The sequence below is a fragment of the Triplophysa rosa genome, linkage group LG18, assembly GCF_024868665.1.
Source record: "Triplophysa rosa linkage group LG18, Trosa_1v2, whole genome shotgun sequence".
Classification (NCBI taxonomy): Eukaryota; Metazoa; Chordata; class Actinopteri; order Cypriniformes; family Nemacheilidae; genus Triplophysa; species Triplophysa rosa.
This window is the reverse complement of record NC_079907.1, coordinates 9,480,609-9,552,697: the sequence shown is the minus strand read 5'-3', so window position 1 is coordinate 9,552,697 and position 72,089 is coordinate 9,480,609. Positions and strand designations below refer to the sequence as shown.

General features: G+C 39.2%; 2 protein-coding genes and 1 long non-coding RNA gene across 6 annotated transcripts in view; 1 reads left to right on the top strand and 2 right to left on the bottom strand.

Moving 5' to 3' along the window:
* Positions 1 to 9,055, bottom strand: part of zeb1b (zinc finger E-box binding homeobox 1b) — a 55,684-nt gene extending 46,629 nt beyond the window's left edge. The window contains exon 1 of the mRNA XM_057358532.1: positions 8,752 to 9,055. Coding sequence (XP_057214515.1) covers positions 8,752 to 8,809 — 58 coding nt within the window. The 5' untranslated portion in view covers positions 8,810 to 9,055. The remainder of the gene's footprint in view (positions 1 to 8,751) is intronic.
* Positions 9,056 to 12,358: 3,303 nt separating this feature from the next.
* On the bottom strand, positions 12,359 to 17,943 carry LOC130569082 (uncharacterized). The gene is made up of 3 exons (XR_008964782.1): positions 17,596 to 17,943; positions 13,416 to 13,478; positions 12,359 to 13,107 (listed from the first exon to the last, which is right to left on the bottom strand). It is a non-coding gene; the product is annotated as an uncharacterized LOC130569082 (long non-coding RNA).
* On the top strand, positions 17,525 to 71,615 carry znf438 (zinc finger protein 438). Of its 4 annotated transcripts, none has more exons than XM_057358457.1 (6): positions 17,525 to 17,665; positions 32,304 to 32,331; positions 56,108 to 56,179; positions 65,017 to 65,090; positions 66,520 to 68,038; positions 68,119 to 71,615. In XM_057358457.1, exons 4-6 carry the CDS (start codon positions 65,042 to 65,044, stop codon positions 68,675 to 68,677), a joined length of 2,127 nt encoding a protein of 708 aa, XP_057214440.1. In that variant the 5' UTR covers positions 17,525 to 17,665; positions 32,304 to 32,331; positions 56,108 to 56,179; positions 65,017 to 65,041; the 3' UTR covers positions 68,678 to 71,615. The 4 variants fall into 4 exon arrangements, with proteins under 4 accessions (XP_057214440.1, XP_057214439.1, XP_057214441.1 ...); XM_057358456.1 differs by lacking the exon at positions 32,304 to 32,331 and adding an exon at positions 25,427 to 25,641; XM_057358458.1 differs by lacking the exon at positions 32,304 to 32,331 and adding an exon at positions 22,226 to 22,348.
* Positions 71,616 to 72,089: the final 474 nt, after the last annotated feature.

Genomic DNA, 72,089 nt, shown 5'->3' with positions numbered 1-72,089 from the left:
CCAAATAATACTGAACACCGAACATGTTTTTTTGCATTTCTTCTATTTATTAAGCTATTTTTTTTCACTATTGCACAAACTGAATAGTCAAAATGTGCTTTTTATAATTTGTCTTGCTTTTCAATAAAATACAATACAACTTAATGTAAAATTGAGCAAAACAAAGTAAATTTAAACAAAAAATTGAGCCCTCTCCCTTCATGAATAGCTATTAATTAGGCCTATAACTGACTGATAAAAGAATGTAATGTAAGTTACTCTGTACCCCTACAACAAAACACTTCATTAAAAACTGTCATTCCACATTAGGCCTATAAGCTAAAAATACGAATAAACTAAAACTGTTGGATTATTATAAAATACATTGCAAAATGATTTGAGAAAAAAAAACATCCAATGCAAGCAATTCTGACTGATGCTGACTGACAACCATTTCAGTTCACGTCTCTCCTCCAAACTCCGCCCACAAAAGATGACTGTTCTCTCAGAAGGTGCACTCATGGCCGTGATGCACACAACATACTTTGACAAGTTGTTTAGTACAGGGAACTGTGTGCACGCGACCACTGTATGATGTCAAAGGATGTCGCGAGCGGCGGGGCTACTGTCAGACAGCCCGCTTCCGTTACCGACCGGTAAAGACGCTTTCATTCGGAAATTTACTTCTGTGCGGCAAGTCCCGTGCTGTGTCTTTCTCTGACACTTTAAAATGCTCCACACACGCACACGCACGCACTGCCAAAATGTTTGCGGGAGTAATAAAGCGCACGCGTGTCTCTCTCTCTCTCTCTCTCTGCGCTGGTTGCTGCTTGATCGTATCACGAGTCATGTTCGGTAAAATTTATTCGGCCATTTCACACATTCGGCCGAACACCAAACTTGCGTTTTTTTGCTATTTTCGGCCGAACATTTTCGGTGGCCGAACATTCGGTGCATCCCTACTTTATTTATCATCACATGACCAGCATATGTACTTTACCCTACATTGCAGTAGAACATCGCCACGTTAAAAATACAGGTACATTCTCCCTGGAGCAACCTAAGGTTAAATGCTTTGCTCCCGAGCACAATGATGCTAGTTCATAGATCGTCCCTTGTGGGATTTGAATCTACAACCTTTTGATCCCCAGATTACCCAGACCTTTAAACACTCAAGAACACTTTAATCCACTAACATACAGTAAAAAAGTAGATAGAGAAACAAATACAACTAAAGAGAGAGAGAGAGAGAGACAAAGCGAGAGAGGGACTCCAAGGACAATCCTAACCCTTAAAACTAGTCCCATGTCATGTTATTAAAAACAATGAATGTATCTGCGCAGCAGACAGACGAAATTACCCCCCACACGGGGCAATTATAAACACTCATATTCTCAGGTGCACAGAAGAAGCCCTAACAGGTGCACATGCTCACACATACATACGGTCTTATCCCTGAACAGAACGCCACTTAAGTTGTCAGCCTCACGACAGAGTCTTTTGGACAGGTGTACACACAAACATAATATCCCCAAAGAGTAACAGCTTGTGTGTGGGAGGGGGTCTTAATTTCCTGTGCGATGTGGAAGCGACCTTCCCACCATGCATGCGCGCATACACAAACACACATTGGGATAGATGATTGTATTAGATGAGGTCATACACCTCACACACCTGTTCATATGACTCACACTGACAAGGGAACTAAGGAGGAGTGTTTATCTCCAGAGAATCTATTTCATACACACACTATTAGATGAGATCAACACAATAACACACACAGCAGAATAAAAGACATTATATGAAAACTGCCACACCCATAAACACACACACACACACACACACACACACACACACACACAGATGCTTGGTGGAATGTGTGCTGATGATGGATCCAGACAGCACAATAGTTGTGAATGATACGGCCGTTGTTATTCCAGGGATTGTGTGTTTCAATGAGGCCTCTAAGTATAAATCAATTCATAAATAATGTTTTGATGTATTTCAAAAAGTGATTTTTATAAGTATATGCTCATTTACATCGCTAAACATGTATGTAGGGTGTCAAGGTGACAAGCATCACTCATTCTTAAAGTGTTCATGATATGTGTGTACGTGTCTCTTCCCACATCCAGACACCTTCAGGATATTTCTGTCCGTCGCCACTGACACATGTTCTCTCCAGCACTTGTTCCTCAAATCACACCTCTCTATCGCAGGAGGCCAAATGCTCCACCTACACACAAGGGACAAGGATTCCTCTGCATCTCCGTCTTCCTCTAGGAGGAGAAGGGGTCATATGCAAATGCGTATCTCCGCATGGGCAGTAGTTTCCCACAGGCAGCGTTAGAAAGAGTTTTCCCTCCCTCTCTGCGCTCTTTCAATGGCTCTTTTCTTCTGCCGCTAAGCCCCTCTATGGCCGACAGTGGCCCACTGCATAGGTAGCAAACCCCTTTTCTCCCCCTCGCTGAAGCTTTAAAACACAATAGCTCACTTAAGCATGCAGGCACACACAAATACACACAACGCACAAACCAGGCAATAAAGTACAACGATGCACGGTTAAAAGGGGGTTCGTGAAACCTGGGCTCTTCTGGGGAGAGATGAAGGAAAGAGAAATAAAGAGCAGGTTTTTCTTTGGAGGTAATACTTCCTTTCCTTCCGTGGGACCAGTGGGCAGGCTAATCATTAATCCCTGTAAGTAAAAGTAGAGATACTATGGGAGTCAATGGGGGATGAGATCTGTTTGGTTACCGACATTCTTCCAAATATCTTCCTTTGTGTTCAGCAAAGCAACTTATACGGGTTTGGAACAACCTGAGGGTTAGTAAATAATAACAGAAACAGCTCTAACCACTGAGCCACAGGAAAGCATAGAATTTTCATATTTGGGTGAACTATCCCTTTAATATGTTTCAATTTGAACTCCCTCAAGCAATTTTCTGAGAAACATCTGAGATTAGGTTTATTCTTAAATAAAACACAACTGAGATCTCCGTCAGATTTTCTGAGGTAACCTCTGAGCAATAAAATGTTCTTCTGGGTAGTACTGAGGCCTGAGTGGCCCTATCACCTAATAATGGGACAAACTGTCAAGTAGCATTTTCTTTTCTTTCCCTTTTATTCACCTAATCAACAAAACAAAAGGGCCAATTTCCTTCTCTGATCCTTCCACAAAAGAGAACTAATGTGAACAATGCAAGAGAAAACACAAACTGCACCTCAATCGATTAAAAAATGCACCGGCACACTCTATAAGAAGTTCTCACTCACATACAGTGTTTCCCACATGCTTAAACACACACAACTCACATTCACACACCGGCCCTCGATGAGAAGGAAGCAATGTTTGTTATGCAAAGCACAGGAAGAGAGAGAAGAGCTTGCCAGTTTACAACAGTTCTTCACTGTCACCTCAGCAGGCCTCCAAAACACTGACCCCCATCTTCAACAAATCCCTCCCCCAGCTGACCTCCACACGGGGGGAAAACTGAAAGGGAATGGGGGGGTAAGAACAGAAAAACAGGGGCTGCCTCTGAGCTTTGTTACCTAGAGATCCATTCACAGTGTGTGTATTTGTGAGTGTGTGTGTGTTGGGGGCTTTAACACACAGCCAATTTGTTACGCTGGACGCCTCACAATGGCACAGGGGGGGAAAGTGAAGTCATACTCGAGGCAATGCATGGGCGCCCATGGCAGAGGTCACTAAACATCACCCGCTACTGTGGCTTAGAGAAAGGGTCGAGAGGGCAGAGGGGAAAATAAGAGAGATCTTTCTCATAACTTGGTTCTAGATTACAAACTTTTGGAGGAAGAGACTGAAAAGATGATGGATACATGAAAATTTCCTCCCGAACGGGAAGAGATCCTAAATGTTAGCAGATGGCTTTTAAAATGTCCCAGCAGTAAAGTGCTCACCTCTCACACACCTAAAGAAATATAAATGCATGCAAAAAACTTCCTAAACTATAAAGTTTCAACTTAATGTGCATGAGTAACATTTTCACAGCAAAATAAGCAGTTTAGTTTATTGGTTTAAACTTAGAAAGTTTGGTTTAGGGTGTGGAAACAGCCCAGTGTAGTAATTAAAATTTTATCAGCCAAATAAATTCCACCTCACCCATTTTATCACAGCGCTGGCAGTAGCCTGACGTTGGCCCACAGCTCTTCGAAGGTAATGACAGTAAACAAGCTAAATATTTCTCGTCCTTCGTTGGGTGCGCCATTGTGACTATTTATAAAAATGTTGTCTGTGGACCTTCGAGTAACGCCAACCAATCAAGCAAAATGTTTTACTCATTTCTGAGGTGTAAATCGTTGACCTAAATTGTCCCGGTATAAAAACACAGCCTTGCTAAAGTTCTGTTGAAACATAACCTCCATTTTGGAAAGCCACTACAAAGCACAGCACGCCCAACGGCTGTTGCCATGTTTATTTTCTTAGCCATGCTAATACCGGTCAGCCACATTCCTCTATTCCCAAACTGGGAGGTTTCAAATTGCCCTCCAGTACTCCTGACGGGAGCCAAAGGAGGACGGGACAGAGCGAGAGCTGCCCTGTGAACAACACCTGTCGTCTTGCGGACTATTAGCACCTTCACGTTTACAGCTTAATCTCCTGATCACCTTCATGTTACGCACGGCGAGAGCGCCAAGTGGCCGGGAACGTCGTTGGAATGAGTCCTGCGTGGAAAGGTGAAAATAGGCACGCTGGGTCACTGCCGAGGGTCTAGTGTCTTAAAAAACTGGCTTTATCATTCTTTAGCATTCACTATGTTCCAAGAATCTAAGCGTTTTGGAAAAAATGTATGCTAAGCAATTTCAGTGAACGCTCCGTGACTCACTGTATGCTCAGTGACTTGCGGTTTTTAGAGCGCTTGGTGATTTAAGCTAGGTGTGCTTTTAAATAAAATGGATTATGACTGTGCTGAACAGCCACGAAGCTTCAGAATGTTTAGACTCAGTCCAACATGGTTCACCTTCCTCGCATTCTACAGATATCTCCACCTGAGACAACTTAAAACACTCTGAAGAAGAGTTGACTAGCATTCCACTCCTAAATGGAAAGTCCAAATTTGTGGGTTGTTTTTTGTGCCTGAAGTAAAGCACATGAATGCAAGTCTTAAACTTTACTACTACAGATTACTACAAACTTACTTCGCATACTGATAAATCATGAGAAAATCTCTATTTCTCTTCACATCTATAAATCTGAGTATAAATTGCTTTCAGGATTGGCTGTTTAGGAGGGACCACAGTGTAAAATGTGAGACACTCTCTAATGAATTCTATAACTTGTAAAAAATTGTTCACCTGCCCAACAGCTCTCCTTTGGGTTAACACCCTGCCTTTAGCCAAAGCAACAGGCATGTCACAGATTTTTCACCTGATGGTGAAGTGCTGCTCTCACATGCTTACCGTGTCTGGTGAAAGATTCAGCACCACTAACCCACACCTCCCCCTCTGATACCACCCTTCCAAATGGAGGTATATTACTAACATAACAGCACTTTGAACTACATCTGACAGACAAGACGAACACTTTCTTGATGGCAAGATAGAAGCTACCTTAAATACTGCCCATGTCTAACAATGTCTTAAATTAATTTAACCCTGTGGCTATTCTGTAAATAATAACGTCGTTTGACCAATTGACAGCCACAAAACATTGTTGCAGTTCCTAAATAATTCAGTCTTACAGAAACAACACACATCTCGACTGTGATTTATCAAAATAGCAATTTACCGAACAATTAGGCATTCTGGATCAGTGGCACAAACAAGTGGATTTTATAGATCTAAAGTTCTGAAAGAAACATTTAATATGTGGGATTGCGGCATCAGTGAATGTTATGTGAATTATAAATAATTATGAATATGTCATTATGAGCAAACAGTTTATTGATATATAGAAATCAACCATACAACATAAAGAAATCCACACGGCAACTGTAAGCAGATTTCAAGATTTCATTTATCCTGATTATGTGCAATTAAAATGAAAGTAGGTCTGGTAAACAGAAGGTGAATCCATTTATTAGAAGACAGTTTGCCTACAGTGAACATTTACTGTTGCCCTTTACACCAAACGGTGAACCACTCAGGCAGCCACATTCCAATTATTCACGGTCTGATCAACACTCCTCACGGCGGAGAGGAGCGGAGGGGGAGGGGCGTATGTTAATGACGCAGGGACGCGCACAGTCAGGATGCGTTCATCACGCAGCGGGAGCGCTGATACACCTCGGGTGCGCTCCGAGGTCACATTTACTCCGTGACTTCAAATAGTTAACGATCAGGACACTTAAAGCCCATCCGTGCTTTGATATAAGACCAATGGCTCATGTCGTCATCACGAACCTTATTCAATTTTCTCAAACACAGTTTTATAGGATTGTGATCAAAACGATCAATAAACCAAATTGCTTTTTAAAACATAGACTTCATTTAGAATAAAAAGTTATATCATGCCTTTAAAAGATATATCTAGATGTATTTATATAATAACACAAGCACAAGCAGGTGTTGTTGCGCGGCTCAGGTGCGCTGCTGTGTTCGAGATACCTGCAGTGCGGGGAGCAGTGCCAAACGCCCTATGACAAAGCACTAACATTAATCCAGCAGCGCAGCAATACCACCACTAACCAACATAATGTTAAATCATTAGATTTCGAAACAATTTCATAACACATCTAAGCTTTTTACTACCGCATGGGAAAGGATAAAGAGCGATGGTCCAGCGCCCTACAAGTACCGAGGATGCTCTCTGCACTGTGGCGATGTTTTACAACAGCTGTTAAGAGTAAGCTCAATAGAAAGCTGGGTGATAACAGACGCCCGTCCTTCTCTAGTAAAAAAACAACTGACAACAGCTGAGAGGGCATGCGAGATACACTGCACATATATGTTTTTTATACCTGCACAAGTTGACATTTGCTGCAACGCACGAGAAACGCCTTCCGTCTGCTTTCAAATGTATCTTTAAAAAAAGAAAAAAGATTCCTTCCTTGTTCAGCGAGTTCAGGAACCGAGAAAAATCAATAGCATGATGTTGTCGAATGGTATTTTTTTACAAAAGCTAAGAGACATTTGTCTTCCCCTCCGATCAGGTAGGCACATATTTACAGGTCGCTTACACGCGCGTGCAGAGAGAACCGCTACATGGCGCGCGCATGGCGTCAGTCTGAGGAGAAGTGTCTTTCTTTCTTTATCTCTCAACAAAACAACCTAATTACATTAAAAGATAACCCAGCCCAAATTATTAAAGATATATAGTAATCTAAAATAGGTGAGTATGCTCCAAACCTCTACGGAGGTATGACTTAAAAAAAATTAAAGTGCGCTTACTCCCCGTCGCACGCGCGAAAGCGAGAAAGAAATCATGTCTCACTTTTCTACTTATCGATTTTCCCTATCAGTTATCAGAAAAAGTACATGGTTTTAGGTATATACCCCGGGACGATGGCACAGCATACACTCAGATAAATCGTTATAATTCAGAAGAGCAACTGCCAAAGCACGATAAATTATTAACCACATATAAACCTGTTACGGGCGTATATTAAAACGCATAAAACCTATAGATACATAAAGTCCTCAAAACAAACTGTCAATGCAATAAGTCCAGCTGCAGCACCAGTATCCGAGCGCGATTTATCAGGATTCTCTGCGCTGCTCGGGATGTATACGCATTCCTTATATAGGCTGTTGCAGTTGTTAGCAGCAGACAGCCGTTCAGATTCCTTTCCTTTTCTCTTCAGCGTTACCACCCAACTAGAAATGTGGCAGGCTGGCTCCACAAACAGGTTGCTTTAACTGGCATCGTGCTTCTGAGTCCCGGTCCCACAGGGGAGCCGGAGACTGGCAGAGCTGTTACATAAACACACCCTTATTTTCGCGTTATAAACTTTCTTTAGGAAGAAACTTTGTTGTCAAATTTCACCGCGAATATCACACACAGAGCAACGTGCTGGTGTTATCAGGCAGTTCTTTGGAGCAACGTGAGACTTGTAGCTGTACCACAGAAACTAAAACAAGCTTAACCGTCACACTTGCCATATGAAAGTATTTATTCAAAAATATTACATAAGATAAAATGATGACACACATGTTCTTCCATTTAAAGAAGCTATTCTTAGTTTCTGTTAGCTTGCTAGCTAACGTTACCTGCTACCACGCAGACAGCGGAACAACCCAATGCAGATATATTCAAGTTTGTTGTTAACGAAAATAAAAGAAATCCTTCACAAACAATCCGTTTATAAAAACGCGTATTTATCAAAACATTTTCACCACTTCAAACTCTCATAATGATTTGTTAAAACAATTTCCCCGAATCGCACCAAACAGGTACATTTCGAGCACGAAAATAAGTTTCAGTTCGACTGTCTCTAAAGGGGAGACGCAAACAGTGTCGATCCACAGAAGTAACATATTCGACTCGAATGGATATCCAAACTGAAATGTTTATATAAAGTAAACGAAAGGCGAAGAGAAATAAAAAGGGAAACAAAAGCGATAGTCAGTTATATGGGACTGGGTGCGTATAACGGTCCGCTCTCGCGCTGTGCACCGCTAGGCGGTGAGAGAGTCGAGAGCGCGGCAGGTATAACGGTACACTACATAGGGGCTATAACACAGCGCTACTTTCCAGCACTTTGACTGACTAGAAATTGTGCGGCTCGGGAAGTTCGACAGTCCAGAGTTGAATGAAATCAGCCGTCGCCCGCCAAAGTGAGCGACGCCCGGCAGGAGCGAAGGGTTTTTACTCACCGTTTGTCCTCTTCGGGTTCGCCTGCTTTCTGCGCTTACACCTGGGGCCATCCGCCATGATCCTTTTGCTGTGTCTAAATGCTGCTGGAGAGTCACCTCCTCTCGCCCCCACACCTCCCCTCCCTCCCTTCTACTCCACCTCCCCTCCCTGCACCTGGTTTACGACACTCGGCTTTACGACATTACCTTCTGGCTCCTACACCTCTCTCTCTGGCGCTCAGACCCCCGTCTCTGCCCAACTCCCGCCCCTCAAACCACGCAATCCCTGTGGCGCTGCTGCCTCATGTGAGGTTACTCCACCCCACATCGGTCCGAAACGGCCACTAAACAACCTGTCCATGTACACGGAGAGCAGTTAGAAAATCTGCTTTGATTGACTGCTAAAAGAGAGGATGATTGGCTGTCCTATACAAACATTTCCAAGGCCGTCATTATGGGAAACCGCAGTGGTAAACATTAAAACTGAATCAAGCGTCATGATACAGTTTGCTCACTAAGAGTGGGGGCGGGGAAAGTTTGACACGTGCACCTGTTAGTTGCGCGCATTGACACATAAATAACATCTTTTGGTGTATTTGCCCTTCTCGTTTAAAAATAATAAAACTGGATGTCAAAAAACTAGTTGCAGCTAACTGTTGAACATTTTACACATTTATTGGAAAAATTATGTAACTATTTATGCAAATTAAACAAAGACAAAAATGCAGCTCAAAACAACTAATGACACTGCAAAAATGCCCAAAACGCAATAAATAACATATAAAACATTTTTTGAACAGAAACAATTGATAAATTGTTCAAAAATAAAACTTTTAAAACACGTGACAACCTGCTCTAATAAATGATTAGTGTAATTGACTTTTTGCTCCAAGCTTTCTAGTGGAACATCTAGTCCCAGTTTTTCCACATTTATATACTTCATAATTACATCACTCAAAATAAGGTTTTCAAAATGTTCCAATATATCTGTCAAGATAATACAGACCGTATTTAACCTTTTATATGGCTGCCAGTTTTCGCCCATTCGTTTTAAATCATAACGTTTTTATTTAGTCTATATTTGAATGCAAAGAAACATGCCTGCAACTTCAAAGTAGTGCCATTCATTTATTAATTATTGATAGTAATGTCACATGACTGAGGCTAATTGGTAGCCCATGTAGGTTTGTTTTTTTAGAAACTTTTCAAACAGTTCACATGTCATAATGGAAAAAATAACATTTGCTTAACATTTCGCTTTCAGTTTGCTTGCATAAATGTCTATATATCTGTGTTATAGCAAAAGGGTCTGTGTAGTTTTATCAATTTAAAGTATTAAGAAAATACCTCAGTGTGTGCAATTGTGTAGGAAATAGGAATGCAGTGCGTGTCCAAAAGCACAGGGAGGATCATGGGACCCTCACTGCAATGATTCAGTCCCCACCCAAAGAAAGAGCTCGCTGTTCTCCAGGGATGTTTACGCCTCTGACTCTGACCAGGGAGAAACGCGTGAGCGGTAGAGAGAATGAGAGAGAGAGACTCTAACAGAAAGTGGTACTGTAAGAATAAAAAGAACAGTGGAAAGTTAGAGAAACATGTATGATAATACATGATAGAGAATGAGGCAAACCAAAAACAAAGCTTTGTATGTCACAGATTTTTAGACATCATATCACTTACCCATGGAAAAAAAGAGCAAAGAGCACAGTATCTTAAGAAATATGAATGCAGCAGACCAAAATATGAGCTTGCACATTTATAACTTTAAACACAAGGACACCAACAAGGATACCAATGCTATATCGTCTGAAGGTCTGCCGTTCTCCGTTACAGGTCACAAAAGCGAGTGCTGCGGCACTGGCGGGTAGGGCTATTCTTGTACCTGATGACTATCAGGTTTCTGTCAGACCTCAGCTGGGTGTGGTGTACTTAGCATTGGTCTGCAGCGTACAGTCTGCATTGATTAAGTGAATACACTATATACCTCACAAAGATATGCTGTGAAACAAAGCCTGTAGGACTACATAAGAAAAGTTCAATTTAGATAATGAATTAAAAATGAATAAATCTTTGGTTTATTTTTTGGCTGCATGTTGAATTTACAGTTAAAGTGCCACCTACTGTGTCATAATATTTCCACCCTTTTAACTTTCTGTGTGTTTGCATTTTTACAAGCTGAGGTGAAATCGCCCAAGAAAATTATTTCCATAAAACGGCTTTCGATAATACGGTTCGAAAGGAACCATGACCTTCTAAAACATTCCAAAGCCGTCACACACGTTTATTCAAATCTGTAAACACTCACCAGGTGAGCCATGGTCATGAGAACAGGAAGTAGAAAAGGAAATGAAACAATGGTTAGGAGACAAATGACATGGCAATTTCACTTTGAATGTTTAGAGAGAAGACAAGGAACGTGTTGAAAGCGATATCCTCAAAGTACGTGGTGGAATCTTTGCAAAGAATAGTTTAGAGATGGTCCCTGGTGGTAGCCTCAGATACCCTCCCCTGTCATCTGTCTAAGCCTCTCCAACCCATGGCCTCTTTCACTTCATCAAACAGACAACAGACAGAGCTGAGTAAGGTGCCTGTCCCTTCATCATTAAGCCAGTTCTCTCTGCCCATGGCTGCTGACAGTGAATTATTCAACAGGACAAAGTGCTCTTTGGCTGTGCAGAGGCTTTATAGAGCAACAGATAATAATAGCATTAATGTCCATAGAATCTCATTAAGTGAGTTAGCACTCGGCATTCCGTCCTCCCGAGATATATATTTATTTGCAAGTTTGCATGAGCGTATAATGGAAAGGTGCAACGTGGAAAAGGGCGGACAGGTTTGGCTCGCTGTCTGTAATGAAGGGGTTTGAGGTATGCTCCCTACTGGTCATAACCATTGCTGAGGTAGAGTTGCATAAATAATATTCGGAAGGAGTGAGGTAAGGTTTTGGTGGGATTATACGAACATCGTCTTTCAAATTTCGTACGCAGTGCCGTCTCGAAAGAAATCGTCACCACCGGCGTTGTGGGGACTTGGACCTCACCACGAATACTTGGAATGGTAAAATACTGTTTTGTGGTTTAGCTTGTCTTTAAACAGGCATCAGTTAAATTCTCCCTGTGTGACTTCAGCAGCTCTCCAGCTGAGTTTGCTCCAGGTGCCACTCCGCTCCAGCAGGCAGACCGGCGAGCACAGAGACAGACGGCATTAAAACAGAGAGAAGGTGAAAAACAGACTTTCCCTGGCTTCGGGAAAAAGAAAAGAAAGGCAGTTCAGTAAAAGGCAGGCTTCATCAGAGATCAATGATGAGGCGTTTTGAAAACCACACACGTGCTCACTCTCTCTCCTTCTACTAGTGCTAACCGACTGGAAAAGACTGGGCTATTATTCTGTGGAAAGTCCAGTCTATTCCCGTTTTCCTTGGATGCTGCCTTTTCGACATGAAGACATGTTTTCTTGCGACCACGGAAAACAAAGAGTAAAAATAATGCTACGGCATATATTAAAACTACATAATAATATCCCCTGTGCTATTAAAATAGCAATACAAATGCCAGTAGCCTCTATTCCCGGTTACTGGTGACAGGACCACACAGATAGACTAAATTAAAATCCAACAATGTCTGCCGGTTCCAATTCACAGTTTAATGGAAGCAGTGGTGACATCATCAACATTTATTTTTTATTTGAGCAACTGATCTCATACAACAAGACAATTTATCAAGTTTATCTAATCAAATAAACTATATTTTCTTCACCTGTTATCTACACCGTAAAACAGTTTACTTTATTTCTTTATAATGTAAAAAACATTCTGTCAAAATGCTTGTTATCTCAGAGTTTAATTTAGAGATTTTAGCCTGATTTTCACAGACTGGGTCACATATTAGTTATATAAAAATAAGCATTTATGATGACTGAATTAATGTTATACCTTACAAAAGGATTAGATAACATAGATGCTGATCCTTAAAGTTCTTTACAACCTATTTACCTCTTTTCTAAATTGTAACTTTTTTTCACTGGGAAGGTAAACAGGAACGAGACAGAATGGGTCACGAAGAGAAGAAGTGAATGAGAAATGAAGAGAGGAGATAGAAGGAGAGACAGCAACACGGGGAGGGGGACTGTAGAAAACCATCCTCACTGCTCTACATTAAGGGATCAGGCCGCATCTCTGTAAATGAGTATTGATCCTCCTCCTGGCGGGATCATTTAGGAGATTAATGCTGGCAGTACTGTTTAGGGGGGAGTTCCAGTTGGTCCAGGGGGGAAGCCGAGTCAGTGCTGCCCAGGACAGAGAGCCTGCTGTGGGGCTATGTGGAGAACAAGCCCCTACCTCCCCTTCGAACCATCTGGACTAACAGCTCAGAGCGCCAGCTGTGTGGGGGAAGGGAAAATTGTGAGTGTTTGTGTTGGGGGGGGGGTAAAGGAGAGAGAAAAAGGAAGGAAGAGTAAAGGAAATTCTAAAGAAACAGGAAAATGTATAGGATAAAGTCAGTTCAAAGCGATTTGTGTCGCTCGTTGAAGGAACAGAGTAAGGGAACAGAAAGAGAGAGAAATGAAAGAGAAACACAGGTGTCGAGCAGAACTGGAGAAAAAAGATGAACATATTTAAGGAACAAGAGATCAACAGGTAAGTACAGTACAAACGTTTAAGAAAGGAAAGTGAATGAAAGTGTACTTACCATAGTGGATGGAAAAAAGAGAAACTCATGGACCCTTGGGAATACACTCAGCCAACTTCTATTCTACAATCACAGAAAACAGAAATGTAATCATCTAAAACCAGGGATGGATCATAAAGGTAACTAAAACTGGCATTTGCTGGAGACTACACAGATTTAGAGACCCCATTAAGCAAACGCAGGTTTCTTTCCTGTGTTAATGTATTTCCTATTTAAACAAGAAGTTTGGGTGGGACACATCAAAAGTCTTCAATCAACAGCAGATTCAAGCCAATGTCATAATATATTATATAAAGAGAACAACGGTGAACAACTGCGGTACCCGTTCACTTCTATTGGATAGACACAAAACCAATGTTTCGGTCAATGGGTACCACCGTTGTTTGGTTACCAACATTCTTTAAAATATCTTTTGTGTTCTGAAGAAGAAAGCAATGCAGGTTTGAAATGACAAGAGGGTGAGTAAATGATGATTTTCGTTTTTGGGTAAACTATCCCTTTGGTCAACTTTTAATAGTAAACTAGTACAGACTGCCTCTATAGACAAGGCTTCAAAACCATAAAAGTTAGATTGGCCGTAAGATGCTAACATCTGTGTAGAAATTTCAAAATGTCACAAGTGATTTGTTTGTCCTGCAGCTCTGTGGCCAGAAACAATGTTGAATTGATTTTGATGATCCAGAACAATATGCCAAAAATGTGTGGCGTGCTTTAACCAGTTGCAGTGTACACGTTTCGTCCATTCTGGTGTGCTGAAGTAACTGCTGTTCACAGAAAATGCAGAGATAAATGCCATGATGACAAAACTATTCCAGAGCCCAGAAAAACGCAAGGGCCCAACAATGGAATGTTTTGAAGGCAAGATTGAGATGTCAATCACACCAAACTCCCCCTTTCCCAAGAACAAGGCCATTATGATCTCACTTCCTCCTTTATGGATTGTCCATGGACAGCACTGCAGTTTTGACGCTAAGGAGAATTTGGCCACACCCAACACAAAATAACTGTACACAAGCAGATTCTGCTTGTAATCTAATGCAGTCCTCATCTTATCCTTTGATCAATTAAATATAACCTGGTGTGCAATAAAAATGTTACAAAAAAATGTATTGATCAAATATCTTTAATATTGGTTATGCCAAATTTTGACCAATACAAACTTTCCTTTTTCTGCCAATTCTGGTGTTTAAAACAGTATTTGAGTACTAAATCTATAAGAGTATTACATCTTTATTACAACTTTCAATGCTTCACTGAAACATACACAGATGTTTAAACCGATATCAGAAATCAGAAATATTTGTATGCTTTGTCTTTGTAAAATATGTGTGACAATTTTTTAAATGAGTAATGAAATCTATCCAAGTGCCCATTGATCGTCTACCGGAAAAATAAGTGTGCGGGAAGAATTGGTGTATAGCTGAGGCGTGCTGATGCGCATGTATGCATGAGATGGGATTTTTTTGGATCATCCAGGTTGTACGGGTGAGCTAAATCTGTCACGCAGATTAGAGGAGATCCATTCCAAATGTTCCTTCAAAAATTCACCTCACAACCGCAGCTAAAATTTATTTTGTGTATTCTGGAACACAGAGACGTTTCTTCTGCTCATTTCTCCTGACATGTTTTATAGAAAGAATCATGTGCTTCCCACACTCACACACATGTCTGTGTATCAAAGAATCTTCCCACATTTACAGTAGGTGATGTGCAGATGCGAACACACCTGAGAGAACAGAGAAATAAATGACCATGAGAGAAACCAACAGAGAAGAAAGTTATCCAAGTGCTATGATTGAAGGAAAAATTCCAGAAAAGGCATTTGGATATCCTCCTTATTACTTTCCTAAGGTTTGTTTTCCGCTGGTTCAGTCTGTTCCCTTTGCATTAGTGGTTAGAGATTTCCATGTTTATTATGCAGGCATTTAACCGTTCAGAATTCCTGCCATCATGTGGATAGATTTGCTGTATTAGCATGGTACTAATTTCTTTCCAATATGCTGTAGGACCTAAAACTTTTCATTACAGAAGACAGAGGAAGATTAAACTAGTAAAGATTTTCTCATTAAAACGCCTTGAATTTAAAAGGATTCAATATGTTAAACTGAATTGTACATTCTATAGCATTCTACTTGAAATTGGTAAACGATAAATAAGATGGTTGCTTATATTATGATAGTGTGACTAATCACAGACCGTTCACACTTCACAAGTTCATTTGAATTCATATTGTCCAGATTACACTCTATGATAAATTCATTTAACATAAACAGGGCAGAGGATATGTATGGGCTATACTTAACAGCCTACAAAACAGTTAATATTAGGAGACAATATGAAAAGAAGCAGGAATGGACAGGTGGGATTACTTCGAGGTATGGTCTCTTGAGAAAGACTATTTTAGACCCGTTTCAAAGAGGAAGCAATAGTGTGCATTCACACCTTCACACATCTAGACTCAAAAGTGAGGTGGTATAAGAGTCAGCAGTGCATGAAAGCTGCAACTTGCTACAAAATCAGCCTTAAAAAAAAACACACTGACTTTTTCACTATATCTATTCAGCTGCCTATGTCTATTCAGTTGAGTGTCATGAACTCAGTGGGAGCTAAGGACAAGCTTCAAAAGACATATCAAAGAGATATTTTTTCTTTCTGGGTTCAGGATATATAACTGAAAAGCTGTGTTAGGTGTACTTCTGGGCAAAACTGGAGGTTGAAAAACACTATTTAGGGATGCTCTTCACTAAAACTTTCGTTGTGGCATTTACAGCTTTTCAGAAGAATGTGTCATGAAATCAACCTGAGTAGAGAAAAATGTCATAAACTTTTCGGTTTTACGCAGCTGATGAACAAGCGGGTCATCACGATTACTGCCCCACGTGGAGCAATTCATTGACTCACTTTTTCTCTAACTCACTGGTGGCCATGAGAGATTTTACAGACAAAACTATTCAAATGGCTCTCTTGTTACAGAACAGACAACCCTAAACCGTAACAAATATTCCTGAAACAAGTCAGAGAATGAAGAAGTGAGAGGAAGGGAGAAAAGGCGATCCTAACATTAACAAAGAAGAGAATTTAGCTGATTATTTAAAGGCATCTTGCCTCATTCTCACTTTCTTTACAATTTCTATCTTTAAACCATGAAACATTATTGAGTTAAAATGAGGTTAGTCAATAAAAGTACAGTAGGCATGATGGCAACAAAATGCAGACGTAAGATCTGGGCCACTATTTTGAAGACAATGTGGAGATTTATCTTCTCTCTGAACTGGATTTACAATTCAAAGGCACGTGAATTGACCAATGAACCACCCACATTCAGTGTTTAAAAATGATTCTGCAGCAGGCAATAAAGCAACTCTAAATAGATCTGAATTGTCTTGCATATTGGTGTCTTGGAGTCTGTATGTTATTCCACACTCCACAGCTGAAAAAATATTTTGAACGCTTTTGGCCTGGTTTTTGAAATTATGACCCCTTTAAAAAAATCTGCTTTCAGCTGTGCAAAAAAATATAAATCTGCCACCCGTCTATTTTTTCCTGTAACTTTTTTCTGTGCGTATTTTTGAGATTTAACCTAATTTCCTCTCATTTCTAGCAATCGCAACTCTTATCTCCAACATGTAGATGTAAAACACATTTTTATTGCATTGTCATAATTGAATGCAATAAAATGATGCAATCTCCCTTTTCCATGCAATGGGATTACGGCACTATCCCTATTCAATAAGCCAAGTGAGCTTGGCTCACATTTTTCCGCAGAGATACTTGAATTTGATAAAAATGAAAAAAGATTGGACCGTACATTTCTCACCGTAAGCATCGCTCTGACAGCACAACATTGGCAAGTTACATTTTTGCGGCTTCTGATTGGCTACATTTACTGAGTTGCGCCGTGTTGCCTTGACCGTACCATTTCATTTCGAAGGGGTGTACATACAGCTATGCTACGACTTGCGTGGAAACAAACATAGCGTTATTGTTAAATAATTATGCCATATAACAATACGTATTCAGCAATAGTTACAAAAAGTATTATTCTGGAGGCATTTTATTGTTTTTAAAGAAATAATCACAAACATAATATACGTAAAGTTAATACCCATCGGTTGCGATACGAGGTCTCGCCCAAAATGGCTGTGGAGAAACACTTGTGAAGATGTGTCGATGTACTCACCAAATGTATCTTTTGCATGCTTCAGTAAAGCGAAGAGTCCTCTAACCAAGCTGGAGGACGGTTTCAGAAGGTGAGGCAAACGATGTTCCGTTTATTTCCTGACACGCTGTCTGTTTTCGTGCAGAACCGAGGATCCCCGCGGGCTCACCGTGCAGCCGTGTTGCTACGATTTCGTCTTTAGCCAATAGAAATGTAAAGAGTGATCACAGGTCGAGGCCTTCAGAACAATGTTTATTTATAAAGAGCAAAACACAGGACACGTGTCTTGTGTCAAACGACATAACTATGCGTTAGTGCAGAAACTGTGCAGACACGATCGTGATAACGATTGATTGATCAGTTTTTATGTTGGCACTGTCACTTTACACGATAACAGCTTGCTCCATTGCTGTTAAACTATAACATCAGCAGCACACCCATACATTAGTCAAGTGTTTCACTACATAACTTAAGTCTTTGAAATTGGAAAACTTAGTTGACTCAGGAATCGTATTTCAGTAACTAATGGCTGGAATACACTACAAGATTTTTGCTCAGATTTTTGCCCAGATTTTCAGCCTGGAGTTGTTGCATAAAGTCTGCGCCAGTCTGCAGATTTTATCATGTATTGTTTTCTATGCAAATGTTTAAAAAATCTGCAAGTGTATGATGTCTAGTTTTTTAATAATCTGTTCAGATTTTAAAAGTCTTGTAGTGTATTTCAGCCTTTAGATGCATTATGTGCCATTAGGTCGTGAGTGACGTACAATTGAATAAAATAATGAACTAGCTTGCTTACCTCTAAGGGTGTGTTCATATATGCCATGTTTGGTTCGATTAAAACGAACTCTGGTGCATTTGCTCTGTTAGTGCCACCCAAACCCTGGTGCGCACCAAACAAGCGGACCGAGACCGCTGAAACGATGGGTCTCGGTGCACTTTCAAACGAACTCTGTTGCGGTTCGATTGAAATGTGAACGCAACACGGACCAAAGGCAAAGAACCGAACCAAAAACAGGAGGTGATAACAATATTCGACCCGAAAATCAAGTGATTTGGTAATATAAAAGGAGTGATTATTAGATATGTGCTTGCCCATGTAACGGAGGAATTCCTGCCGCCGTTTTGACTGCTTTAAACACTTCATGAGGTCTTCGCGAGACCGGCTTGCTAAAAATACCCTCATATGCGCAGGCATACACTGAACATGTATAACCCATGCAGCACTGTGCACTAGGGATGTGCGAGACTAATCGACTAGTCGTTTAAACGGTAAGCTCCAACTAGTCAACATTGAAAACAACAATCGAGTAAACGAAAACATTACACAAAATACTATACTTTAAATAACTTAAATTTTAATGTTTCGTTTAAAAACCTTTTAAATTACATACTAAAACAATTTGTTTGAAAAAATATAGTGTATTAGGAACGAAATGTTTAATTTTTGGTTAGATCTGAATTTCCTTTGTGCCAATTGCAGCACGCTTAGAAATGACCACTTGAAAGAATAGTTGTGGGGGTGTTTTGAAGGAGGAAATCGAGGAAGATTTTACGCAAACTATGTCATATCAAAGTGGCATAATAATAATTTCACTGGAGCCATGCGTAACCATACTGTTTTGGGTTCTTATTGCCGCAATGCGGAAAATGCGTTGGAAGTGCGGAATGCAGGCATAAAACGAAAAAGTAGATAATGATCTAAAGCTACATATAGTTATGTTAACAATTACTTAATAAATATTTTTTATAGACCAGCCAAAGCAAACAAATGCTCATCGCATCACTTCTTGCAGCTGCTAAAACGATCCAGTCAGGGTTGGCGCATCATCAAATTCAGAAATATTAATCATTATAACGTAAGGAAAGTTGAACACATATGCCTGTTTTAGCTACCTTAAATATTGTATATGAACAGTTTGATTAATAGCCTACATTTGTTAGTCTTTAAAATGTACATAGGCCCTACGCAAAATTTTTTAATGCCTTCTGGGCCATTCTTAGTTTTAGACTAGTCAACTACACGGTTACAAAACTTTTGTTTAAACGACTGTCAAATTAGTGTAGCGCACATCCCTACTGTGCACACAGCATTGTTTTGGATGTCCAGTAAGTTCCGTTTTAAAATATAAATTATAAAAGCTGTCCAATCACGTTGCGACTTTACACGTAAGCTGTTGGGTTCGATATCTTTGGTTACGCTAAGCGAACCAGGAATTTTTTTCTTTTTTTGGTCCGGACCAAAAGTACCAAACTAACCGAACTACAAGTATGAACACAACCTAAGTGTGTAAGTGTGACTAAGTTTTTGCGACTTTCCCAACATGCATATTACAACACGTTAGTAGTACTAATAATACTAAGACATTACAAGAGTAGGTCATTTCTTACAGTGGCTTGTTTTCTTAATAATCATCATCGACGTACTGTAATTTCACATTTAATATAACTTTTATTTGTAATATGTGTCACACACCTACCTTCCATATAGTTCATACATGGGGAGGTACTTTTTCCACATTTGTGCTGTGTGTGGTATGTATGGGTGTGTATGTTACTCACCTAATGCAGTAGGCAATAGGACATTTTATACTTCCTACTACCTACTATGGTTTGTAAGTGTCTGATGTTGGTGTGTAAATAATACAGGCCGTCATTATAAATAAGGTGCTATAAGTCCTGTTTGCTCATAGTATTGTGATTTATATGGCTTGCAGTGACGTGAATTTGAAAATAAGGCTCCAAGTCAAGACTTTATAACTCAATTTATTGAGTCATAAGTAAATGCTGTCATAAGTAAATATATCAGTCTGTATTTGTTTATATACAGTGTTGATGGATGATAAGTGGCAGTTTCAACTAGTAAATCTCCACCGTTAGATTCTAAATATTAAAGTTATATTTTCTTGGTTAAGCTAAACATCAATCTCAAATTAATTTGTATTGGAAATTCATCCTAGCTATAACAGTGGAACGGCCTTTTGTTTTTCATGGCAGTCTACTGAAAAATTAGCTGTGTCAGGAAAATTGTCCTTAGCATTTTGTGTTAAACTCATACACACACGCACATACTTTGTTGAAGTTTTTGATGATGTGATTTGGCAGTGGTGATGAAGTGAACAGGCAAAGCTAAACCGGAAGGTTTCTGTTAGAGAGGGTTATTTTGAAAATCTGTGGGCTTAACAGAGAGGCGCAAACAGGTTTATAGCATATGTGAGTTTGGGTTCAAAGTGATTTTTCGTTGCTTGGCTTAAAAATATTTGACATTTCTTGAAAAGTTAGAGCACTTTGTTGTCAACAATGATGTCATGAGTTTGTCCCAAGTGGATGATGAATGATGTGTAACCTTTTTGTGTATATTAGAGCACTCCGGTAGATCATATGACACACAAAAATAAATGTAATTTTGTATTAGTTAATTTTTCACACCTGCATTGCTTAAAAAAATAGGCATGTGAAAATGATTGAACTGTATATAGTGACCTTTTCATTTTGGTTTAAGATTTGGATACAGATTTAAGTTAGGGTAATTGTCAAATAGTGGCAGATTTAAAGTTGCAATATGTAACTTTTGCCCGTATATCATCTGCTCTGTTTAACAAATAAGATTGCAGCTTACTTTACAATAGTGTTGTCACGGTACCAACATTTCAGTATTCGGTACCAATACCAGTAAAATTCCATGGTTCTCGGTACCAATTTCGGTACCAAAGCAAAACACAAGTACATGCTAATTGAAATACAATTTTATTAATAAAGCTCATTGTTAATATAAATGTATAGAAAGCAATGCCATTTTGTATACATGAAGTATAAGTTAATTGTTGCTGAAACTGTTGTGTGCTCACTGGGGTCTTTCATGCTGATGAACATCCTCCTCAGTCTGCTGCTGTATAAGACAAATAGAATAAACTTCAGTAAGTCAACTGACTGAACAAACATGCATATGCAATATTAAAACAAACCTCAGTTTTTATACTGCATTTACACAAGATTACTTGCATTAAGGTAACTGTATATTAAAATAATAAATGCAACAGATATATTTTTCTTTAGTTTAAATGTGGCTTTTTAAACCTAATAGAGTTATCTATCCAAGACATACACATTGCTAGTCATGCAGTTAGTATGATAGTTTTCTAGCACATAGATTGCAGATAGGCCTAAATAAAATACTAGGTACTGTAAACCCACCCTGTCCTCCCATTAATTTTACTCCATTACAGTTATAAAAGCATTAAATGGTTAATAAGTACACTTGACTAGCATTGGCGCTAACAAATTAACACGCAAACAGGGATGTTTATTTTGACGTAACCTTTAACTTAACATATGCTACAACATTCATAATGCAAACGCGAACATAATTTGAAACTTACTGCTTGAACTTGTTAACTTAAATCCGGATGCTTCCTCGTTTCACCACAAAACTCTGTTCGTTTTCTTCGTGATATGACTTTAATCTGAAGTATTTCTGTGCGCATCTCTTGTGGATCGGAGCCGCGCTTATCCGCTCATCACTTCTTATTGCGTCTATAAAAAGTTTCCGACTAACAACCTGTCAGACAGAGCATCAGTACCCGGTTGACCCGGTACGTTGGTACTACCGGGTCTTGTGAAAATTAGGTACCGACAACTTTTTTATTTTTAGGTACCGACTTGGACCTGAAGTACCGGTACTTTTGACAACACTACTTTACAAAGATATCATGGGTTGAGGTCAAGTGATGTCAGACTGACAAATCGTGCTCTTGGGATTACAAATCAGCGTAAGGTAAAGAGACCATTTTGAACATTGATTTTATATGTACCTGCTCTATAATTGTTTTTTGTTTTTAACTAAAAAAATTACTGATTGTACCTTTAAGGAAGGAAACTACAAATGCTAAGTTGCTTTTTTCTGAAGTGCACCCTAAAATGAATGACATCTTAAAAATATAAGCAGTACTTTGAAATGCAGGGCTCTTAACTGCGACCAAAATGGTCGCAAATGCGATATTTTTTTATAACGTGCAAGGTAAAGTTTCACAGGGTCGTATGAAATGCCCTGAAATGGTCCGAAAGGGTTAAATGCCTCTTCTGGTCAAGCACCAATTTTCCTCATCAAAATATTTTACTTTCAACTTAAAACTTCTGGAGAGAAAGTAAGGGGATCAGTAGGAATCGTGTGATGGTTACGGTGTAGCTGTTGGCAGGTAAAGATTAAATTCTGTGGTGTCAGTGTCAGTGAACACATTCTTTCAGAGATTCTGCAAAAGGTTGTTAAACACAACACTGCACGGACGTGTTGCACTGCAGGAAAGCACACACACACACACACACACACCTCCATTTGGAGGATGCTGAGGTTTGTTTTGGCAGTTCTCATGATGTTGTGTGGTTTCACATGTGGTGGGGGGAGGTAAAGGAGACTCTTTTTCATAGCAGAGATGCTTATTTAACATTTCCGGTCAATCAGAACCATGTCAACATCACTGCATGCACACACACATTTATCATACACACACAAACCAACCCTGAAAACAGATTGCTGTCTTAAACTCTCCTTAAACTTCTTGGTCGGTGAATTTGTAGTGATTATTCGCAGGTGTCTGTTCACCTAGCTTCACGTTGCTTCAGCAAGGTCCGTGTGGCCAGATGTATACCGTTTTTCATAATATAGATCAAAACTGCAAAAGCACTTTAATTACGAGCCAATTTCTGAGCATATGCAGAACAAATGTCTTTGTTGTAACAGCACAGAGTTTCTCAGCAAGGTGCGACTTGTGGCCAAAGTAAACATACGAGCATGGAGCCTTGCATATTTTATGAGCTGTTCAGCTCTTATTCATCCCAGTTTGCTGCAATCTCGCTGTCAAGATTCAGAATTTCCATCATTATCTTACATGTGCAGAATTTAAAGAGGTCATGCAGCAGTGTTTGGCAAAACCTTACGCTTTCCTGTTTATTTTACACAGAGATGCTATGGAGTGCTTTCAGATATTCTCTCGTAAGGACTGTTTCCTTTCTTGTAGCTTCAGGCTAGGGGTGTAATGATGCACTCAGCTCACGATTCGGTACATATCTCGATGCTGGGTTCACGATACGGTACACATCTTGATATTTTGACAAAATAAAAATGTCGACAAAATTAAAAATTAAAATAACATTTATTTTCAAAATATTAACAATTTCAGTAACTTATTTTGTTGCACATACAACTTAATAAAGAATTTTAACATTTTAAGGCTTAACTGAATTTAGAATTAAGATCAGTGTCAATTTTGACGGCAAATTTTGATTTAGTTTTAGTCATAGTCTTTTGACTAAAATGCAATTTAGTTTTAGTCATCCCAATTTATCATAGTTTTAGTCTATTTTTAGTCGACGAAATCTACATTATATTAGTCTTCTAAAATTTATCTGGATTAACTCATTTAATTGGTGTAATTAAATGTTCCATACAAAGATTTAACTGTTTTGACATAATTTACTTTACCTTGGAATTAAATTAAACCTGGTCATTACCTTTATATTTCAGAAAAGTTCTGCACAAACGTGACCCTTTTCTGAAAAAATGGCTTTTGAAGCTACCCAACATATACAGGCTGCTTCCGAAAGCTTATGCAGCTGACTTGTTGCCTCGCTGTCTCATGAGGCAATGACTTCGGAGGCAGCGTTTAGGCATGAAGGCAGCTCCGAGAAACACATTCGGACATCCTTCAGAGGCAACGTAACGGAATTCTGTTTGAAATATAAACATAGGGCACCTTTGTGATAACTAATCGAATATTTTAATTTAAAACTACAATAGTAATTTCTCGATAGAAATGCAATGGTAATTTGTAAAAAGAGAAAATAGAACTTTATTTACACAAAAACTGTGCTTTAGCGGCTTTCTTGGCCGCCATTTTATTTTTTTTAACTCGACCCTGCTCGACCAATCACATTCCCCGAGTGAGCACACACATAGAATTGTGGGACATTGAAGGCAGCAAAGGAAACATCTATGCTGCCTTCAAAAACCGACCTGATGGAGGTATCTCAGGAGACAGGAAGTAAAGCAGACATTGGATTCGGACGTGCCTTGATGCCTTCCTTCCTACCTTGAAATGCTGCCTCCGAAGGCCACAGATTTCCCCCTTTCTCTGTTAGGCTTGTTTGGTCAGATATAATACAGCGAGTGAATACTTTGTCTTGTAAATGTTTGAAATTGCGTGCTGTGATAATATGTACTGAATTTGATGTAGTATGTACTTGTTGATTGTTGCTGCAGGTGTACTGATCACTTTGCAGGTGGGTAGTTCAAATACATTCTAGCATTTTTTAATCTGACCGTTTCTCTGTGCCAGTCCTTGTGGGATAGCAAAGTGTTCATCAGATGCATACTTAGGAATCCTGGCAGATTCAGTAGTTTGTCTGGGTGTTTTTCACCTATTGTTTTTTTAATATTGTCTATACTGATTTACTTGTACTTTTTACTTGGGCCGGTATGAGATTTTGACGATATGGTAACTAGGGCTTTGCAAAAATATCGATACATGTAACTATCGCAATATATATTTTTTCAATAGTGTATCGATAGTGATACCTCTACTATCGATAATTTTTATTTAAATCATGTCATATACATGTACATACGGCCAAAAGTAGGTGGAAGCGAGCATGGCGAAAAATATAAGAACGCTTGGAGCTCTCAGAGCTGATGTGTGGGTGTGCTTTGGTTTTCAAAATAAGTCATTGAGTAATGAGTTATAAAATAATGCTGTTTGTAGGCTTCGCAAGTCATGACACAAGTCACTTGGCTACTGCAGTGCATTAGACAAAAAGTTTATTAAGAAAAGTAACAATGACATTTATTGTGCTTTCACAGATGTGACACCAGCGCATTTACAGCACGGATGAACCAGGGGTTTTATTCTGCCCATGTTCATTGTTTTAACTGTAATGCACCACAACAGCCAAGTGACTTGCGTGAGCCACCTTATTCCCCTGTGCTACCCACTTGAGGGGCGCAATCCACAGTTTGAGAACCCAAACCTCTGACCTAAAGGTCCATGCATCGCACATCATGGCCACTCTGCAGAGGTAAGGGATGTTTTTACATTTATCCTTACAGAAAACCCCCTGTGGTGCACAGTATATGTTGTATTTCTAGCTCTACTTTTTACATTTTCTATTTAAAGTATTGCAATATATCGCAAATGTGTATCGTATCAAAATACATAGCAATATATTGTACCGTGACCCATCTATCGTGATATGTATCGTATCGGGAGGCACTTGCTAATACACAGCCCTAATGGTAACCTTAATCCAAACTATCACTGTTTTGTGTTACGCTTGTGTTTTGAGTGACTGATTTGATGGGGTTCTAAATCCTATTGTAATCGAGCTGGCTGCGATATGCAATGTGTCGAATTTTTTTTTAATGCGTAGCTTGTCCGTGAAGCATGGCTCTGGGATCAGTAGGAAATGCTGCTCGATCTAAAAGCAGTGCAAGTTTGAGTTGCTTATAATGTGCATTTGAAAAAGCAACACCCGTCAAACATGATCATTATAAATATACTTTTTTATCATAAAAATACCTGATGAGGCTTGAGTAACAGTGATAAAAAAGATGTCCATAGGCATTTCCTAGATTCTAGAATGTGTTATGGTCTTCTTCAGCAATGCGTATTTGGAGTTTCTGCACGAGAGCGCCCTCTGACTTTCGGATGCAGCAGCATTTTCCCGTACTTCACTCAAAAGCTGTGCATAAATCACGTGATATTTATCGTCGGTTTATCGTGACAGCCCTATCGCAAAAGATAGAAGTTCACACGGAAAACACTTCATTGGATAGGGCTCTAGAGTGCGACCAATTTGGTCGCACATGCGACCTAATTTCTCAATGGTGCGACTAAAAAAAATCTGAGGTCGCACCGGTGCGACCAGCCGTTCGAGGGAAAAAAGTCTCTGCGAAAGTCTCCCTGTGGTTCAACAACAGACACATTAGGCCCATATCGTGGTCTAAACCAATCAGAGATAGTGAAGGGCGGACCCCCCTCTGATTGGCCGTGGTCCAGATATTCCTGTACGTGTGTGTACGTTTGAAAATGCTGTGCTGCAGTCAGACAGAGAGAGGTGAGTATCCTAGGCCCGTCAGATAAACAAAGTGGATGTAGCCGCGGCTGATGAGAGAAGATGAAAAGAACGATTGACAACTTTTTCGTTAAGAATGTTAAGATGTTAAGTTAAGGCCTGATCCGTCCGAAAATCATAACCAATGCTCTGACACTCTAGACTGCGTAAATGGTCTAATTTTGTGAAAATTTTCCTTCCAGTGCGACAAGTTTTTCTTAATGGTCGCACCGGTGCGACTGTCAAACTGATCAATATATAATTTTTGCGTATTATAAATTTAATGCGCAGAAATGTTATATTGCGCAAGCTGCACATTCAGTCACTCATTTTTGTCTCCCCTCCTTCAACCATTCACTTATCTATCAGTGCCCCCGCCCCCAAAGACGTAATTCGTGGGTTACGGGTAAGAGGCGAAGGACCGAAAGAGCAGACGAGTGAAGCGCTCAATCTTGCAACTTAAATAAATATGCAGTATACAAGAATTTCCCCTGCTAAGGTACAAAACAGCAAAGATAACGAAATGTGTTGCAAGTATTGTATGCATGTGAAGCTAATGCAGGAAACATGTGTTTAAACTTTATGCACTAAACTATTGTATAAAGATCTCTAACAATACTGCAAAGCATACAAAACGTTATACATCACGCTAAATACTATTTATTTGTAAGTCGCTATTGATAGAAGCCAAACGTGTATCAATGCAGCTTTCATGAAGAATAATCACTAAAAGCCTTCAGGTCTTGCGGGTTGTTTGAGATAAGCGCGCGCCCAGAGAGTCAGAGCACAAAATACTAAACGAAGTTCTCTTTGACGCCTTCTTACTCTGAAACGGACATATTAACACAAAATAACCTAAAAATTCCCATATTAACAAGAAACCTTGTAAAGGTATTCAGTTTGTTTCGTGACCAAACAGTTGGGAAACAAAACACGTGTTCCAGTATATTGCGTGAGCTCTTAAAGGGGCAGCAGCATAATAAAGATCTCTGTTTATAATGTTCATCAAACAACAACGGACGGGCCCAAAAACACTCACTGATATTAAAGGAATTGTGTTCTCTTATAGGAGTCGTTCACAACAAATAAAGGAAGAAAGTAGCTTTAAGAAAGACGTGCTTTAAATATGGTAGTGTTGAAAAAGAGTTTACATATACAATAAAAATAATTCAATCATAAACAATGATTTGTATTAATTTCTAATTGATTTATTAATGTATTAAACACATTTTAATGAAGTTTTAGTGATTATTTTTTCTTACCTCACCCCACGACTCTGGTGCTATCAAATTGAGGGCTGGTGCCACCATCTGAATAACTTGGTAGCACAAGTGCCACCTCTCTCAAGTGTTAGTCTAGAGCCCTGCTTTCTTGTAGAATTGTGCTTCAAATAAAGAACTTTATGTTGACCAGATTGTTAGTTAATCATTTACAAGTCAATATTGCCTATATGGACAGCGATTTAAAAAAAAAAGTGAACTTGTAAAACTGCGGTGTTAAATGCGATGCGGTCGAAAATTTGGGTGCACCTAACTTTTGTGCTGGTGCACCTAAGAAAAAAGGCGCACCAGTGCAACCAGTGCAAAAAGTTAGTCTAGAGCCCTGTTAGATAGGATTTTTCCTTTATGTCAGCTGCATGTGCGGAACAGAAAAGGCAACATGTTTTTTGAGCACATTCACACCCCGCTGTAATTCAGGTAAAAATATTCTCTGAATGCGCCAACATAGATTCTGAAAAATTCGTGAAACATGGTTTCTGTCTTCCGACCTTGCTTTTGATTAACGTGTGAGGGAGAGAGACTGTTCAGAAAATGACGTGTTCGACTTCATTAAGCGCTGCGCAGAACGATCGGAATATGACATCAATGTTCCGTGAGAGCGTTTTAAAGCATATGGAACAGTCTGTCCCGCGCTGCTTTTATGCCGTTGGGTCTGCGCAACACCGAATGAAGTCAAACGCACACTTTAGTTTGGAGACCGAGGGAGTGCTCGAGCTCTCTGCTCGCAGTTTCCTGCACTTCACAAGTGCGTCATTCACCACTCATAAATCACATTAAATGTTAAAATAAATATTTGGCAGGGCAAATTTTTGTTTTACGCACTCGCACCAATGCGACCCTGTGACATTTTAACTTGCATGTATAAAAAGAACGATTGCATTTGCGACCATTTTGGTTGCAGTCTAGAGCCCTGACATTGAATAAACAGTTGTTTTTAAGAGAGGGACCAGCCTGCTGCTTAAATCAGAATGTCCGTGCAGTAAAAGCTCACCTTAGCGTACCAAGAAAGTAAAGGCAACACCTTGAACAAGAAAAATGCATCAAAATGTGAATTATGAATGACATTGGACTGAGGCCAGAGTGACTGTGGTAATGGACTGGTAAACATTTCATTTTCTGCTACATTGTACCTTCCAGAAGCAAGTATAAAGCTTTGAAAAAAAAGTTTATTGTCAGGGTTATAATGAAATAATTGCTTCGAGGTGCAGCAGTGTGTGGGTCTTGGGTTAGACCTGTAGGTCTGTGGGTCTTGGGTTTCGATGTTTTGAAAGCACCTGGTTACGACTGCTAAAAATTGTAGATTAACAAAATGCAGTAATTTTGTTACTTATGAATTGGGAAAGTGGAGAGCTCACTGTGGCCGCTCTAGTTTCAGAAGTCTTGCATTCAAGAAAAGATTCAATTTAGTGCAATTTGACCTTAAAGGGGTAGTAGTTCACCCAAAAGTGAAAATTCTGTCATCATTTACTCACCCTCTTTTCATTTCAAACCTCTTTGACTTTCTTTCTTCTTCAGAACTCAAAAGAAGATATGTTGAAGAAAGTTGGTAACCGAACAATGGCAGTATCCATTGACTTGCATTGGTGTTGTGTTTATTCAATAGAATATCGGTTATCAATATTCTTCAAAATATCTTCTTTTCAGAAGAAAGAAAGTCAAGGACTTGGTCTCATTTGACTGAAACAGCTGCCTGGAGGTATTGCAAATATGGCCGCCTGGTGGGATGACTTCCCTTATAGGGTCTTTGGGACAGCTTGGATACATTTTCATTCTGAGTTGATGCAACATTGGTACTGTTAACACAAAGCAGTGTGATTCACAGAATGGGTCCTTTTATAAAATAATAACAGAACAGAGTTGCTGTCTATGGAATTTGACTTTTAGTAAGAGCAGAACAAATGTTTATGTTGAAGAAAAATGTAGCATAGAAAATTTCCACACACCCAAGTGTGTGTTTCATAATCACATGACATTTGATTTGTTTCAAAGTCATGTGACACCGGTCTTTTTCAAAAGTGAATTTGATCAAAAATTATGTCCATGTTTTTTCTGATTGCCCTTAACTGGACCTACCTTCCTGTCCAAGATGAATGTAGTGTAACAGTAGGTAAACTATCGTTGTATGTGACCTTTTTCCAATTGAAATCAAGCCTACTCGTCCAGGATTGACAAACTTTTACCAGACAGGAAGTGCTGTTTAGTTTATAGGCGCTTTCAGTATTGCTCATGTGAATGAAAGGAAACAGTGAAATACCATAATGACAGATCCCTCTGGTATTCTTTGTCCATTTCAGGATCTGTTTTACATGATTTAAATCTGCAATTAATTAGATGCAACGTGACCTTGATTTCCAAACAACTTCACGATTGGACACGAAACACTCTCTACACCTCTCCCCGTCTCTTACTTTTGTACTTGTAAGCATGACCCTTTTCCTGCCCTCCCCTGTTCTGTTTTTCTTCTGTATTTATGGTCCCTCTTCCTTGACTAGCCATCTCACTCATTTGTTCCTGACGTCCACCTGAGGAGGTGACTGTTGTGTGACTCAGTTGTTCCTTGGTTTTGTGGTGGAGGTAGAATGAGTCTCAAGCGTTTCTCTAAATTGAAGCTCTAACCACAGACGATCCTGCATAGTTTTACTGTTGCAAGCCCACACATACCCGTACGTACACTACACAGCCAAACATATTTGGACATCTTTATCTAATGATTGAGTTTGGGTGTCAACAATCTTTTGGCCGTGTAGTGTATATGTTATGGGGCTTTAAAACTGATTTAAAGAAATATTTAAATCTGAATTTACCTTATAGTCTAAAATCTTGCACTTAATTTAAGCAATTTAAACCTTGTTTTTCACAGTTCTTAAAACATAATATCTTACTCACTTTTCAACCAAAACATGACTTTTAAAGATTTTTCTAACAATGCATTGCTTTAGATTTTATAGAGGGACAACTATAACTAAATGTATCTCGTTAAAATGTAATTCGCTCACCTAGGCAGTTAATTCTATAACGTTTGGCTCCGTATCGTCTACGCCAAACCTCAGTTATTCCTTCAGGCTCCTCTCAGTGGCCTGTAATGGAGAGCCGTGTTTCTGTGGTCAGTCAGTTGACCGAGAGATTGGTAGTCATCGTTTAATGGTTGAGGAATGCTGTCCCTCTCCCCAATGGCAGATTTCTTAAAACCATGGTTCACCCTTTCCACATTAAATTGATTGATGAAATTTATCGGCTTGCGCTAGTAGATTACTAACCTGCTGCAGCAGTGTGTGAGAGATTTTTGAGATGGCCTGTGGGACAAGGGCGTGGTCAGCGTGTATGATGCAAAAAAGATTGTGTTTCTCGAAGTTGAAGCTCATCGTTACATAAACACATGATGTTATGGCCTCAGAGGAACCTGGTAGGGTTATGAGTGTGTGCTTGTGTCAGAGAGAGAGATGATACGGAGGATAGAGTTTCAGAGAGCGAATGAGGAGCATGTGATGAAGATGTGTGCATCTTAATACATCATATGCAGGCCCAAATCTGTGCCGGTAGAACACTGTGTATATTATTCATTTTGTATGAAATATTTTGGTTAATTTGCTCATGTTTTTATTTTTAACTACAAATGTGAATGTGAAATTGTGTGCTAAGGTTGAAAGAAAAATCATTTTTGGGTGAACATTCCCATTTAAACTTTGTAATGCTTTAAAGTAAAAGTTAATCTCAAAATCAAAATTGTGTTATTTTTTACTCTCCCACATGACCTTCAACATGTTTTAAGACCTCCCGGCGTCTTCGGAACACAAATAAAGATATTTGGGTGACATCTGAGAGATTTTCAGGGTTCCTCGTAGACATCATGGTCATAGTACTAAAGACATTGTTAAATTGGCCCATCTGCTCATAGTGGCTCAATTGAATTATTTTGAAGCGGCGAGAATATTTTATGTGCGGAAAACAAAACAAAATAACGACTTTAATCGATATATTCTCCTCTGTCTTGTCAGTCTATGGTGCACGTTCACAAGAGCACTTCGACGCATGTGCATATGGTGGGGGCAGAAGCCGGCTTTCTGACTGACAACCCGGAAGCATAACTCGCTTTATATAGGCTGATCTTTCTCAAAATGTCTGATGATTTCGATATTGAGGAAGACTTGCATTTTTTTGCCCAACCGAATACGCATGCATCGAAGTGCTCTCGTGAACGCACACCATAGCTTCAAAAAAGTTCAATTGAGCCACTGTGAGCGGATGGACCAATTTAACGATGTCTTTAGTACTTTTCTGGACCTTGACAACAACTATAACCATGATCTCTCGGATGTCACCTAAAATATCTTTATTTGTGTTCCGTAGGTCTTAAAACATGTTGAACGTCATGCGGGTGAGTAAAATAACACCATTTTGATTTTGAGATGAACTTTTCCTTTAAAGCATTACAATGTGTAAATGGGTAAGTTCACCCAAAAATGAAAATTCTGTCATCATTTCAAACCTGTATGACTTTCTTTCGTCAGCAGAACACAAAAGAAGATATTTTGAAGAATGTTGGTAGCCGAACAGTTCAAGGAGTAGTTTGCTTTAAAATAAGCCCCCATTGACTTTCCATAGTAGGAATAAAAATGACTATGGACTTTCATACCTACAGTAGAAGAGTGTAGGCGGAGGTTTATGTTATGAATGACTATGGAAAGACTTTCATACCTACAGTAGAAGAGTGTAGGCGGAGGTTTATGTTATGATGAAAGTTTCTGTAGTATAACCACATGTACGGTTCTAATGAGACTTTGCTACTGTACTACTACTTATTGTCTCAGAAGATGAGATTTCTGAGGGAGTACACGGTAACAGACCAAACAATGCGGAGCGATGATTTAGTTTATTTGTATTCTGTTTGCAGATAGACCTGTCTCTGGCCCTGTGGTGAAACACAGTTTACAGTGCTGAATTCAGCATGTGTGAGAAAATGTTGTCGTATGCAGTACCTGAAGTGCTGACTACAACCTTCTTCCTATTTAGAGTGATTTGCCAAGCTTTAGATCCAGCACATTAGCCCATTCTGCAATGATTAAAAGCACTTATTTAATAGCGTTTCAATTACTTTGGCCTGTCTCTCATATTTAAATATCTCGCTGTTCTAGGAGTGTTTAAATCGAGCTAGATAAAGCACTTCTTTGTATAGATAATGCAAATGAATCCATTACTGTCCATAATGATGATTTCAAATAGTGCATGTGATGTAAAGAGAAATAATGCAGCTGATTGAAAACAGTTGAAGAGGAACGCATAGATGTTGACTTCAACTGGATTTTGTTTATAAGACTTTGTGCATAATGTGTACAAAGAGCAGATCTGAAATTGATCATGCGTGAGATCAAAAGGCAATTGAGCAAAACCGTGTCGGATGGATGGATGGGCGGATGGATGTAGGAGAATTCCTTCAGCATTGAGCACATCTTTCCTGTTTCTTATGGAAGCGCAGACTGCGCAGCTTGTTTAGAGGCGACCTGACTGTTGTAATGAGGACATTTACGTCAGTCTGCATCAGACTCATGGATGAATAAACTGCAGGCTGGCTCTCTGTTTGAACGCTCTCTGCCAACTACATTATTAAAATGTGTTTGTGTGCGTCTTACCTTTTTTCCATTCTGTTCTCTTTTAACGTTCACCTGGAAGTGACAAGCATGGAGCGATTATTCATCATGTCAGTGTACCATTGGAAACACTTTATGGCTATAAGCTTTTAAGCTGTTTTCAGTAAAGCACAACTTGGTCATCTGTTTTGCTTGGAGTCGTTCGTTCCAGACCTGCAGTCGAATGAGAAAGTTTCTATTGACAATATAAATATTTGAGATGTTTTATAATATATTAGTAGATGATGTTTCACCAATATTATTTATTTATTTTGGAGGATCGTATGAGTTCCCGTGGTGCCGGATGTCATTTTCCTTAGTTGATGGGGGATTGTTCACCCAAAAATGAAAATTCTGTCATCATTTACTCACCCTCAGATTGTTTCAAACCTGAACAAATTTCTTTGTTCTGCTGAACACAGAGAAAGATATTTGGAAGAATGTCAGTAAGCAAACAGATCTCATCTCCCATTTACTGCCTTAGTAAGGAAAATAAATACTGTGGAAGTCAATGGGGGATGAGATCTGTTTGGTTACTACATTATTCCAAATATCTACCTTTGTGTTCAACAGAACAAAGAAATGTATAAAGGTTTAAAACAACCTGAGGGTGAGTAAATGATGACAGAATTTTCTTTTTTGTCTTTAATTTTATGGCTCATGTAAACACAGAACTTGCTAATTTTGAACCAATTTTTTTACGTTTTCTAACCTACATATTTGTAACCTACTGACAGACGCACTGACGTTGACCCAGGCAGGCACCGGTGTACGGTGGTCTGTAGGGTTAATGCTGTCCGGCTGTGTTGCAGTATTCACAGGGTTTTAAGGGAAAGATACGGCGCTTCGGCATGTACCTGTCAGTACTAAATGATTGCTCATTTCCTGCAATGGGAGGAGGGGTGGGTGAGAGCAGTAATAACACACAGCTGCTTGAGCTGGACGATACCTTTCCTCTCCTCCGTGCGAACTGGCCTCTCTCCTCCGGCCTCATGTATCTTCCTCTCGTTCTGTCCTTTCTTTCCCAATCTGTTTTTAATGTTTATGTGTAAGATTCGCTTTGGAATGGAAGAGGTGGACACACACCCATATTGCCCCATTGGGCATGTTCTCCACCTAACTTCTCCTGGCTTCATTTGCGCGTCGTCTGTGTGGGTGTGTGTTTGTGCGTACACACATGCTTGTGTCAGAGCGTGTGTATGTATGTTAGGGGGAGGTTCGGTTTAAGGAGGGGTCAGTAACAAATTCCATCCCGGTTCCAAACTAGGTCACATGACCCAGAATGGAAAGTTCAGCTATGACCAGCTGTAGTCAACATTACGCAGCAAGAGAAACTACAGAGCGGACAATTAGGCAAAAAGAGGGAGAGATGTGGCTAGCCGAGAGAAGAATTAGTCGCAGTCACAAATCACCTGTGCTGATCAATGTGCGTTTTCTCCGAAGGGGTTATTTCGCCCAAATCTTTTAAATTCTGTCATCCTCATGTTTTACCTGGGTGTGTGTTGTTGTTTTTTCAGCAGATCACAAAATATTAATTTTAAGTCGATCTCTTAAAGAAACAAAACATGAAAAGGCACTATTGAAGTAGGTAGGGGTAAAATGAGTAAGATACGTCATAAGATAATACAATATACAATACTGTGTTCATGATTAAGCTAGTATCACAATATATTGATTTTTTTTATTAAACTCAAATTCAAATAAAATATAAATTCCCCCCCCCAAAATTTCCCCCATTTGATGTTGTACATGCAAGGAATTGACAATATTCGTGATTAAACTGAACCTCTTTGTAAAGAATTTTAACATAAGGTTAAGAAAGGAATTGAGAAAGCTAAACCTCAAGAGAGCTTCTTGAAACCGTAAAAGCACAAACAAAAAAACATAGCATTAAAAAATTGTATATCGTCGCTGGCCTTCCCAAACCTAGTATCTCCATATTTTGTGATTTTTATTTTTTGTCATAAATCATTATTTTTAGTCACCCTTTATGTTTGTCTCTGGGTTTTGCAAAATTCGAACTTAAAAGGTATTAAAAAGTGCTTGCCAACTTTGCAAACGCAGTATTTAATCATTTAAAAAGTACAGTGTTTTTCCATTTCCTAAAAACAGTGAATTTGGACATACAAGGCTTCAGAAGGACAGTGATGATATGTTGATGCATTGGCAGCTCAACCAATAGAATTGAACAGAAGTAAAAAAAAATAATCTTGGAACTTGGTTTGGTGGTATTGAGTGTGTTTTTAGCAAGAGCTGTGTACCCATCCTTAGAAAAATGTACTTTTTTGTAAGAAAAAATAAAAGCATTTTGGTTTAAAACAGCATGATGACAATGATTTTCTTGGACAGATTATGTCCTTGGAGACGAGGAACGGTTGGTGATGTTGGTTAAGATGAAGCTTAAGATAAGCTCTGGCTAAGAGGAATATTGGATCCTTAGCCAGAGCTCATATAACTTGACTTAAATCACTGGAAAATGATAAAACATAAATCTTCAGGATATCTCCTCATTCTTGGACAGAGAATAGTGTGTGTCAGAGTTTCCCTGGGAAACGCATGGGCCATTAAAATGCACTAAAAACCTGCCCAGAGGCGTCAAGTTTTAAAGAAACACCTCCACAGTACTTTCCTTCATCTCTCAAAGTTTCGACACCAAAAGCAACGACAGCAAACCGTCTCTGTTATTTTCTCCATAATCATATTTGAGCCGGGTACATTCGTACACTAAGTGACATGAAACCCTACAAATCATCTCTCATATCACAGCCTCCTCTCTTCACATTCAGTCAGGACATCTGCTAAATGGAGTGCCAGCGTCACGCTACATATAATCCCCAATGTACTCTAGGTAAGCCCTGCTCGTGATGTGTTTGTTGTACATATTTAAAGTCATCTGAATTTTATTTAAATAAATTATGTCACCCCACGGATACGCTCGAATCGGTTTCCCATACACGGCGCGGCGTAAAGCAGAGCAGGCTGTTCTTCATTTTGCCCCGGCTGACTGATGGATAACAAACATTTTTTATAGTCTGTCCGTCGAGCATGTCTGCTATTTTATCACCTGGTCAGATTGCCAAAGTAACCTCCTCCTCTTTCTCCATTCCTCCGCTTAGTGAATTCGTCTCGTTGTCCTCCTACACATGCTGTTTCCTCTTTGGATATTACATGGATATTTCTCAAGGGAAAATAATTATTTGTAAGCCAATTTTAGGTTCAGGAATAACAAGATTACTTGTTATTCTGAGAAACAATGTTATTTATGTGATTAATACTCATTTTTGTTTTGATTTCATAAAGCTCTTTCGTTTCTGTTTATATGAGAGGGACATGTGGGAGACTATATTAGTTGATAGATACTGATAGTTCTGACCCCTGATGCTTGTTTTGGAGTCGATTTTGATTTGAAATAGGGCTGGCGTAGACCTCTGTATTTTATTGCACTCTTTCTTGCTGTTAAATACAGGAACGTGATGTAAAGACCCCTCTAAGATGCGTGGTTGATTGGGGTCAGGTGAACTTGAAACCGGAATAATCACACAGGGCTTCCTTTTTCACCTTGAGATTGATTAGTAAACCCAAGCGACCCACTAACTACTCGAAATATATAGTGTTGTGCATTTCTTCTTAATTAGATGGCATATTTTTCCATAGCTCAGTTACGAACTCTTGTGTTTTTTCTGCCAAACTTAAAAAAATCGATGAATCTTAATTAGTTCTCATTTTCATAGGCTTCTTCCTCTTATAGGAAGTGATCATGTGACGCATTGTGTGCAAGATTGTGCAGCGTTGCTCATTTCGTGCAGGCTCCTGAGCTGTCCTAGGTAATGTTTGTCATGTTCAATATCATACAGAAATGTCCTCCGGCCGGCAAGTGGAAAAACGAAAAGCTCTGTGCAGACATGAATTGATTTGAAATATTTATAAAAATCAATAAGAACATACTGCAGTGCTTAACTTCTCTTTATCTCCCCAGTGACCGTTCTGTCCCACTAGCTTTCTGCCTCTGAACAACTCTCTCAGAAACATTGGTGAACCTCCATTATGTCATTCAGGTGCAGGTGGTTGATAATATGCTTTGATTACCGATGGGCAGGCCAACACCGACTGTGCACCGCAAGCTCCCAAGAAGTGTCAGACACATGTGCTGTCATATTTCAGCGTAATTCATTTATTTTGGCTCATTTTAATATTTGTCTTAGAATGTTAATATATTTGACTCTCCTTCGATTCATCCCATGTTGTTTTGCAAATCAGAATTGGTGCAGAAAATGCAAAAAAAATTATGATTTCGTTTTTGCTATGAGCATTTCCTGCGGGCACACATCACAGGAGAGTAAACCAGTTGATTATCAGTTTACCGAAACAACCAACATTTTAAGGGATAATTCACCAAAAAATGAAAATTCGGTCACCATTAAATCACCGTCTTGTCATTTCAAACCTGTATCAATTTCTTTCTTCTGCAGAACACAGAAGATATTTTTAATAATGTTGGTAACCGAACAACACCGGTACCCATTTACTTCTGTTGGACGGACACAAAACCAATTCAAGTCATTCCTCTGTCGTTCAGTTACCAACCTTCTTCAAAATATGTACTTTTGTGTTCTGCTGAAGAAAGTCATACAGGTTTAACAAGAGTAGATAACAACAGACTTTTCATTTTTGGATGAACTATCCCTTTAAGCTGTTGGTTGTTTCTGTAAACTGATAATCAACTGGTTTGGTATTCTGTGATGTCTGCCTGCAGGAAATGCATGTAACAAGAATAAAATCTTTGACTCACACAATTGATCTCAGGACGTGAGAGTCTTTAGGACCACAGCACGTGCTTCCATACTGTTCATAAAACCAGCGTTTATTCTTTCCTAGCTGTTGCCTATACCAATGCTGACAGGTCTCCAACTTTGCATTAGCGTGGAAATAAGTCAAATCCTTAATGCCTTGTTTTTCTTGCCGTTCAGCCTCTTAAGGCAGGAAAGGGTTACTTTCCATGTTTCCTGTCTAATTCCCACCGCTCCGGCTCCTTTCGGATCACTTTCTTCATACTAAACATTCCCAGGCTCCCATAACCTCCCGGCTTCCTTACACTGGCCAAGAGAGATCCCAGGTGAGAGCGTGGGCGAACCTCCTGTTTTCTAAGGGTAAAAATCTCTCCCCGTTTTGCCTCCTGACAACGGTGGTGAAACGTGGGTTCTTTTTTTCCAGCCGTGCTTGATCGCAGGCATGGGAAAACGCAGTTATGAGAGAAATCTATACCAGTTATTTGGCACCGAACACGGCCAAGCTGTTGCGATTGGTGCGCTCGGCTGAGCGATGTTAAGTCTTCACAGATACGTTGAGCACCTATTAAAGGCCCGGCCATCTTCGTGGACGTTTCTAATACATTCTCATAAATGTTTCTCAGAGGAAGAAGAAGAATTTGAAGGCGACTTATTGGATTTTAGAGCCGTCACTCCTGTTACCATGACAACGCATGACAGGCTCTGACACGGCAGAGGTGGCCCGTGATCGAGCCGAATGATAAAAGATGGTTGAGTTAACATGGTCACATGATCGTCTCTGTATCCTGTTGAGGTGTTGAACATCCTTTATGGCTCTCGTGTTCACAAGACTTCAGAATTGTATTTCTTACATATCCTGAATAAAATAATCAGCTTCTTACGTAATTCCCTCGCCCTCTTTGTACCGTTCCCCAACATTAGAATTGCCATTGGGTTACAAAATAGCCTTATCAACATGTTACAAACTGCACACTTCCAGTAAAAGAAACTCGGTACGGTCATAGTTGGAGGCAACTGTGTTTTATAATCCTGATTTTCATTGTCCCGTTCACTGTTTGCTGTGTTTTCCCATGCTTTTCTCCTCCAACTCTCTCTCAGAGCACCTGACAGATGGAGCGAGAGGGAGAACTTTGGATGTGCGATCATCACCCCCGCTTCGACTAAAAAGCGCTAGTCTTTGTAAATGGAAACCCGGGACAGAGTGGAACAAACAGACCAATGTCATCTGACCCAGTGATGGACCTGCTGAGACGGGCTAAATATAGGCCCGTGGTGTACTCACTAATTGCCCTGTGAGAGGTAATCATTCCCAGCCTCTGAAACCTCTTAAATGTTGAAGGGAGTCGAGTCGCTGCTGCCCCCCGCTGTGCAGGAGCCAAATACCAGAGCAACCGTCCACACAGAAACAAACCAAGAACTTGATTATGTTTACAAGTGTCTGGCTAAACAGGTGAAGTGTAGAAAGTTGAACTTGGATTATTTCGTTATTTGTGATGCTCTGCTTGTCTATGTTGGCTTTCTAGACTAGAGAGAGTAAGAGATTCTTTTCTAACCGAGTGAAATTATAAACACCGCTGTTTAAGCAGAAAGATTAATTTTGTGTAAACACACAGCGTTCAGACTCTTCAGAAAGACTCTCTTGATCTTTGCGCAATCAGTAGAAAGCTCTCTGCCTGCCAAGTATTGTCAGGTTCAGCGTATGCTACCTGCTTTCTAGCAGAACAACGCAGACCTGTGACCAAAGCTTAACCTGCGGTCTCACATAGGAAGTGGCCGCCACCCACCGGATATCCTCTCAACTCCCACGGCTAAATAAAGCTGTAGAGCGGAGCAGCTGATAGCGAGTGAGATGTTCGCCCTCTGCTGCTTTAACATGATGACACTGCGTCTTTCATTCAGGCTTAGATTCTGGATTGAGGTTGGGGGCTTCCTGTCTATTTTGTGATAACTGACGGAGAGCATAAGCCTCGGAGGTCAAGCAACTAGAGAATGCTGGGTTTATGTTATATAGAGATGCAAATAAATGTGTGATGCTTATTTACCTCACAATTTTCTCCTGTATTACGCAAGCTTTATTTAAATAAATAGAGCTTCATTAAAGACGAAAATGAATGAATCGTACATGTATCCCTAATTAAGAAAAGTACTACCGTAATAGTAAATTAAAGCAAATAAAGATCTGTATTTAACACAACTGTGAACATGAAAAGGAATATTTTGCACTTGCTGAAGCTTTTATGCACTCTGTGAAGGGCTTTACTGCAACTTCCTGAACGTGTTTATAGCATCTCGCAGTAACAAAACAAGGAAGCATGTACGAAAGCAGAAGTTATGAGTCAGCGTCACTCTTTAAAATGCTGCGTCCCACCTTTTATAGAGGATGTGATGGCATTTAGCTGTCTGTTTCTCCTGATGTGTTTACTTTGGTGCGTATATAAACAAGTTTAAAATGACTTGCTTATCCAGTCAGAATTTAACTTATGAACTTATTAAATTTATATTATGTACTTGTTTATAATATTCGTTTTAATGGTTTCATTCTTTTGTTTTTAACTTGGGTGTCACACACACTCTTAAAAATAAAGCTGCTATAGACCCCTTTTGCGACGACGTCACGTTTGCGTCATGGCATTAGCTGGAGGCAAAACAAAGAGAAAACTGGAGGCGGCCAATACAAACCAGCACAGATTCGGCTACATGAGGAGTTTAAAATATCATCTTGTTGCCAAACAAAAACACAGACGACAGCTGTAGTTAAACACAATAAAACGAGCGGACTGAACAGAAACGATCATCAAAAATGCTTTCGTTTCACTTCATAACACTTTAGATTAAAAAACGACTGTCTTTTGTTGGTGTGGATTATGATTTGGGTATGTGTCTAAAAATATCTCACGTAAATTATGCCCAAATCAGAAACTGGGGAACAAGGTTATTTTTCACGTAGCGATAACTTTTGAATGCATGGGGTGTGCTAACTTTGTTAGTTACGTTATACAACTAGCAGTTGTAGGAAACGTAAAGGAATCTGTTTGTCATCTCTTTTTCTTTAGTTGTCACATGTGGATTAGTTTAAAGGGAGAGGGAACAGCGAGAATGCTAATGTTATGTGTCAGGTTTGTGTTCAAGTAAATCCTAACGTTGCTAACGTTTGCCACTGTTAGTACACGCAGGCATCTATAGATGATTACGCTCTCAGTTCATCTTTACCATGCACGCTTGGTTTAGGTGTAGATGTCAGGCCACTTAACTGGAGGTTATCCTGTCAGTTCGTCCCTGGATCCATTGAGTTAGCGCGTACAGGTCGGCCAGGTTCCTTGCGTTAGTTAACTTTTTCAAAAGCAATCGCGGTCCTAGACAGTCAGTGACCTTAAGTGTGAAAATTTTATCCGATTTTTTTCTAGTCATTGTCAAAAAGCGAGCAAACAAAATGTGCTACCTAGCATTAGTTATGCGGTTAGGGGGGTCTTTCTGCCTCAACCTAAGCTCCGCCCACAAAAACGCTTCATAATGTTGACTAACAGTAAAGGTGTCTATAGACCACTACTTATAAACACCAGCATTGTTTTCGTGTTCTGACGTGGTCTTTAGAAGAACCATTTTTGGCTGTATGGTTCCCTAAAGAACCTTTAACATCCACAGAACATCTGTTACACAAAAAGTTGTTTATAGACCTCTTTGGATGACGTAAACAATGCAGGTTTAACGCTGGCCCTGAAGAACTTCCTGACTACATAAATGTTTTAACAAAGTACAACCAACAGAAAATATATAACTAATGTGAAATGTTAAACAAAGATCTTAAAGATTTATATATGTAAGATAAAAATAAATGTTTTTTCCTGTGGCTCACTGGTTAGAGCATGGTGCTAGCAACACCCCAGGGAATCGCACATAGTCAGAAACAAATGTATAGTACAGTGCAATGTATGTCGCTTTGGATAAAAGCGTCTGCCAAATGCATAAATGTAGACGTAAATAATAATAATAAATAAAAACTGAAACCAGAAGTGCTTTTGGACCACTGTTTACATCTTACGAAGTGGTCTATAGTAGGGGTTGAACGACCTCAGATTTTTTGAAGTCAACTATGATGTGATAAAAGTCGCATCGATGTCGACTAGTCGATGACGTCATTAATAAATAAAATAAGAGGGAATGAATGTTTTGCAATGGGATTGATGGGTTTGGGCAGTAAGACACTCGTGTGTGCGTGCGGGCTGCAGGAGAATGGCGGAACTCCCACAAAATAGCCTCTAAAAATATAGTATCCAAATACAAATGAACTGTTGTTCATCTATTGCACAAGAACCACAACAATTAAACTAAAATAAAACTATTTTAAAGCGCGAGGTCAGTGGTAGCGGTGCTATGCAGTAAGAGAGCAGCAGGTGGATCTCTACAGCATCCTAACGTTACTTCAGATCTGAAGCGTGTGTACTGTGTTCAGACCAAACTTCCCTTGCATTTACAACAAGTCAACTGAAATGTGCACTTATAGATGAAACAACAGAAAAATGTGTCGAGTTTGTTTGTGACGGCCTATGACTTTAGAACAACGGCAATATATTTATTAGCCTAATGCAGCAGACGCTTTATCATAGCGGACTTACAAACGCAGCACCTCAGTGACACAGCAGCCAATATGAGAAACATTTTTTTTATTCTGTTTCTTTCATGTTTTATTAAATGGGGAACAATTACAAAAATAGCCTATTATATTAAAAGATCTGCGTGTAGAAGCACAGCGCACTGAAATCTATTGAACGTTAGGCTTTACTTGCGAGCTTCTGCGGCTTCAGATCAAATCGTGAATGTTGCGGATGAAAACAGGACACATTGTTAATGATGCGTGCGGAAGAAGGACAAGATAACCTATATTATTGCCGGGAGTGTGACAGAATCCCGCTGAAGCGGGTTGGAATGACATCCTGTGCGCAGCTCTCTTAGAACAACCTCTTCTTAAAGGTACAGCGTCAAAATCACATGACCCGCGACTAGTCGACATCAAGCTTTAAAGGTCGCGTCAGAGCATTAATGTCGACTGGTTTGTTCAACCCCTAGTCTATAGTGCAAAAGGTTCAAAAGACTAGAAAAAGGTTTGAAAGACATTTCTCTTTTAAGAACTTTTGACTTAAAAGGTTCTGTTGACAACCAAAAACGGTTCTTCTTTTGCGGCAAAGATCTATCTTTTAAATTTTCAGCAAAAATTACTATATTGCGTTAAATGCTGTTTTGCGTTAATGTGATATAAAGCAATCCTACCTTAAAGGTTTTGGTCATATCAGTCACCCTTATTGCAGAAATTGATTTTTTCCTCGAGTTTCTTTTCTCATGTTATCCCGCACTCTCTGTTCACCCCAAAAATAATTCAATTTAGTCTGTATTGGTGTTCCATTTCACCCCTCCGCCCCTTCATCTGTGCTGAGAATTAACTCTAATGATGTGGCTGTTCTGAGGGCAATCAATTCACTACGCTTAGCATGTGACACTTGTGCTCACAGCGAGGTCACCTGTGGCTTTCGCTCATGGGTGATGATCCATCGCACTGCACCATTTTCCATGTTTGATTTTAATAAGCGAAACCCTAAAGTGGATAATCTGACTGTAATGTGTGAAATATGACATTAAAAATATTGTAAAATTACAGTGTTTTTAGCATGAGGCAAACATCTGCAGCTAAGCCAGCTGGATAAGTAGGTGTGTTGTTGGCAGACGGTGGGGGTGGATGTAATGATATTAGTAGTGATTGGCTAATTTATGAGACTGTTTAGTTATTCATGTCGAGTGTCGGCCATCCATCATAGCAGTGGTGAAGAAAGCTTAACTGCATCATTTAAGTGCCAGACCAGTGGGGCACCGAAAGCCACGTCATGCTGTGGAAACTACCCCGTGTTCGGGAACTACACAAACATAATGGAATGATGTAGTTTCAAAGTGTCTTATGAGACTTGAAGGGTTTTGCCCAAAGACCGTTTGTAAATTTGTAAGACAAACACATAGAAGTTTATTCTGAAAAAGCCCCAGCATCAGGGGTTTTTGTTTTCTAAAAGGAGGCAGCGCCCCAGCAGCAGGAACTTTAGTGGAGTTATAGCACACGAGAGACGGCAGCACTTATTTTATTCCCTAACACACTCTCTCCATCTTCGTCATTTAGTCTGCCTCTCCTCCCCTTAGGTGCATGCGTTTTTGCAAACATATACATTTGAGCTGGAAGGTTTGTCTTGTGCCAAAACTGTGACGTGAGTTTATGAATGATGTGAACGTAGTCTCGGTATCAGACGGATTGCTCTCTGACTGTCTGATGTAGAGATGGGTCATGAGGGTCAACCTGTTTTCCAACAACCAACTAGTTAATTTGAGTTGACAAGTTTATAAGGATTTTTCTTGCATTTACTTGTATTTTTAGCTTTTTCGCAGTGCATTGTTTAGAATCATGATGTGGGGGGTGGGTGATTCTCAAAAATTCTTGGTGTCAAACATGATTTTCTTAAAAACACTTGCATCAACAAATTTAATTTTGATTAATTACAAACAAGGTATGACATGTTTAAAGGCATTAATTTCAGCATAAGTTCAGACAGTTTAAAACAAAATTGATTTTCTTTTGCAAAAAAAGGCCTTAAAAATTCTCATTACCATAACCATTTAAAACTGTCAATCCCATAGCATGTTTTACTAAAAAAAGTGAAGCCATGATGCCCAAGAAACTTTTTATCAATCATACATAAGACATTAATGAATTTATTTTAATAGAAAATTATACATGTAACATTTTTTAAACGTGGAACTCTCCCTGTATTGGTGATGAGAATGAATGTTTTCATTTCACTCTAATGACAAAACGGGACATGTTATGGTAATGAGAATTTAATCAGAAAAGCAATAAAATGCATTATATATTAAAATACATAGCATAATTAAATCCTATGTTAAAATTATGCTTTGTGCAAGGTAGAGAACACAATTATGTTTATTATGATCATTTTTCTGTTACCGAATTATGTTTTATTAATAAAATCTTTACTGCCATGATGTTTTATTTGCTTTGTGAGAATGACCCAGTTATACCATATAGCCTATGTGGTGAAGTACTCTTTGAAAGCTGGCTCTTTGAAATTTGCTTAATTTAATTCAATTAAATCGTTTAGGGCTGGAGACACCAGGTTTTAAATGACATGATGCTGGTGTGAACACAGCACAACACCACAACCAGTGTTGGTTAAGTTACTCTGAAAAAGTAATGAATTACTAGTTACTAATTACATATTCAATAATGTAATTAGATAACTGTACAAATTACTCTATCCAAAAAGTATTTCATTACTTATGACTAATTACTTTCTATATCCTATATCAACCGTGATTAGAATTGATTCAGGGATAGACATGAAACGTCTTATTTAATTCATTCAAATAAATAATAAATAACTACATAAATTATTCGTATTAACTAATCAAAGTATACAAATGTGAGAAAGATACATTAAAGCATACATTTTAAAGTTAGACTTATAATTTTGATGTCATTTCCACTATTGAATATATTACACAGTATTTAGTTCAGTTACATCAGAAGTAACTGTAATCAAATTACAGAAAATAAGAGTAATCCCTTACTTTACTTTTCTTAGGAAAAGTAACTAAATTACAGTAACAAATTACTTTGTAACTAGTTACACCCAACACTGACCACAACATTAAAAAATAATCCATTGCAATTTGCCACGTATCGCCGTCATGGTTGGTTAAAACCAAAATTATAAATAAATTGAAAAAGATACATTTTCTAATGTGGTTGCCACTGTGTTCCAGTCCTAAAATGTTATTGTGGTTGGTTGTGTCATATTTTAGTCAGACGACCCCCTTTTGTTAAAGTGGGCAGATTTGGTCCAGAATAAGCTTCAAAACTTGACAAGACTTTATGCTAAAAATTAAACGTATATATAAACGTAAGACTACCCAGAACATGAGCATATGTGTGGGAATCATTTGGATGGGACAGAATATTGGAGTTGGACGGCGGAACGTAATTATACATCTTCATTTACCTTGTTCTACTTAAAGAAATTCAATATTCTGCTCTATATTTTTATGGCAGCGAGTTGTGTTTCATGTTCACACGGCACTGGTTTTAATCAGATGCGTTTGGAAAAAGGAAGCCTCTTAAATATTAATTATCTGGACTTTGGTGAGGAGTTTCTGCATGACACTGTAAGCCATTATATTCTCTTGAAAACTTTTCAAAGCTTTGGATCATTTTCAACATTGATGAAGTTGTAACCTAGTTTCTATCACTGGCACAGCGTTCCATCGGCAATGGGGTTTTCCATGCAAGCCAGAGGACATATTATCTCCGTTCTCCCCCTTTACCTCACATCCTGTGATTTGTTGGAGGGCTTAATCCAAATAAAACCTTGAGGGTCTCTATGGGATCAATTTGAAAGGATCTCTCCTCCCTATTCTCCATTTTTCCAGTTTTTCTATTCTAGCTGTGCCATCTTTTTCCATCATGGCTCAGTATACAGTGGATAAGCAATCTACTTTTGGGTGTCAGTTTGGCTAATCATTCTTGACTCTTTCCGCTCGTATAGGTCCATTTTGCCACGTCCTGGCACTTCCTAAACATCTCTGTAGGTGCAAAAACATTACCAAGATGGTTGAATCAGATTTTATTTAAGCGTTTTCTATGGGATTTTTTTGCAAAGAGGTATTTGACCATGGCTTTTGTATTCAATTAATGCAAAATGCCTTCTTTTTCACCTATAATATGGTAGGAAAGAGCACATGTTTGAGAGACAGACAGGGTTGTAATAGATGTCTCCGTAGGCTGCTCAGTCTTAAACAGGCAGAGTTTGCTAAAGGAAACCCTCAGGCTTAAATCTATTATTCACATGTACCTCTGCAGTGGTGTAGATCCTCTCTTTCAAACACATATACGCACACACAAAAGCGGGGAAATGAAAGCTGTCGGCTGTTTGCAGTCAAGGAGCAAATGGACAGAGCGAAGGCCTTTTGTCAAGACATGAATCTCCTGTGACTCTACAAAGACCTACTAGCAGACACATTGTTTGAGAAACAAGGATGGATACAGTATCTGTATTGATGTGAATGAGCTAAATGGATAGTGTCGACTCCTGATAACGGTCTTGCTTTGCTCTCTGGGTCCACTAACAGCTGAGCTTTTTTAAGTGGTTGTAGTTGGCATCAAGAACCTGATCCTGAATCAGTACTTGAATCAGTATTCAGTGAGATGTTATGGGTGTATTCAGACCTGTCTTGTTTGGTTCGATTGAATCGAACTCAAATTCGTTTCCCTCTTGGGCGCGGATCTTTTGGGCAGGTGTGAATACAGCAATCGTACTCGGGTGCGGACCAAACAACCGTACCGAGACCCACCTGAGGAGGTGGTCTCGGTCCGGTTCCAAACGAACTCTGGTATGGTTCGTTTAAGGTGTGAACATTGCCTGTCCTCGATTCGACCCAGTTGCAGAAATCCACTGTCGGCATGCCATAGGCGCACATAAGAGCTCCGCTGGAACTGTCATAGGGATGGTTACCGAAACCCGGTATTAAACGGGCACCGGGGGGCTAAACACGCAGCACGGCCGATGTGTCTGTGAATGCTTTTTACTTGCGCCTGGCTCCGCACTGCGCTGCGTGTCTCCTAAATATCATACACACGTAGGGGTGTGCAAGACATCAGTCGAATATTAGATCTGCAATTATTATTTGAAATTTAAAAACTTGTTCAAAAAACTCATTTAACGTCATTCTCATTTAACGCTTCTTCGCTTCATCTGTAATGACTTTATAAGACACAAAATATTTAAATTAGTCTGTGGTCTGAGTGAACAAAGATTTAGGAACGCACACAAATTCATTTTTAAGTTTACACGCCGGCCGCTCACATCAACATATCAAAATTATTTAAAATACTTATCTGGTGAGCCACTTAATTTGGTAACATTACTTAATACATTAGATATAAAAATACCAATGTAATATTACATTATTAACATTAGTTTATTTATTACCATAACTTCAGAGCGGCTTTTATTTCTAAATTCATGTTCATTTGTTAAAAATACATCAACGAATGCTAATTCAAGCTTGAAACATGAAAATGTAGATTTAACTGCAACTATTGGCTTTAAAATAAGATTGGTACCTTTTTCCTTACCTAAAAGCCTGTATTTTCCTCCTAAGAGGTATGATGAGGTCGTCGCCTTCAAGTTATAGCCTGCAAATGAATTTCTAACTGAAGTTTGCATGGATGTTTTTCATTTTAAAACATGCTGTATTGTTACCTTGCAGAGCTAAATAAGGCAGACACTGACAATGAAATGCGAAAGAGAACAACATTTATATGCGGTGGGGATCAGTAGAATTAGTAAATATCTTCCTCAAATGACGGTCGCATAATAAACAGGGAAACATGCACTACAATGGCTCCGTCTGTGTTGCGGGGTATTTTTTAGGATCTTAACTCATACAGTCGGCATGGCGGTATCAAGCCTGTTGACTTTATTTATTATCAACATTATAAATGATAAAAACAGATATTCTTGTCAGTTCTGGCTGTTGTTACCGAGCCCACGAGCAGCGCGTCTTCAACTGAGGAACATACTCTTACCAGATTAAAATAGGCCTATATACATTCTGTTTTGTATGTTTTTTGTACGTTCTGTTTTTATGCGTTTGCTCCACATGGGTTTAAACGCTGTTTTTATGTAGGCCTAATTTTTTTATTTTCTTTTTCCAATGTTGCATGTGGCACATTTAATCCATTTTGTACTCATTTTTAAAATCCAAAATACTTTCTTAATATAAATATATAAAATAATATAAAATAAAACAGCCAAATATACAATATTTTATTAAATTGAGAATTTAAGTAATCCAGAATTTTATTCTAATGAAATAAACATGCGTAAATCTGTCACCCATGCATAAAATTCAGTAACCCATTTAAATTTTTTAACTTTTGTTAAAGTAGCAGATATATTGAACCAACCCATTTCTTTTAATGCTGCTGGTCCAAGCTTAAGACTATTTATTTTACACTTAAAATAATAAAATTAAAAAGTTTTATTCTTAATGTCTTTGTTTTGGTTTCCTTATTTGCATAAAAATATGAAAAAGAACTGATAAGTTCACCGATAAGCAGTATTTGTAATACCATTAAAATCTATGATACCCATCACTAGTTTTGCAGCACATCTTCGTCTTTTCAAAATCCTAATAAAAACATCATATAGAAGACATTGTATCTTAGGATGCTATTATAGTTTCTGCATATTGCGTTAGTAGCTGATAAAATAAAAACGGCACTATGAAAGATCTCCATGATTAGCCTATTTTTGCACTTCCTGCTTTTCCCTGCCTGACAATTAATGTCCAATGAGTGGATGACCTTAGCAAATATTTGGTTTTGTTTACAATTTTGGTTCACTTGCAAAAAGGGCAGTGTGAAAGCGAACCACACTAAACAAAAAAAATCAACATTGCATTTGGTCTGTACCAAAGCAAGTGAACTAGCGGACTTTCCTGTTGTGAATACACCCTATGTTTACTTTCAGTGCTCTAGTCAATTGTAATTGCTTTGATGTAGCTTTTTCACACAAAAAGTTTTTTTAATAAAACAAATTTATATACGTGCCCTGATAAGTTTGAAATGTGTGTGACATTTTTTAGATTCAACTTTATTGTCATTGCACATGTACAAGTACAAGGCAACGAAATGTGACCTCTGCATTTAACCCATCCAGAGAGTAGTGAACACATGCACAGCAAGTGGTGAACACACGTACCCCCGGAGCAGTGGGCAGCTATCACTGCAGCACCCGGGGAGCAAGTAGGGGTAAGGTGCCTTGCTCAAGGGCACCTCAGTTGTTACCCGCTGGCCCTGAGAATCGAACCGGCAACCTTCTGGTCACGAGTCCGACTCTCTAACCATTAGGCCACAACTGCCCCCAGACATTTGTGACCCTGGACACAAAAACGGGTCAATTTATTGTAATTGAGATTTATATATCATCCGAAAGCTGAATAAATAAGCATTGATGTATGGTTTGTTAGGATAGGATAATATTTGGCTGAGATGCAACTATTTGAAAATCTGGAATTTAAGGGTGCAAAAAATCTAAATATTAGGTTCAATATTAGTTGTCCGTCAGAGGCGCTGTAGCAGGCCGTTGATAAGAAGAAACAGTTTTTGTTAACACTCTCTATTGGCTTACCGCATATTGACATTATGCAGAGTAGATGAACCCGGAAGTTGAAATTCTAAGCTTTACATACATACCAAACTTGAGTGGGTAATTCCCAAAGGGCGGGCAGCAGCGAACAAAGTTTGTAGGCGTGTTTCTGACCAAGTTGTTTACACAATCTTTACTTAATATCTTAATAAAAGAAAAATTGATCATTTTGACCCATACAATGTTTTGTTGGCTGTTGCTACAAATATACCCATGCTACTTATGACTGGTTTTGTGGTCCAGGGTCACATTTATCATGGAACACAAATTGAGATTTACAGACCCAGTTACTATTTAGTTCATTGAATGAATGATGATGTTTCTTATCATTTTCTGTAGAGCACAAATTCCTTGCATTTTCCTGTCCTCTTTTGATTGACAGGATATACTGACTATTGGCTGATATATCAGTGCTTCTCAATTTTTTTGCAATTGTTGTGACTAAAGTGGTTCTTAAAATTTTATAAAAATAGTATATAGTTTTTTGGGGGTGGGAATCTTTGGTCCCTCACGATTCTTTTAGAGCTGTCAAATATTGTATTTTAATACAACTGAGTGCCCAGTAAAAGCCATTCTCATTGACGTATTTTGCTGTCAGACATTAAAACAAGTACGTAATATGAATTAAACGCGACTCATTAGTGCTGTATGTTAAACGACTTCCACTTCCACGGATTGTCACATCGTATGAGAAAATCAGCATACACACACACACAGGGTTTTTCCTGGCTCAAAATGAGGCAGAGGTGGTGCCATCCTGATCTTGTACACACACACATAGGCCTACCGTACCAAGTACCTTAACCAAAGTGACTTTGAGTTTGAGATATTAAAAGTTCTAATAAAATTAGATAAAAATGACAATTATTAAGTTATATAAAACATTACTTTTATTCAACCGAACAGAAATGTTTTTTAATCAAATAAAGCTTTTTTATCATTTCAACTAACTTTTCAGCCCACAATAGCCAACTGAATTAACGTCTTTCTAAATGAGCAAAGCCCTTCACATTTTGCATTCTCTGTGGTTCACTTTAAATGATTCAATGATCTCTTATATTCGCTAGTGACTGAAAAGTTCAATAGTTTAAATGAATCGGTTCAAATGAGTCATTCGTGTGCAAGTCGTTCTGAACGCAATGTGCGTTCATACTGGCGAACTCGCTGTGTACAGTATACGCTGATTCAACGATCCAATTGCACAGCTAAAAACATTACAATGATGTGCGTCATGTTAATTTAATAAATTTCAAGAAATTAAACGTACTTGGATGCAAAACAAACAGCCATGAAACGCAGGCTGGCTCTTGTTCTGCAACTCTTTTTAGCGCCTCAGTGTGCTGATAACGAAACAGCGCCTCCACTGTGGCGTAATGTCGCAACTGCAGTTACAAATGACAGTCTGTTAAATGCACGTAGCATTTCTTGTGAAGACTCGCAACATATTTTTGGCGAGAGCCTGAGGCGGTACGACATTTGATGGAGGCGGCTGCCTCCAATTTCTCTATGCAGGAAAAACACTGCACACATTAAAAGAGCGGTTATTTGACCAGTATTAGTGTATTAGGCCCGCGTAGAGCACTCAGAGCGCCCATCTGGCTAACAAACTGTGCATATTTACAGAAGTATGTTCATGTTCTTTAGTTGGAACAGTGACAGGTTTTGGGAAACGCTATTTTGCACTTACTGACAAGTCAACTGTTTATTGTAAATTGAATGCGCTGTTTCTCCCTTCCGCGCACTCACTGCACAGAGCAGATGCAGAGAAATACCTAAAAATGTATTTCATTTATCTTGCAGTGTAGTCCTACAGGGCTGAATGTATTTGGTTTTCTCTCTATCTCTCTGCTCATGTATTCTCCGCTGTGTTTGCGCGTGAGGTGTGCACTCTGTAAAAGGTCCGGTTGCCGCACCACTCTTGCAGTTGACTTCCGCCTTATTTGTTCCAAAGACATCACATTATTATATTTAGTAACATTTTTTAAAAATCGATTTTTGACATTTGTGAATCGATTCGAATCGCTAGCAGATTGAATCGATATTTATTGTGAATCGATTTTTTCTCCCACCTCTATAGTTTTTTATAAAATGGGTACTTTTTAGTGGCCGTCAATAAAGAATGCTTACGTAATAGTGTGGCTATGACATCTAGAGCTACATAACTGCCGAAGTTAACCAGCCAAACCTTGACCACCTGCTTTAGACAAACTTACCAGACTTACCAGAACCAGAAGCGGATATATTGCACTGCTCGAATAAACAGAGCCATGTTTTGAACGTTTATGTTTCTGCACTTTTATTTGGCATACAAGAGTGTTTTTAAATCAAATACACACCTCGTATTTTTTGCCCCCCGTCTTTCATTATTTTGTTTTGATGTCTATGTGCTTGTGGGATGCAGGCTTTTAACAGACTTTTTACTAGACATCATTGGCACAGGGCCTCTTCCCTTGGGTCACGTGACTGGTAATAATGACATCATTGAATCTCGCCAGTTGAGGTTTAATACCAGAGTCCGAGGCTGAAGCCTATAATTTCGCCTCTCCTCTTTTTGACATGCTGTCGCTCCGATCTAATTTAGGCCTGGGTACAGCTGTGCTCAATTCTAACCATACCCTGTTAAATCTGTTTTTTTTCTGTTGCTAAACTAGTGTTTTTAAACGACAACAGGGACACCTGCTGCCTGGTTATTCAGCGGCAAGCCCCTGAACTACAAAAAGACTGAAGGTTTATTGTGACATTAACGTTACTATTGCGTAAAAAAGGTTTTTGTTGGGTTCATACCTAATGTATTTGCAGTAAAATTTCACTCTGAATGATTCTGTTCATCCACTTGTAAAACTTCACCACAAACACACTTTAGTACGATAGATGCCAGATTCACGCACAGTTTGTATATAAAGCCTTTTTATTAAAGTTAAACTAAGCAACATTTGCAATAATGACTGCTGACATCATCAGTATTGACACAAGAGTCCTGTCATTCACACACGAGGATCAGACAAAACAGCCTGTGTCTTAATGATGCCAGGGAGGTCGGAGTCACACTGGGCACTAATGTAGTATGCAGTCATAAGACATCACACTGTTCAGCCTATGTGTAATTACAAACACAGCGCAGGACTCATTATATGGCGTTTGTGTGGACAGCGTGCATGCATGAGATAATCATGTGTTCACTAAAAACCATTTTCGAGGTCAAACACAAATACACACACACTTGGCTGTCTGCTGGTGTTTTATCGACTGCTCTATCAGGGAAACACTGTGCAGTGTTTGAAGTGGAAAGCTTTAATCAGAAGAGTAATTGTTTGCATTTGTAGGTGGCTTGGCCTTGTGCGGCTATGTACATGTGAACGATTGGCCGTTTCTGTGTGAGAATGGACGTAACTATTAGTAATGCCTGCAATGGAGAGCATAAATATTACTGTTGCTCATACTTATGGTTAAAGGGATAGTTCACCCAATAACATGCATTTTATCATCATTAATTCACCCCCATTTCATTCAAAACCTGTATATGAGTCTTTCTTCTGTGGAACAGAAATGAGGATATTTTGAGAAATGTCTCAGTGGTTTTGTGTCCATATAATGGAATGGAATGAGGGCCAGTGTTGTTTGGTCATCAACATTCTTCAAAATATCTTCTTTTGTGTTCTGCAGAAGAAACAAGGTCATACAGATTTGATTTGAAATGACATGAGGGTGAGTAAATACCTAAAATTTTGGGGTTAGCTATCCCTTAGTCTTGCGTAGCCAGACCTTCATACTGAAGGTCTTCATACTGAAGGTCTGGAACTTATCGCCGCTTTCTTTGGCCAAGGCCCGCCCAAGAGGCCATATGACTGACAGGTAAAGCAACCTAACACGTTTTGTATTGTGCCGCGTCATGTTTAGAGGCGTGGAAATGTCCCCGCAGTAACAGACCGGTGTACATTCACAAATGTCAAAAGTGAACAGAAACAACAATGATTATAACTTTATGCAATGAAACTCTTTAAAATTAAGCGTTTAGTCAATTGTGATGAATTCTTAAAGCAACCGTTGTAAACAGAACAGCTTACTTCTTAGATCAGACGGCATTGTGTTGTCTCCCGGAAATCCTGTGAAATTCAACCAATCAGATGACGACTTGAACGTGCTGAAGTGTTTCCAGAAAAGTGTGCCTTATGCATCAGACGTTTAGCCAACGGTCCGTGGGCGTGACATCTGAGGCTGTGACTAGCTATCCCTTTAAGTTTTAAACTTGGCACTCAATAAGTAAAAGGACCCAAGTCCTAACTGGCCAGTGAGCAACTATCTAGCAGCTCCAAAACAACGCACTGGCAACCATCCAGAACACTATAGCATTATGGCATTGAGATTGGCATTGGCAAATGGGATTTGTCATATTATTAAAAAAAATATATAAAATATATATATATATATTAGTTCTTATTCGTTTAGTGTTTCCTTCACAGGCAGCATTTGTGCAGTTGTTTTGCATGTGTATGCCCTGAGAACTTGGCTAGTTTTGGCAACTGCCAACACTGCACTATAGATATTTTATCTTCTCATTTGGCATATGAAGTTCAGTTTGAGTTGTTTTTAAACTGTATTATTACCACCTAGATAAATGATCAATTTACGCCAAATTTAACATGATTAATGAATACACATAGCCACACTAATGTTATCCTCTCATTATTCTCATTACACTGTAATTGTTATCAAAACACAGCAAAACCCAAGTTTTGAAACTTTCCGAATATAAACCCTAAGGTTTATTCATTTTATTGTAATACCGTGTGTTTGAGTGTCTTATACATAATTCAGCAACATGGAGAGCCACTTTGTGAAGCATTATGAATAATCAATAAGCAAACCTCAGTAATACATCTTATGAAGAGATCATTTCTCCCTTGACTGTAGAGCAGATTATAGTCATACGGACAGTAAAGTGCAATTTCATACGGACCTCATGGTGAGGTCAACAGTATCTTGAGGCTAAACGTTATTGACCGAGCGCTTCAGCATCTGCTTGCGTCCTTGCTGTTGATTCCGTTTGACCCCTTCACACGCACGCACAAACGGACAAGGTGAGGGCCATAAGCCCTGTGTTTTTCCCTTGATGAGACTCCAGGGCAATCGTCTATCACGCTGTTACATCCATATCATTCATAATTTACAGACAAAGATTCAGAAAGGATGCTTGGTATGTGAGCGTCTCCATCGCAATGGTGTGCACGAGCATGCTTGTGTACTTGTGTGTGTTAATAAGACCTGATCTGAAACAAGAGGGCGTTGGATCTGTTCTCATCTCTGATGCTCGGCGAATGAACTTTTCTCCTGTTATTTTACAGTCAGTGAGGATGAGGAATGTCATGTGAATAATTCACCGGAAAAGCTTATTATTTATTTAGTCTTAAGCAGGCTTCTGTGTGCTGGACACATTGTGTGGTTAAAAGGTCCTTTAATTGTGCTTGATTCTGTTGTTTCAGGTGAGCGGAGGGCTGAGGAAGGAGAAGAGGATTGTGGGCCATCTTGGGAGAAGGACACTGAAGATTCTTTGGGTAATTTCTAAAACCATCATACATGAGTGAGGCGCCCCTCTCAAAGTATTCTGTAATCACTCCATTCCAGTTCCATCCACCTCCGACTTCCACTTACTTTGATTATTGACAGTCGAACTCATTTTGACCAAGAAATGGACAACTAGACAGGAAGAGACTGTCTGTTGAAAAGTCACCATTTAGTGTTCACTTTTTAATAAAGTGGTTTTCTTTTAAAACTCAAGTAGTGGTAAGCGAATCTCTGCACGCGATTCACAGAAATAAGTGGAGATTGTGCACAGGCGTCCAATTCTTTTTTGTGCATACCTCTGCAGATGAAATGGAATTTACAGCTGTGTTGTGCATAAACAATCAAAACTGAATATCTGTCTAAATATCGAAAATTAAGCAATTTTTTTCTAACTTTGGGAGATAAAACAATAAAATAACTTTTTAGAACCAAATACCACTTTGTTTCTAAGCAGACAGTGTGAGGCGTGTCATTTGCATAGCCGTGGATCCTTTTTGGCTGCCAGCTTGGTTTTGTGTCTCATTGTATAACAAAATGATCTTGTTTTTCTCCCAAGGCTCAGTTACACTTGCTCTTTATTAAAACTGATACGAGTGAGGTCAGATTTACAGAGTCAACAGTTACCACATTCCAGCAGTACGGCCCACTAAAGTAATCTTTAAAGCTCAGTCATTATCAATAAGCCATGTTTTTAATAACCGGTCCTTTTAAAGACGGCATGAAATTAAAGTCGAAAAATCCTATTTTTAATGGAAAATTGTATTGTTATTTATAATGTGCACTTCATTATTATTATTTTTTATTCAAGTGCCCTTATAATCTTTGAAAAAACGTTGACCACCTCTCCCCCTCTAAACAACTTCTCATCACTTCCTGTCATGAGGAATGGCGCGAGGGCGGAGCTTTCTTCATGGGAGGGTGCAGATGGTGAGTCCGGTGGGGAATAATCCTCCACAGTTGACTAACTCGCATTCAAATCTGTCTCCCGTTTTTTTTGCAACGGCCATTTTCCAATGATCCAATCAGTTTTGGATGTGGGAAATCAAGTCCCGCCCTACATGTTCTCTCATTTCAGAAGCCGTTTTACTTGGATATACGTCACGATACGGAAGAAAATACGATCGTTACTTTTGTTTTATGCCGACTTTAAAATCTTAATAAGGAGAAAGTCTGCTGATTACTTTAGCATAGTCTTATCTAGACTGCTTATCATTTATTTTTTAATAACAGCACCACAGCTGATGCGATATATCAATTGTTTCATGCAGTTGATAGTGAAATGGTTTGTATTGAGTCTTGCCTTTTGGCGACGTATACTGTAGTTAACAGTATGTAGCCTTCAGTATTAAGTGCTGCATCCAGCTGTGCAGTTTCTGTGTACAGTCAGTGAGGCACCAAGGTTTTAATAAATCCCTTTGGAGCATCTCAGGAGATCCGACAGCTCCCTTTGCTGCCATTGACCTCATTATACAATAGACAGCTGCTTTAGTCACTGCCGTCCTTTCAGTACAGTCATGCTGTAAAATGTAACCTTCTGATCATATTACATATCAAATAATATTCATTCATGTCCAAAACTCAAAATGAACTTCATCACAAATTCACAAAAGTGTTAGATATGTTGTCTTTTAGCAGATGCTTTTGTCCAAAGTGACTCGCAGCCCATCAGTAACATTAAAGCACCAGCGACAGGAATGTTTACGAAGAAGAGTGCAGCGACAAGATGACCTCCAGTGATCACTGTCGGTGTGAACTGGGCATTACACTTAACCTCAGTCTGCTTCAGGCACATCACTGTATTAAGTGCTTTGCTCAAGGCCACGATGGTGGTATAGCTCTTAGAGTTTTAGCCGTTACATTAATGCCATGCCACGTGCAAAACAAAGTATAAAAAAGCATATAACATTATTACATAATATGCCTTCAAAATGTGCATATTTTTTTATTTAAGGTTTAAAACATGCACATACGTGCTTATGACAGCATCAATCCCTTTGTTCTTTATGTAGTTAAATAGTTAACATGAACAGATAGGACCTTAGAAAGCTTTAAGTTTATGGATTTTATTCATTTATTTGTTTGCTTGTATTCAGTGAATCGTGCCTTGCGTTTGGCCCTTACCTGATTAGTTGCGTTGTAACTGCGCAACTCTTTATTTAGTAAATGTTTAGGTATGATAAATGCCCTCAATCAATAAATAACACTCCAAACCCCAGTGTGCGGTTTTTCACTCGCCTCATAAATGCCTCGTCTAATGAGAGAAGGAGAGAAATTTCTCATTAACAGACTGAAGGCTGAGCCTGCTTAATTTAACAGCTTTACTGTTGGTTACCGTGGTAATTACAGCCCCGCTTCCCTTTGATCTCATCAGACAATGTTTCCCAGATTCTCCAACTCATCAGAGAAACAGCTGCTATATCAGAGAGAGAGCGTCTCTATTGCGGGGAAATGAGAGACGGATCCTCCATTGCGTGGCATACGCTCTGAAGTCTGGATTTACAACTGGTGCCTTTGTTGAACACAATTTGCGTGATTCCTGCGGGATTTCAGAGGGGTGAGGGTATAGCAGCATGCCAAAGCTTAAAGGAATAGTTCACCCAAAAAAGGAGAATGTCGTTCCAAACCTGGTTGACTTACTTTTTTTATATCGCCGTCGCTGTCCTTCTGAAACCTCAGATGTCTAAATTTCAGGAAATGGAAAACACACTCAACTTTTTAAATGATTACATACTTTGTTGTCAAAATGTACAAGTACTTATATATTTATATAGACCACTTTGAAAGGCTAACAATGCTGATCGAGAAGAATTTCAGTTTTTTAACAAATTATGTTCAGTTTTTCTGAATTTACTAGTTATAGGTGTTTAGGTAAAATGAGCAGTTTTGTTTTTTTCTGTAGACTACAAACAATATTTCTCCCAAATTTTAAATGAAAATATTGTTTCTATATGTATTTATTTACAGAAACTGAAAACTGGAGAAACAGGCCAAAATAACAGTAAAGATGCTCTGTATTTTTTCAGACCTCAGATACTGCAAAGAAATCAAGTTCATACTCACTTTGAAGCAATACAACATTAATATTTGTACATGTATTTAGAAAAAGTTCACAATTTCTTTTATGTGATAACTTTTCTTTGTGAAAACACAGTTTTCATGTGTTTAGTCATGCTGTCATTCTTTTACATTGTGGTTGGATGACTTTATATAACTCCTGAGGTTTGATTTGGTTGAAATTCAACAGACACTGGACCGGAATGGCCACAGTGCATCTTGGAATGGTCTCTTAATTTTTCCACGGCTGTATATGTGAGATTGAAAAAAAAAAGCGGAGCAGCTGCTCGACCAGTGTTTACATGTTGTGAACTGAGTCTATACAAGTGTATATATACGTATATTATATATATTCCAGATTGTGGAAAAAGTTACAGATTTTAGTTCCGTGATAAGCAACATTTGTCACTAATCATATAGGCTAATGTACGTACACTAACACATACAAACAGTGTCCTATCTAGATGACTGTTCTTCGTCTTTTTTATTTCTTTATTTTATTAAAGCTCACCGTTAACTCCCTGGGGTCCCCCGACCTGCACAAGTACGGAGTCAGGAGTATCTGCATAAGCTTTGATGCTCAGTTTCATATTCTCTAACATTAAAAATGTGCATATTATAACAGGCTCTTTTTCCCTGTCTGCTGATGTTATACGCAGTGTTGAAGACGTAGAGTTGCACATGAGATTTTCAACCACACCCTCCATCAGAACTTGGTACAGGTCTTTCTTGATCTGTTGCCGATGTAAAAGTTGTCTTCCTTACTTTGTTTTCTTGTCTTACGTCTCAGTTAGTACCTTTGTTGCTGTTTTTTCAAATCAAAGGTGAGAAGCAAAGAGAAAGACAGAGAGGAAATTTGGAAATGAGGGCATGGTGATGAAAGCGGAATAGCGCAGCGGAGAGGGAAACAGTCAGTTGGGAAGGAAAAAGAGAGTTATGGCAGTTGGTTTAAGGTGAATTTTACTTCTGTGCTCTGACCTATTTAACGAATACAAATGTCACACCAAATAGCAAAAGGTCATTTAAAGGTTTTGTAAGGTGACTCATACACATATACTCTAGCCACAGGCTCTCATACCCACACAGATGCCTTATTATGATGTCTTGGCCTTCCATGTACACCCCTTCATAACTTTTTTGCCACACATTTGCCTCTGGCTCAAATGTAGGTTTTCCTTCAATTTTCTTTCATCGTCTTTGATCATTTAGTGTGACATGCTCATTTATGTCCGATTAATTGTCTTTTGAGTGAATCTCAGTCTCTTTCAGGTCACAGTCCTGCAGTGTGACCGCTACTGTGATTGTCAACCAATAAGAGCGCAGCAATGGATGATGAATGTGTCTCTGTTAGAGAGATAGGTGTTAAAGGGATAGCTCACCCAAAAATGAAAATTCTGTCATCATTTATTCAGCCTCTTGCCATTTTAAACCTTTATGAATTTCTTTCCTCTGCAGAGCACAAAGAAGATATTTCTAAATACTGTTGGTATCTGAACAAGGGCATTACCCATTGACTTTCATTGGTTTTGTGTCTATTCAATAGAAGTAAGGTTGTTTGGTTACCAACATTCTTCAAAATATTTTCTTTTATGTTCTGTGGAGGAAAGAAACTCATACAGGTCTGAAATGACAAGAGGGCGAGTAAATGATGACAGAGTTTTCATTTTTGGGTGAACTATCCCTTTAAAAGTGTCTTATTATATCAATTAAACCAAACACACCTGCATTTATTATTTTAAGTAGGTGAATTTAACATCATGGGTTTTTGCGGTATCATTTTGATTTCATGTGTCAGTGAAAATGTTCTCAAACTTTTCATTGTCGCGCCTCCCTGTAAACCCATTTAAAGAACTGGCGCCCCGCCCCCACAGTACATTGAAGATAGATAAGATAATGTGTAAAATATGTTAGATATAGTTGATATATATAAACTATATATACAGTATATAAAGAAGCAGAAAATACCTGTACCTGTATATGACAGATTTATCTCAAGACATCAGATTATAAATGTAACAACCCTGCTGATAAAAACAAAAGAAACCCAAAAGAAACCATCACAGAAATGAATGGTTTCCATTAAAAGACCACTATGAACCATTAGCTTTTTGCATATAAAACCATTACAAAATTGTAGTGTTTTGGGCATTATTCCAAAAGGATAAATCTTCCAGATCACGAGAACAGTGCGCGTTTCATTGATTTTAACACGAGCGAGAGTTTATTCGCAGTTTATAATACAGGCGCGGTGTGGTGTCATTTGCCTGTCGAAAATAGCGCTTTACATCCTTAATAACTGTCAACAGCTTTAAACAGCCGTCCAAGTTCAGAAATATATGAAAAGGCACTTTATTTACACGCCACTCCCTTCACGCGCACTCTGAACTCATCGGCAGAGAGAGAGAGACTTGCGCTTATTCTAAAATTACAGTCTGAAGGACAGATTGGTTTAGTAGGACTAGGTGTTATAATCCCAATATTTCAGCACAGTTTAATTGCCCAATGAGACATTTCCTACACTTTATGCGTGACAGAGGAGCAGTCAAGAATATGGGTAGGGGAAAAGGAGGACCGAGGCATCAATGGGTTCGTCAGGTAGGCATCCTCTGTGTTTGGGGAAATATAATTATAATACATAATATATTTATAAACATACTTATAAGATCTAACTGTTTCTTAAGATGATGTAGAGGTAATTGCTGCTGCTTCCTGAGTGGACGTTTGCCTACTTTGTAGATATTAAGCTTTTGTGCGCAGCCTAAAATTGCACTGCGCAGGACCTACAATGAGTCTGCGTGGCCACTCAAGTGCGCAGCTTCAGACGGAACATTGCCCTCCGTCAATTTGCAAAGTTCCAAAGGTTGGGGTTTCGGGGGTACCGTCGCGCCCCACCTGCAGTACCTCTGTGCACCCCTGGTTAGAACCACTGTTAAAGCGTAAAATGATGGATGAGGTAAAACACCCAGTCGACATTGTCAGTCACAACCAATATCTTATGATGTACATTTGTACAGTTTTACATAAACGACTATTGATGTTGCAGTTTTTTAGCCGAGTTGTCACTAGGGTTATATCTGGAAACAAATGTAAAATAGTTTGACTGGAAGAATCCCAGTGTACACCCATCTTACCACCAAAAGCCTTCCAGCTGCCTGTGCCCTCTTGTCGCTTTACCCTAGCATGAATATTAAGCTAAAATTAGCCATCTAAAACGATAATTGTTGAGCTTAGCCACATCCAAGCACTGACGTTCACGCAACATCAACCCAAGTGTGCCGAGAGTCTTTTTGACTGTCGCAGTCACTTCCTCTCCAGCACTTCACAGTAGAGGTGACACACACTGAGTTGCCCTTGGCGACTGCATTCCGAGGGTCAAAGTTCAACACCTTGATTTACAGCATCCTGTCTGGTCGGCTCTGCGGAAATGAGGCTCCTCACCACAGTGTCTTGGAGAAAAAAATCACTGCCAAGAGAAATTGACGACACACCGTTATCTTGTGATTTTTCTGGAACATTACATGAAATGGTCAGCCGTGCTTTGCATGAGCTTTGTTGCATCATAATGTCTAATCTAAATATTAAATGTATTATTTTAGGGTGCACTGTTTTTTTTATGTTTATGCAATGAAGTAGAAGTGGTTCAGGCAATAGGGATATTTTTGTTCTGCATTCTGTCTTCTTTCTGATGTGGGATGCTTTACCTATTGATCAGTCCACATCTGCGTGTACAGGCAAGCCTGTAGTTTTGAAATTGAAATAGATTTTTTTCCTTCCACATTGATCGGCTCAGGTGACAGCTAATCACTCAAGACTACGCTTTGCGTGTTTTATGCAGAGTTAATGTTATTTCATATGGTCCCTTTGTTACCGTGCTTTAGTTGACTGACATGTTTTCACATCTGTTGTTGTATTTCAACTGTCTTTTCGCAGGAGTATATACTAGCGTTTTCAGATGTAATGGCATGTTTGTGTTTTCATATCCGTTGGTTAATATTTTGTTGCTGTGGCTGCGTTTAGATAAGATACAGCAGGTGTGTTTGTGTTCATGCTGTCTGTTTCTTCTGTGGGGTTGCCTCCCCCCCATCTCTTTAAACAAGGAATTAATAGGTTTGCAAACAGTGATATGGTTTCTTTGAAAATAGGTTTATTCTGAGAGAGACAACTGAGTTGGCCCTTTATGAAAGCACATGTAGAAGCACGCTTGTACACATGAAAACAACAACCGCCTGTAAGATTATCTAAGCCTTACAGTTGGGGCAAGATACTGTTCATACGTACAGTGACCTGTTTTGGAAACTTAAAGGGTAGTTCACCCAAAAATGATTTTTTTTCATCGTGTCATTTTAAACCTGTATGACTTTCTTTTTTCTGCACTAAAAACACTGAAGAAGATATTTTGAAGAATGTTGATAGCCAAACAATATCGGCCCCCATTGACGTCCATTGTATAGAGACATTTCTCAAAATATCTTCTTTTGTGTTCCACCAAAGAAAGAATCATATACAGGTATGAATGACACAGAATTGTTATTTTTGGGTGAGCTATCCCTTTACGCCAAACTTAAAACGTGTCTGTTTTTATCACACTATATACAGAAATGTCTAAAACATAGTGGCTTCAACAAACAAAATATGCTGTTGTTTATTTCAGAAGTACTTTTTTTTAGAACTTTCTGCAGACCAACTGGTCCCAAGGTCATTTTTATTGAATGCATGAAGTCATTTCCCCTCAAGTGTAGACAGATGCCTTAGTAACCACAGATGTAGTTTGTCGCATTCAAGGGGGTCGCACACCGGACGAGTAGCACAGATCAGATCGTGCCACGTCTTTAAAAATTGAACGCATTGACTGTTTACAGTGGAAAAGAAGCTAAACACATGATAAGATAATACTTCCTTTGGGAAAATTATGCAAATAACCTTCTCTGTTTTTACATCAAACAGGTCAGCAGACTTTGGCCAATTCTGTTTTGAATTCTGTGAGGAAACTTGGCTAAAATCTCCTAGCATGTGCAGTTTATTGTCTCTTCATTACTTCCTGATTTTGTTTATTTTCACACGTGTTAACGACTTCACGGCTTGCCCAGAACAACAGGGAGAATTCGCCAACACGGATTTGATTATATAAACGAAAACACGGTACGACAAATCTGTATCATGTTTAGCGAATGAGAAGTTTGCAGATATGACGGATGAGTTAAGCGTGTGTGTGTGTGTGTGTGTGTGTGTGTGTGTGTGTCTAGCAGTAGGAGCTCATGGCCGCTGGAGACAGATGTTCTAGCCAGCACCGTCGTGTGTGTCCACCTCTCTTATCTCCCGCAGATCCCCCCCTTTCATCTCCGTTCAGACCTACGGGGTACTGGATTTAACCCCTCCCTAAAATATAGTCCCCTTGTCACACACATTTACACACTCACTCCAACGCTGCTATCTCACCGCCACAGACGTGGGCCTTCATGTACAGGCCAAATGGCCCTCCCCCATCCCACGGTTTGTTTCCATCTCACCTGGCTTGTTTTATTCTCCCCTCCTCTTTGGTTAATTCTCCCCCCTCCCTCTTCATCCTATCCCTCCTGTTGTTTTTCCGCCTTTGACGTGACTCTAATCTGAGTCTTTGTGACATCTGGAATGTCCTCTGGTTTTGATCGAGATAGCGGGAGAAGGGGGAAGGACATCGCTGAACACAGACACCTCTAAACACTGTAATTTACTGCATCTATTGTGTTAATTACACGGCTGAGATTCAGTTGCGGGGTTTTTTTTGTCCTTGCAGGATCTTCAGTGACAGTGTGGCAGACATGAAAACCCAAGAACATCGTTCCAGCCCTCTGAAAACACACATGCAGAGTGAGTATAGAGATCATTTCACAAAAAAATGTATGTTTGAAGATCCGATTTTCCAATGTTTTGAGGTTGATCACTATGAATGTTGCAGTTGTAGTCAACCGTAAAAAAAAAAAAAATTAACAGTCAATTATCTAGTCTATCAGGTAAATTCCAGACCCCGTTACCCAACATCTGGCCCCAACAGACTCATGGGTGAGATGTAAACACACAAGTGCACAGACTAATTTCATTCCCACATACACATTCTGGTTCTTGCAACAAAAAACAGACCTTCACGCTGATATTCGGTGGCCGGAGCGTAACCCTTCGTCTAACATAAACACCAGATCTCACCTTTGAACTCCTCACCTCTCGTTCTGCTAATCGGTCTGTGATGCTTTTCTTCATGAACATTACTGTGGCTAAAAATAAGTCCTCATTTCTTGCACCTAAAATAGCATACTAGCCTCGCCTTTAACTGTTCTCACCGTCCGGTTTAAAGCTTGAAACCCAGGTGTTTCTGTTTTTAACACAATTAATTCTGCTGTGGTCTAAATTGTATTCAGCTCCCCATTGTGAGACCTCAAGAAGATGAATAATAAAAAGCTGAGAGAACGATTTAGCAAATTCTACCCAAAAAGTAGCAATTTTGAAGATGCTAAAATATTACAGTTTTGATTTATTTTAGATGCTATTATTTGGAACATAATTCCTACAGTTACAATTATGGTTTTGATGAATTTACTTGTATTCTAACAGGTGAAAATATGTAAAGAAAGAGTAAGTGTTTCCAAACTTTTGCCTGGTTGGTACTTTACATATTTGATAAACGTAACTTGAATGCACTGGCGGACTCTTGAGATAAAAGCATCTCTCCACCCTGTGGTCCATTATACATTTGTTTGCTTTCCTGTAGCTCAGTGGTTAGAGCATGGTGCTAACAACGCCAAGGTCATGGGTTCGATCCCAGGGATTGCACATACTCTGATACAAATGTATAGTATAATGCAATGTAAGTCACTTTGGATAAAAGCGTCTGCCAAATGCATAAATGTAAATGTTTGGAAGAAGTTAGCCAGGTTGGATGGATAGTCATGGTAGCGGGAATAGTCACATTGGCAGGAAGGTTTGAGTACGAGTGTTTAACGGTTATTCTTGTGTGTAATAATGCTTCTGCTGGGAATCATTCACGCTCTAAAGAAGGTTTAATCTTACTGCAAGTGTGTATGTGTGTCAGTGTGCATTAGAACAAAAAGGGAATGAACGGCATTATGAACAAGAGCAACACATCAAGCCTGAATCAAGGGGGGGTTGAATCAAAATTCAGAGCATGATCAAAATATAGCAAAGAGAGCTATGTTAGACAGCTTTTTATTTTATTTTGTTCCGTTTAGTTTTATTAAATCTGATTTATTGCAAGACATTTTCTAGCCTAACCTTGTTTTGACAGGTGACACACGGCCCCAGTCCCACGTGAAGGGTCTCCAGTTTCGCAGCATCGCCCCCAAAGCCCCTGCAGTGGTTCCATCATCTGCAGTTCTGTCCTGCCAACCTCCCTCAGCCCTTCCAGAAGCATCCATGGCCGTCAGTCCCAAATCCATCCTGGTCCCTGCCCAGAACTATGCCCTCATGCAGGTGGCCGGACAAGAGGGGACCTTCTCATTGGTGGCCTTACCTCAGACACAACAGCAACAGCCAATCCAGAAGAACCTTAAACTGCCTATCCCCAGATACCAACCGGTGAGGAGCAAAAGCGCTTCAGAAAAAGCCAACAGCAAGAGTACAGCCAAGGTTTTGGCGGCCACACGGATAGAGCAAATTCCAGACCCACCATCCGAGCAGCTTGTTTTGATTGACGCAGCTACATCATCTGAAGTCTGCATTGCACCCTTGATTCCAAGTTCACAGACAGACCAACAAGTGGAACAAAAGAGTGATGAGAGTACACTCAACAATCTCTGCTACCCTTCCGGAGCCTCCAAAACCACTCTTGTTGCCCCTGTCAATAATTTAAAAACCCCAATAGAGGGTCCGGTCTCATCTGGCAGTGCCATCACGGTGCTTTCTCCTACTATCTTTAGCAAAGCTGTTCAGATCATTCCATCTCCCCCCAAGGGCAAGCTGCCCATTCTGCCCTATGCCAAGGTGAAGAACTCCCTCCTGGCACCGACCAACCTCGCCAACACCCTAATGTCAGAGCAGACTGTAAGTAGAGCCAAAAACAGACCGAAAAGCTATGCCAAGACAACAGACTGCCAAGACTCCAACAACACCCAGTTGAAGAAGCCTCCAGGCAAGAAGCGAGGGAGAAAGAGGAAAACCATAGAGGATGTTCTAGCCTTCGAAGCCAGAAAGAGAAGGTCCTTGTCGTTTTTCCGAAGGAGGGCGCCTGAGAAACCTCTGGTTTGCATTCAGAGTTCGGCCTCTCCGGAGACGTTGCTTGACATATCGAAAAAGTATAGAAGCATACGTCCCAAGCCAGTTCTGTTGATGGAAACCACTCTCCCACAACTTGTACCACTTCCTTCCTTGTCAACATCGGAGAAACCCGATCAAGAGTTTGTGTTAGGACAGCAGATAGCAGGAAAACCACTGGGTGCTCCTGTGCTAGATGGCAAAAGTGGAGCAGCAGTTTACGTAGGAAGTCATTCGCTTCATCGCTGTCCTACCTGCAGCAGGTGTTTCCAATTCAAGCATCACTTGCAGAGCCACATGAACAGTCACAGTAACCTCCGGCCTTACGTCTGCCCTGTATGCAGGAAGGCTTACGCTCACTCGGGCAGCCTGAGCACGCATATGAAACTGCACCACGCGGAGAGTAGGCCTCGGAAGAGCCTTTGCTGTGAATTCTGTGAGAAGTCATTCGGCTACGTGGGGGTCTACTTCAGCCATTTGAGAGAGGTGCACAGAGTCATACTCACGGTAGAGCCGTCCATCAGTCAACATGAGGACAACATGCCTTTGGAAGAGTAAGTAACTTGTGTTTTGTCTCCTTACGTTTATGGCTTCAGCTTAATTCCCGTTTGAGTGATTATTTTCTGTCCTTCAGATCTTCAGAAGCCGACAAACAGGCCTTGGAACGTGTCGACCCAGTCGAGCTACAGATCAAATGTGGCCGCTGCCAGGCCATTACACCTACCTTTGCCGACATGAAGCTGCACTTGCTCTACGTGCACGGCGAGGAGGTGCGACGGAGGGACGGGTCTATGACCGGGGGGCGCGAAGCAGAGGACGAGCTGGTCAAACATGCAGCGCATTACTGGAGGCAGCTTAATGAGAAACGCAACCTGGTGCACTGTGGCACGTGCGATGAGGAGTTTTTCTCATTTTCCAAGTTCAAGCGCCATCTCAACTCTCATCATGAAGGAGCTAAAGAGAGTCAAGAAGAGGTAGGGAAGGAGGAACACGCATTACGAGGTTTGAGTAAAGGTGTAACTTTGAGGGTGGGGTCTCAGTTTAACTGCATCCTTTGCAGTAAGGTGTTTAATAAGAAACAAGATGTTATGGAGCATTGGAGAGCACAACACAACTGTGAAAACCCTGAAATTCTGTGGGATGTACTGGACTGTAGTTGGGAGAACATGTCTATTGATGGGCCAAATTATTAAATGCAAATGGATAATTTATTTGCTCTGTAGCTGTGTGGTTCATGCAAGATGTAGTGACGTCAATGCAAAAACAATCCACGTATAGATTCGCTCATTACGTTGGTTTCTTTTGCACTGCTTTTTTTATATGGTCACAGATGTTTGTAATGCTTGAATTTTGTAATGTTCGTTTTTTACGTCTCTGTTTTGATGTGGTTTTTAATGCATAGCAACAGTATACAATACATAAAAATTCATATATTGTAATTGCCCAGGTGCAGAGGTAATATAAATGCCAGCAAATGGAGTACCCATGGATAATAATCATAATTTCTTGTAAGGTTTGGGAAGACACGCTGTGCGGGTAAATGTTTCGGTTGAGTGAATCAGACTAACAAAAGCAGGCTCTTTAAAAACACATTTCCACTCAGACAAATTCACAACTCGCAAAACAGAAAATACAGAGCACGATTAGCGTGTTTGAAATATAACATGTCTTAGTAACTACAAATTATTAGTGACATTTTATGAACACACATACATAATCGCACAATTACAGTCGTGGAATAAACACTTCTGGAAAAGTTTAATTTTTCAGTCTTTGGCAGCTAATCAAAAATATGATTTAAAAAATATCCCAAAAAATGTAACTCAGTTTGGCAAAAATTTATCTGTTAGGTTGTTAGGGTTTTTTGAATGTGTGTATGCATTATAAATGTCTACTGTTGTATTTTTAAATGCAGATTTTCTCTTTCTCTTAAAATGTGTAATGATTTGATTATGGTTGTGTTTCCATTCATAAAAAATACTATGACGGTAATAGAATGTTTAAAGACCCTCCCATTTGTTACATATGTATACTTGTATAGATAGATTAAAAGCTATATTAAAAATAAATATATGCAGCTGTATATGGAGAATATATATTTACACAGAAGTCATCTTTCACTAATTATAGGACTGTTTTTTTAATACGCTAAATGTCTTAAACCTGCAGCTTCAACTACACCACTGATCTAAAGTTTAAACACACTTCACTGAATTTGAACTTGTCTTTCGATAAAATCTCAAATATTTTTCAATTAAAGTCTTATGATTAAATGCTTAAATTGTTTTGTAAATATATAAACTGTGCCTATGTGTAGGTTTTTAATTTAATATTTTTATTATTTATAGATTCTTTGAGAAAGCTAAAATATACAATTGTTCCGATTTAACATTTAACAGTAATCACAACATAAATTCCGTATGTCGTATTTGTGATTTCTTAATTATAAATTGTGGAAGATAATAAAGAATAAGTAAGTGTGTCCAAACATCTGAGTGGTATTGTATGTTCTATAAACTTTCATCTGCTTGAAAAGGTGCTTATGAATTCATGATTTGAGAAGTTTAATGACATTAACGTTCTTTAAATGGCACAAATGTTACAATACAGATTTTGCTTTTGGTGGAATTTTATGGAGCGATTTTAGTCTCATTAATTATTCACGCGTAAAACAAGATACACACATGCGTAAACAGTTTCACATGAATAAAACCTAATTTACGTGCACAAAGTATGAATATACATTTACAAAAAGCAATTCACGTGCATAAAACAAAACTATTTTCTCATAAAGTACGTTTCTCAAACATACGACTGTGCACAAATATTTCGAATTTAAAATGTACACGTTTATCGTGTTATGTGAATGTGCAAATCGTCACTCACGTGTGAATCGCCTTGGATGTGTGTGTGTTTTTTTTTAGACTCTCCTGGCAGCGCAACCCCTCCTACGTGGGTTGTCGTACTCTTTAGCCAATCAGATTCAACCTTACCATTCAACCAATCATAAACGCGGAGAGCACAGGACTCAAGGAAAACGGCTCTGCGCACCTTTTGTGCAGTTTGACTTACTTTCTGTGTTGCCAATTTAGTGATTTTTCAGCCCCCTTAAGCGAGATATTTTCCAAAAGGCTGCTAGCTACAAATCTATGCGCCCATACAAATCAATGTTCATTTAAAACATGCATTGTATGGACATACAAACATGAACACATCTCAAACAGGCACAGTTTGTTACCCAGACGGATTTTTAGCAGTTCAGTGGAGGTGACTGCTGGTTGTGTAGTTTTAAGTGGTCATGTTCACTCACTATTTCATACTTTTTTTCTACAAAATAAGTTAATAAAAACAAATTTATTGCGTGGCTGTATTATGTTTTAATACAGCATCACAGCTCAGAGAGTAGATTAGCGAAGCTGTACAAACGAGCCTTTAGTGCTAACACTAGTGCTCCTTGGTTGGTTGAATGGTAAGGTTGAATCTAATTGGCTAAACAGGATGACAACTCAAGTGGGAGGGACCGCGCTGCCATGAGAGTCTCAAAATACACACACACAAATCCAGGGCGATTCACACGCGAGTGACGATTTGCACATTCACATTCAATGATAAACTTGTACATTTTAAACGTTTGAAATATTTGTGCACAGTTGTACGTCTGTGAATTGTATTAAGCGTTTGTGAAACATATTTTATGAGAATATAATTTTATTTTACGCACGTGAATTAGGTTTTATGCATGTGAAACTGGCTACGCAAGTGTACATCGGGTTTTATGTGTGTATAATTAATGAGACTAAAATCGCTCCATAGAATTTCCCTTAAGTGATTTCTCATAAAAATGAAGAATTAAACAAATTAAATGTTTATAATGTGGTCTAATATAAAAGGGATTAAAAGTTTTCAATGGCCAAAACATTTGAACCAAATTCAGATTTTAAGCTATAGGCCTTAACACTCTTATTTGTTCAGTTTGTTTAGCATAAAAGAAAATGTTTGCATTTAAAGTGTCCGAAGATAATCTTTACCCTGCCACTGTGATATTTCAATGTGTCTGTTAAGCCTCAGATACTGTAGCATCCCTACATCATTCATTACTGGTGCCTAAATAAAAGAAAGATCTAATGGAAATATTTTTTCTTGTGTTTATTTCATGCAGCAACCTCCCTGCATCCGACCTCTCTCATCAGCACCCTAATGAACACATATGTAGTCACATCTCAAGACTTAACGTTTCTCCATACAAAAACATTTACTGCAAGACTTCATTTGTGGGTTGCACAGAACAGTGAGCAGTACAAGGCCGGTCCTAAATTAAATCAATTTCAGCTAGACACATGATGGATTCATATAAGCCTGCGTACATCGGGCAAAACCGATATTCACGGACAGAATGCTTATGCTTTTTTAATATGTCTTAAAAATAACATCATGAAATATATAATAATAGACACATTTTTATACAACAAATAAGGTTTACTTTGTTTTTCCACACCAATGTGCTTTTGGGCACAAAAAGCAACACGTTGCTGTTGTTTACCAGTTGCTTGTCAGAATGAATTCAAAAGGAGTTTCTATCACATTTTATATTTCATCCCTGAACGC

Excerpts from the sequence above, each read along its gene's own strand:
- znf438 (XM_057358455.1), top strand. The coding sequence starts at position 65,042 with ATGAAAACCCAAGAACATCGTTCCAGCCCTCTGAAAACACACATGCAG. Across the intron at positions 65,091-66,519 it reads TCTGAAAACACACATGCAGA|GTGACACACGGCCCCAGTCC; the intron begins GTGAGTATAGAG and ends TTGTTTTGACAG. Across the intron at positions 68,039-68,118 it reads GACAACATGCCTTTGGAAGA|ATCTTCAGAAGCCGACAAAC; the intron begins GTAAGTAACTTG and ends TCTGTCCTTCAG.